Here is a 72,089-nt window from a genome sequence, read left to right as displayed (position 1 = left end):
TATTTAGATTTTTGGGCTTTGATTGTGGACGGTGGACTGTTTAATTGTGCTACATTTTATGTTGTAAATTGTATGGACAAAACAAATGCTAAAATGTTATGGAAGCCTGTATAAATTGGTTTGTCATTATCTAATTGAGATTTGACGTGAGTAGTGTGTAAATCATATAAATATTGGCACGTAACAAGAGGGAAATTCTTATAAGACTTAGATATATACATTTTTATTAGAATTAAACTACATACGGACTTAGATTCATGGACTTTAGTATTGGGCTTTTGACGGTTGATTAGTTTGACTTGACTTGTGATTTGGACTCGAATAATTATGCATGATATTTGGACTTGAGTTGTTCTTTCTTTTTAAAGTCATTTCATTTTGATATTTGGTGGAATGGACATATATTTTGATTATTTATATACTATTTATATTGTGCACAAATGGAAATAATGCGTGCCTCTGACGGTGAATTGAGTTCACATAAATATATTGAACGAATACATTACATGATTGATTACTATTATGAGTTGCTACTTAAATGAATTGTAGTATTTATGAAGGGCTTGATACATTCCATATGGTGTAGTGCAATATATGATTGGCACGTGAAATAATAAGTTTTGAGATTTGATATAGAGATGCTTGGATATCGTGCAATGAATAGTATTGGCACGTGATAATGTGGATTTTTATTCTAACAAAAAACGTTGAGCTTTAGTACAATTAAGTATACTGGCATGAGATAGAACAATAATTATTATTGAGATTATCCAAATATGGTGGCTTAGTGCAATAATTTATTTGGCACGTGATAGAGTGAAATGGTTATGAGATACTAAGGTATGACACCTGAATAAATTACGTAACGAAAATCCTAGAACCTAGCTACCACAACTCATGTGATTTGGCCCTTGTGATGGTATGATGTGATATGATTGGCCCTTTCCGGGCGTTCGATTGAATCTGAATGGCCTTTCGAAATGGCCGAATAGTGGTTTGATTATTCCGTTCGCAAAATTAGAACGAGACGCGCGATATTTTATGCCAAATAGTGGCAGTACTCACATAATGGATTTCATGTGAGGGTTACCTGGTATGCGATATCCCGCTTAGGGTAGCTATGCACAGAAAGGTGGGTCAAACTAATTACTTGTGCAGAGACGACCCATTCTGTAATTGAGCAGGAAATGCGGTAAGTATAGAATATGCTTGACTAGTTATTAGTTTAGTTAGAACCTAAGACGCCTTTTTATTATGCGTATGGTTTGTTGTGTGGTTAGTGGGAAGTTAAGGCGCCTCAGTGGAGGAACTAATTGCCTTGCATGTTGTATGTACATATCGATATGATTATTTTTATTATTGGAAGCTAAGGCACCTCAGTGGAAGAACTACCTGCCTTAATTATGGTACTTAAGGATGTTGTATTATTCGTTGGAGGTTAAGGCGCATCGGTGGAGAAACTAACTGCCTTATTTATTCTGTAAATATATGTATAAGTATATGTTGTATTTTAGGGCTACTCACACTAGCATTGTTTATAATGCTGACCCGATTTGCATGTTTGCTTATCGGGTGTATTCATTAAATGAACATAGTTGATAAGTCTTGACAAGATTAGTGTTGAAGAAGGTTGGTTGCTGCTTGTGGTTTGCGTTAGTTAGTGTTGCATTCAGGATATGTTTTGTTTTCCCTTAAGGTGTAATAGATTTTAATGGAGACAATGTTGTTTTGTAGTTTTAGTTGTAATTATAATTAAAGAGTTGTTGAAAGGAGATTTGTAATTTAATCTTATTTGTGAGTTTTTGGTTATGAAGAGGACTTTTGTTTATCTTAAAATTTTATTGGTTTTGAATTATCCGCATAATTAAATAGATGATTGTTTTTGGAAGTTGAGAGTGCTTCACACCTCGAAAATTGAAGAGTCGGGAACAAATATTGTTTTTCCGAATTCGGTCGAAATTCGGAGTGTGACAGCCCTCTCCCTCTACAATCAAGACACCTCACCATGTCGCTTTATGCTTTTGTTTTTGTTTTTGCTTTTTCATATCTTCTTAAGCAAGCTAGGTTTTGAGCAAGTCTTCTTTTATGACAAGGTCATCCATCTCTAGTCATCTAAGTTATGGACATGACTTTCAGTATTTTCAGTTTTGAGTCCTTGACCTTTGACCTTTGACTTTGACTTTTTTAGCACTTTTCCATAGCAGCTTGAGTCTTCATAATAAGCGTTAATAAGGCTCCTTTTGGCGCTAAGATGCAACTTTTATGATAAGTGGTCTGAAATGGTATGTAATATGAAAATGCATTAAAAGCTATGAGTTGTCTTTTCATTATGCGTAAGAAGGGCGATAATGCAGTAGTGTAAGGGTAATAAAACACACATTTGAGAGCTGATCAACAGTCATGCAACAAGTATTACTATAAGTGTAGGTATATAATTAACTTTAACACCAACGCAGATTGAGTCGCCTACGCAAATTAAATTATCATAATTGGTTGGAGAAGCTTGAATTTAGACACATAAATTACTTCTATTACTTTAGAAAATTTGAGCGCTCTCCTGAAAAATATTAATTTGTCTCTACGTTAAGGCATATAGAGAAATTCTTATTTATCTAAGAATAGATTCTACAAGGTATTATGTAGTATAATAGATTGATTTTTTTTCTTTTCCTTCATAATTTTAATTTTCCTATATGGGCTTGAATGGACACTAGTAAGTGATGCCATTTCAATATACCACTTATCCTTATGTATGGTTGTATAGTACTATTCAAATGGCTTATTTGCTTCTAGAAATGATCTGCAGTAATTTGGTCATAGTTTATGTGTGTTTTTATTTGAATTATATGGATCTTTTACTTTGATTTCAGACATTCTATTGAATTTAAAAGATAATTTCATAAATTGTTTTTATATATGCCCCTTATTTGCACGATGCCTTTGAGAATTCGCCTGCTAATACGTTTATCGGGTATATGTCCCAGTCTTTACTGATCCAAATTTGGTTTTGGTGTTATGTTTACATGTTGTTCATTAACATTGCAATGAGCAAACAAAAGCTATATGATAACCAAATAGAGAAAGCTAAGGGCAAAGAGAAATGATGTTCAAATATATACGTAAGGTAATAAGATCATTCATTGATCCATTAATAGGTTTACTATTTTTTATTTCTCTTGAAAATAATATTTATTGAAACAAGGCAAGTGTAAATCAGTTATGTAGCTTCTAAATTTTTGCATGATTAACCACCATTCGGTACGAATGATACTTTACCGTTCTATCTATGTGGGAGTATTGGCTATGTTAATTTTTTCTTGGCTAGTAACTTGGCACTTTAAAGTACTTTGAGTTGAATTAGTCGTGTTTACAGTATGTAGCTGATAATATATTTTTGGCTATACTTTTCATATTTGTTTGGGCTATGTTATATATGTTTAGTATGCTCAATTTTGGGTTTCACCACTTTGTCATTTGGCGGGGTATATAAGAATATGGGTATATCATCTGATCATCGGATATGTGATTATTCATTGGTATAACGTGACTAAAGAATGATACACACACACACACACACACACACACACACACACACACACACATATATATATATATATATATATATATATATATATATATATATATATATATATATATATATATATATATATATATATACACACACACACACACACACACACACATATATATACTTCTCACAATCCTTGATTGAATTTCAATGGCATGGGAGCCATGTTACCATGATAATTGCACCTCCATTGGGTACATTGTTTTATAGGGACACACATAGGGTAGCAAATTTGTTGACATCTTAGGAAGGAGTATTATTTTTAGCTAGATCTAAACTAAAGAAAAGTTTAATATTGTTTGCTCCGTCGGTATTTTTTGCTTTTCTTCAACAAGATGCTTAAAATTGCATATTCTAATTCTAAATTGTTTTCTTGGACTTGAATAGGTTCACAATTTAATGGGAAACAATATATATATTATGTCCTCTCCGCGTCACAATTGTTGTAGTATTGAGTTTAATGAAATTTAATGCTTAAAATATCCATTTTCTGGAAAACTTTAAACAAATTATTATAGGTCCAAGACCTTAAATTTCTTTATTTGCTTTTTTAAATTATTGTGTTCTCATTTTTTTCTTTTTCAATCCTAATATTTTCTCTTAGTTATTTATTTTTTGTATTTGTTTCAAAAATATCTAGCTAATATAATAAGGACCTGATTTTGTTTTGGTGTTCTTTTTATGTTTGAAGAAATGCTTATTGAGATTTATTGAATTTATGCTAGAAAGAGTATATTTGATTGGCCAACTTCATCATCATCAATTTCGTTAATTCAATATCCTATATCGAATATGGATTAACCTGTTGGGATTGACAATATATATCTTACTATATGAATTCTACCTTCGTATGCTAGGAGGTCGTTGTAATCATGTACGTTGTTTCGAGAAAACATATTCAAAATCCCTATATAGTTCCATACTCTTGGAATATTGAAGTAGTGGTTGTGGGAGTACTCAAAAGATTTTTGATGAGGTTCACCATAGATTGTTTGGAAGATAGATTGATGGGAGTTAGGAAGAAGAGAAGGTAATTTTCTTAGCTTTAGGACTTGTTTTTAATGACTCAAACTTGTATTGAATGAACAAACTCAAATAAAACAACTTGATTGAAATTTGAAAACTTGTATTGAAGATGGAAACATAACTTGAAATGAAAAGCTTTGATTGAGGATTAAAATATAAACTTGAAATGAAAAAGATTGAATTGAAGAACAAAAAGTAAAGAAAAGACTTGAATGTAAACGACTTGAAAAATAAATCCTACGCTACTCCTACATGACACTAGAATAAGTCTAGGTGCATTTATTCTCTCCTTCTACTTTTAGGTTCTTATGCCCCTACTTTTACAAAAGACTGATTTGACCTCTCCCTCTATAATCAAGACACCTAACCATGTTACTTTATGCTTTTTCATATCTTCTTGAGCAAGTCTTCTTTTGTGACAAGGCCATCCATCTCTAGTTTTCTGAGTTAAGGGCATGACTTTCAGTACTATGGTTTTGAGGTCTTGACCTCTGACCTTTGACTTTAACTTTGACTTTTTTAGCACTTTTTCATAGCAGCTTGAGTCTTTATAATAAATGTTAATAAGACTTCTTTTGGCGCTAAGATGCAGCTTTTATGATAAGTGGTCTGAAATGGCCTGTAACCTGAAAAAGACATTAAAAGCTATAAGTTGTCTTTTCATTATGCATAAGAAGGGTTGTAATGCAGTAATGTAAGGGTAATAAAACACACATTTGGGGCTGATCAACCACCCTCAAATAACATTTTTCTTGTCCTCAAGCAAGGGTGAGAGAGAAAACTAAGATCACAAATAAGTGATTTATTATTTATTATACTAATATCGTTTCGCAGAGTGCAATTGCATTGACCATATGCAACAAGGATTTAAACCACTAGAACTTCCGTAGTGGACGAGCTTAAGCCTCGTGAGAATTTTCCAGTAAAGGTATTCACAATCTTCTTCTATCTAGTACAAAAGGGTATTATGTCCTTATTTATTCTCAGAAGTCTATACATCACATTAACGGGGAATAAGGACAAGCTCATTTGAACTTAGAATAACATATGTACAGTAATTAAATCATATAAACATAAATGTGCAAATATGAGCAATGAAATGCAAAAGCAGAGTCGTTTCCAAAACTTTTGGTGAGCGTCCTTAAGGTAGGTTGTCATAGGGATGTGTCTAAAACGCAAACTCTCTGATATATTCATTTAAGTTTCATTCTCTCAAATGTAACGGGCATTTATATTCCTCACATACACGAATCACACTATCCTATTCCTAATCGAGCTAGAGGTATTTTATTAGGAGTTATGGGGCTAGGGAGATGGTTTAGAAAGAAAAAGGATGGGAAAAACAAAATCTGATAACTTGAGAAATTAGGTCTTCAAGATACTTGTAACTAAAGAAAAACCTCATTTTGTTTTTTGCTTCCGAATTGTGATTCATTCTTTAGCCCTTTGGCTTTGTGACTCCATATGATTTTGAATTTTGGGAGTTCTAACTTTGTTTTTGTTTCTTGATATCGACTCCTTTTGATTTTGAACTTTTGGGAGATTTGATTTTTGACTCCTTTGATTTTTCTAGTTTTGGTTTTTGCTGAGTCTTTTTTTTCTTTTCTTTATTTTCTTTTCGAAGCAACTAACTGATTTGTTTTTGTACAAGATTTTCTCTTCTCTTTTTCTGATATTCATCCAATTCTCAACTCGTCAGTTGGGTAAGCTTTTTATTGTGTGTTGTAACGGGTTAGGAATTTACGGCGAAGAATAAAAAGGCCTTTAGAAATTGTGAAGGCTCAAAAGGCGTAACTAGAGGAAAACTATCTTTTTGGGGTTTTAACGTTTATTTGGCTATATCGATCCAAAAAGGGTCTAAATTCTCTCCTAGGATATGGCATGGTGATCAAGCAAGTGGATGTGTAGTCTTTTTATCCGGACATCCTTTGTGTCATTACTCAATAATTATTTAGATGAGGCTTTTGGGTAGATTCTAACAGGATATGGAACTTAATTGTTATAACCTTGGTATCGGAAACTCACTGCTATATACAATCAAATGCTTATGCATGCCATTCATGAAAAGATGCAGAAACTATTGTATGTATATTAGTTTAAGTTCGAAGAACAAATCCTTACTTTATTGCTATAATGAGACTTCTAGACTATTTATTCATCATGGAAAAAGGAAATAAGACCTTTAATACTAATCAGAAAAAATATTTTTGGTGTTTTTCGAATTTTTTTTAAGAAATAAAGAAATATACTAATATATCTAATATATGAAATGCCTAGTTTTTACAAAATGTTACTATACCACCCCCAAATAAAAATATGTTTTGTCCTCAAAGTATGAAGAGATAAGGAAAGAGATTACTATAGAAACATTAGCAAAAAATGGCAATACAAATGTATTCTGTTCTTCATGATGAAAATATACCACCCCCAAATAAGTTTGGGGGCATGGGTTATTTGATATAGAACGATAAATACATGAGTTATTGTACTAGGGATAATTATTCCACTATGAAGTTTTTGGGTTTTTGTATTTTTGAAAACATATGTAATGCAGAAAGAAAAATGGAAATTTTGGCATGATGTATTTGTATTACCTTCTGCTCATATACCAAATTCCACATAAGAAATAAAAATAAGCAGATAAAATTAAAATTATAGTAAATGTCATACATAGGTGCATAAAAAGTAAATACATATCTATCTACACGAACACTAGGGAGCTGCCTAGTCAAAATCCGTGCGTGACTCGTCACGTCGTCGAGATGATCCTTCTCCTTGCTGACGTCAGGTCCTAGGGTGTCTCTCACTACGTGGGAGTGCATCTCTAATGCTGTGCAGTGTCCTTGTGACACTGTGCTAAAAACGTCATTGCTCTTACTAGAAAGACTGCTGCTCCTCCCTGAGGGTTTGTTGTGCCGCTATAATGACTCGCTGCCCTTGTATGAGTTGGTGGACGTGCTGGTGTAGAATTCTCTAGCCTTCATGGATTGGAGGAAGTGAATTCCATCCATGGGTTGAGTGAACTGGCGAGTGGCACCTTCAACGAAGTAGTCCACTGGCGTAGGTTTGGGAGTAGACACTCTATGACTCTGGCTGCAGGTGGATGCCAGAATTGCTGGACGCAGTGGGAAAAGATAAGACCTGTGGTTGCATCTGACCTCCACCTAAGCGTCTGTAGCAGCAAAACCCCAGTGTTGCATGATCTTAGTGACCAACACTGGTAGAGGAGCGGTGGACCTTCTGGGTTTGCAGAGTTGCTCCCAGACGAAGGTGGTGATGTAGAAGTTATTCTTCTACTTTTGAAGAATCCACAGGATGTGGAGCATCGCCTTACCGATATCAAAAGGCTTGACTAAGCCTATTAAGTTGTAGGATGTCCATTGGGATACTACCAACCGATTTCTTCACAGCAAACTCTGAAACGCGTAGTGTGATGTGGGGTTTTTCCTACCCTCGAGAGGCATTTCTGCCGTCATAACATCGATGGTCTTGTTGTCTGGGGACTGTTCCGTCTGCATATAGACTTTTAGAGGAATCCCCAGAACCTCGCTCACCACCTCCTTAGTGAGCTCGAAAGTGTCCTCCTCCCCTCTTTACATGTTGGTGTAAAATGAAAGAGTGAGAGAGGGAGAATAACTCCCGTCCCCTATCAAAACAAGAGACTCCCATCCTCTTCTTCTAATCTCAGCCTTGAAGTGCATTTCAAACAAATTGGAATTTAATAAGGGTTCAAAATTTTGCTCCGGCATGATTTTTAGGGCTCGAGCCATTTTGGGTAGGAGTTGATGAAATCGGGGTGGATAGTTGAAATGAGGGTTAAAAATGGAGTTTACTGTAAAAATTTGGAGTGGTAGCGTTTTAGGGTGGACGGGCGGCCGCACGGTGGTAGAAGGCGGACGTGCGTGCTGGGTTGGTGTAGCTAGGGTTTGGAAAATTTTGTTGGGGATGATGGGTAGACGGGCGGTCGCATATGCTATAAAGGAATTGATGGCACGTGCCTCACACGTGCCTTTTTAAGTTGTTTAAAATTTTGGCCCATGTTCAAAAGAAATCTAGTAATTCCAATCATGTCCTTAGTGCCTTGACAACTTCAAAAGCAGATCCGCACTTTACACGTCCAATTCTGACCCGTGAGGTACCCAAACGATTAACATAAAAAATGTCACACAAAGAGATATGGTAAACTCACATCCAACGGTGGATGAAAAACATATAAATGAAAGAAACGAAAAAGAACTGAAGGGAAATATATACAAACAAAAGAAGGAAAAATTAATTAATTTTTTTGGGTTTTTGAATATTGACTAAAATTTTAAAAAGGTGGGCCATTTTAAGTTAGATTCCCAAGACTATCCAAAGATCGGAGTTAATCCCAACCAGATGGTTGGATTACTCTCTTCAGCTGTGCTCTGTGAGCAGGTGGCTGACACATTTAAAACCTTGAAAACTGAATTTTCACTATGAGGTTGAAGACCTAGGCAAGTTGTTGTTTGACAATTCGAGCACCAGCTTTCTCTCATATATAGCTCGTCTCTTATGTGCATATGAACTTTACCGAAACCAGGAATGGTTTTTGGTACATGTGTCCATATCTTCAGTTAAAGTCCTAGGAAGTGCTTACACACGATCATCGAGATTGATCCATCTAGTTTTGCTAGGTGGAGGGTTTTTGTTCTTAACAGAAGATATTTTGGAAATTTTTGAAAGTTTTGAGAAAGGGAGAGAGATTGAGAAGGGGAAAGATTTTGAGAAAGAAAGGGAGAATGTTTGAAATTTTTTGTACAAGTTTTGAGTCTTTTAACACTAAATTCTCGAGACAAATGGAGAGGTGAAGGCAAAAGATAGAATTAAAAAGAGAATAGTATCACTTTGGGTTACTCTATTTGTTTAATTCTCGTTTGGAGATGCCTCGTCTTTTTTTTCCCCCAATCAAAAGGTATCTTTAACCATATAGAGGTTTTGACAAAAAGATAAAATTATACGTGAATCCGGTATTATTTTGGTTACTCTGGGGCATATAATTTTCATTTTTATATCCTCTAGTTTTTATGAAAATTTTAAAAATGTACTCAAAATATTCTAGACTATATATATATATAAATATATATATATATATATATATATATATATATATATATATATATATATATATATATATATATATATATATATATTTATTATTTTTTTGAAAACAAACCACAACAGATAATCTTAGGCAACTTTCACATCGGCTCTGGGGCAAATCCAATCTAGACAGACAGAGCTTCAGCTACGCGAATTGGGGGATTTGTTGCGCAAGACATAGAATGTCCTGACCCGTTCAAATGCTCGGTGATATAGGCGATCCTTAGTAAACAAAAAATGATCTCAAACCGCCCTTAGATTGCGTTGTTATAGGGGTTAGTCTATGTAGAATCCATTGCCCGTTTTGTTGTTGTTGTTGTTGTTGTTTTTTTTTTTCGAAAATCACTTGACTATTGAAGTATCAAGAATCTTGCATTAATAGAACGAAGAAAACAACTGTTTTTGAAAAAGAAAGGTACAATAAAGAAAAGAAAAATTGTATACTCGCTCCACAGGTGCATACTTACTCAAACGATGAGTAAAAATGTTTTACAATGAATATGCGAGATATACGTGGATTAAGGCTCTGGCACTTACAACCACACACTCCAAATGGAGGGTTCGGTTACCTTATTGATGTATTCTCTTTAAGAAAAAGATGGAACGAAAGGGAAAAAGGGAAAGGAATAAATTGTGGAAAGAGGATTTAATCCTCGTAGACATGATTACTCATGAAAAAAGTTTTTGTACTCCAACTTCGTTAACTTCACTTGTCGCTTCAAAAGCTATGTTTGTTGGTTTAAGGTTTGGGATAGCTTGTCATGGGAACATGAAGTCGTAGTTGTGGTTGTATTTCAAAGTTGTTTTGAATGAGGTTCACCATAAATTGTTTGGAACTTGAATGATTTGAGAGTTTTAGAAGGAAGGTAGATTTCTTTTAGGACTTGTTTAGTTAACTCTACTTGTCTGAAGAACATTAGAAAGACTTGTTGAATGGAAGATTGAAAGCACAAACATTGAAAGAAAGGAATAACTTGAAGAAATGAAGAACAACTTAATGAACAAGTGTCTAATGGTGCTATATTTGTTACTACCACAATAAAATAAATAAAAAACTGCTATATATTATTTTCTCTTATAATATTTATTTTTCCAAATGGTGCTATATTTGTTATATCGGGAATTTTTCCATGCACTTCAATATAAGTCCTCCAAATGATTTGGTTATATACATACTACAATGAAACATTTGACAACTTTTTCCCTTAAGCTAAAGGTTGTCAAGGAAGGCCACGTCCGAAAATGCAACTCCCCCTTTGTGTCACACACTCACATGTATTGTATACTGCCAGAGATCATCTAATCTTTCATAGGTTCCCATAGACAATAGTTGAGCCTTTGATTTGTTACTGCTCGATGTTCTTACCATGAAAATACTATAAAACTGAAGCCCTGACATATTAAAGTTCAAAATTATAACGGTTCTAAAAGAATTATACTACCAAAGTTTGAGGGCACAAATCCTTATAGATTCAAGCATTCCTTATAGACTTATTTGAATTAGCTGTTACTACTATATAATGGAGTCCCCCTAGATTTATCACTCATAATGAGGCCGGTAACAATGCTTTCAGTAATGTTGTAATCAAGGGATAGAGAAACCTAGCTACTTACAACTATGAACTATCCCAACACATATTGCACAATTCCATGTAGTAGACATGCGCTTGGATTTGATAGGGTTAGCTGATGTATTGTCATAACTGGTCTTTCCTTAAACAATAAATTGTCACTATTCATAACACTCTTTCGGTTGCCTATCTCATTAATATTTGAATAAACAATAAGCGAACATATGGAATTCGGTCTATCAACTCCATCAGTGCACCAAATATATATGCCTATTGACGAATAATAATACCGACTAATATTAGAAAGCACTAATCGGGAAAGATAAATCCAACACAACCTATATATACTTCAATATAGCTAAAACAATCATATTTAATGGATATTGTGGCATATCTTGCATAAATTTTGATTCTACAAAACTGATATACACTTGTTTGTAACTTATATATTCTTGTCAAGAGATGTTAACAATATTCGACATATTATTTTATTAATGAATGATCTTAACTATTACCTAAAATGTTGCACACCATTTTGTTGGGCCAACAGTAATCTTGTGTTTTGGGTTCTCATAGCTTCGGTTCACCCGCTCCAGTAGGTAGGAGCAACCTACAATATCAATACCCAAACCAACATTTTAGATATAAAAATATGCAATATATATTACTCACGTTAAGCTATACGAAGTCGATAAATTAAAGGGTGCTATAAATTAAAAGCTCGTGCATATTCTCTTTCCTCACCATATCGCTCTATTTTCCAAACCGAGCAATATTAGGGACTCCTAAAAAAAGGAGGTGCTAATAATTAGAAACACCTCCCTGCATTTTTTTTTAATTCTCCTTCGTCTATTCTCAAATTATAATCACCTCCCCATCACATAGGGTTGTCAATGGGTTTCGATAACTCGATAACTGACCCAAATCAAACCAATAAAAAATGGTTTGGGTTTTGGTAATTTGGTTTACCTTCTACCGACTTGAAACCGAACCGATAAGATAAGATATTGGTTTGATTTCAGGTTTGTCCTCCATCGAACTGATATGAACCCGAACCGATAAGATGACATTTTAGTAATATTTATGACTAATTTTGTATATGTTTATCAATTGTGTGGTTGAAATTAATTGATGTTTATCAGTGGTTGAAATTAATTGATTTTATAGTTTTTGGTTCGGGGTCGGTTTGTAATATATCTTATCGGTTCGGTTCCGTTTTGAGTTCCTAACTTTCTTATCGGTTCGGGTTTGGATTTTTCAGAACCCGACCCAAATCGATCCATTGACAGCCCTATTACATGGAAATATTTCGCCCAATTTTGAAACTATAATATTATAACTAGTTTTCAAACCCGTCTTACGAATGGGTGTTGTTATATTAAATTATTATAAAAAATATTATAAATTATGTATAACTATGAGATATGAATATTATATTAATCACTCATCTGAATTTTATCCAACGTGAAATCCCAAGAAAAAACACACATTTGATAAAACTCTTAACTTGGTCTTCTTTTTGTTGTCTAATAATATAATTTTGATTGAAGTTGTGTGAAAATGTTCAATGAAGCGAATATGATATTGAAGCTACTTGAAAATCAAGGAATTCCCAAACATAAGAAAAAAAATATATAATAAACACCATTTTCAATGCAAAATTATACTTGTCGAGACATCCCCACTACATTATTTTTTTAGATTAGTTCAATGCATTTATATCAAGTTTCCGATATTCTGTTAATTATTATTTGAGTTAAGTTAAGTATAGTTGCATCCAGTTTAATTATTTTTTTAGGTTAGTTCAATGCATTTGCATCCAGTTGTCAATTTTTCGTTAACTATTCTTCGAGATTAGTTTAGTGCTGTTGCATCCAATTTTCGATTTCCCGTTAATTACTCTTTGAGGTTAGTTCAATGCATTTGCATCCAATTTGCGATTTCACATTTAATTATTATTTTTTGGTTAGTTCGATGTATTTGCATCCAATTTGCGATTTCCCGTTAATTATTCTTTGAGGTTAATTCGTTCGATGCAGTTGCATCTAGTTTATGATTTCCTGTTAATTATTCATTGAGATTAGTTCAGTGCATTTGCATCCAGTTTTCTATTTCCCGTTAACTACTCCTTGAGGTTAGTTTGCTGCATTTGCATCATGTTTCCAATTTCTTGTTAGTTATTTTTTGAGATTAGTTTAGTGCGGTTACATCCAGTTTCCAATTTTTCGTCAATTATTCTTTGAGGTTAGTTTAATGCATTTGCATCTAGTTTATGATTTTCCATTAAATATTTTTGATATATCATTATTCTTCGAGGTTAGTTCAGTGCAGTTGCATCCAGTTTATGATTATTCTAAGGTTACCGCTTTCCCGTTACTTATTCTTTAAGATTACTTTAATGCAGTTGTATCCAATTTCCGATTTTCCCATTAATTATTCATTGCTCATCAAGCATTTCAAAAGGTGATTGATTTGCATCAAAAGGTTTACGTTCATTGACTTCTACATATGATTCATCAGTAACTGGTGGATTCTGAGGTGCATCGAAGTATGTAAGCTTCCCATCAACGTGGTCCCGAAGCAATCAGTAATTGTATTCTCGCGTAGATTTAGGAAATCCTCCAATGCAAAATAATCATTTTCATTTGGTGTCCGATCCATTTGGAACTGTTTTAGGTAAATTGAACATTTTCTGGTCGTCGCAAATCCAAAGATGCCATCATTTTGACTGTGCCAATCAAAGCCTTTTGATCATCTTCAGAGGAGCCCTCTGTCGCAAAGGGTACCCCTTCTCCAGTAGCTGCAGCTCTTCCCAGGGATCCACCAAGAATGTTTTCTGTGTGTAACCTCTCCCATTCATACTTAGAAGTTGTTGCAGGTTAAGGATAATATTTATAAGAAATAATGAAAAGAAAATGCCCCACGTATCCACTACTTGGGATAGTGAACATATAAAATCTGCAAGACTTGATTCAAAGCACTTTCATTCAAATAAATATGAAAGAATGTGTTGTGGATTTACATTTTTTGTATCCTATGAATAAATAAACACATAATACTAATTTATTTAAGGCCAGGGGGCATGTGTTGAGCAGGTACTTCAAAATGGAAGTTGTACCCTTCTCGGACACTCCATATTTTAACTGAAAATGTTGTGTCTTTGGAGAAACACTGTCGTGTCTCAGCCATACCCGTGCAACACAGGGGGAAGGGACTAATAAAAAAGAAAAGGACTAAGGAAATTACCTACCCCAGTAACTGGGTTCATCAGGTCCTAGAGAATCTTTTGATAAATGGAACTCATCAAGACCATTAAGTATGCAAACCACACATCAGCCAGTTTGATGAGCTGCGACGAATAATATTACATTAAATGCGTGTAATATGATAAACACCGTGTAATATCCGGTGCTTTTGAGTGATCATTTTGCTCAACTAATACCTGGTTAATTTTCCATAAAGCTAGTTTCAATAGATACTTACCTAGTAAAAATATATGACAGCTTTCCTTTGTACATTGTCCCAAAGTTGTTTGCTCCAATGTTGTTTTCCAAGGAAAAGTTGGTAGTAGCAGCAGCAGGCTCAGGGGTGTGAATTCCTTTGCTTTATCAGTATGTTTCGAAGACGTTACGCTCATTCTTTAGAGTGTATTATGGTGGATGACCTGCATAATGAAGTGATAAAAAGGTTACTAATTGTCTGGGAACCATTACCATTGCCAAGATCATGTATGAAATGAGTAATTGAAACATGAGTGAGATCACGCACCAAGAAATTAGATAGGCAGATAGCCAAGCTTCAACATACTTTAAAATCTGATGTCTTAATGTACATTCTCGAAATTTAATTCAAATACCCAACAATAAACAATATATTCATGTACAGCTGTGGTGCAAGTGACATTGTTAAATTGTGCAACTTTGGTTATGCTTCAACCAAGAATTTTATGATAAATTCATGGATATGGCTTTGGCAAAACCTCATATTGTCAATGGTGTATTGCTATTATCCATTGAAACTATATTCTTGAATACAAATGAGAACAATAAGATTTTGTTTTAGTGCAATACAACTACACTAAATTTTTTGCATGGATGGTTCTTCAATTCTCCAGTTTGGTTGGTAACTCTTATCCACATGTTCTACTTAAGGGCACCTGCTAAATTGAAACTGATATAGTGTTGTTCAACTTTCCTCACAAAGCTAAAGATCGATATTATCAATGAAGAGAATTATTATTGCTCAGTTGCTTACAAATTGCTAATCTTCTCAGTACCTTCCCACAATGGCCTGATCCAATTTCAAATCATAATTGAAAAAATCTATAAACGATTGATGTAACTCAAAAAAGCCATACCTGACGAAGGGATTGCTAAAAGATTTCAAAGAGATTATGGAGAAGGAGCAACCGTGCAAAGACCCTTTTGGCTTTATGAGTTTTTTTTTCTCTCTCAACTGGAAAAAGTATAATGTGAATGAGGGAGAGAATCTAAAACGCCAAACCCTTCGTATTTTTTCCCTTTTGAATAGGGCTGGGGAATTGGAGTTGGCAGACCAATCCTTCATCACAATAAATAAAAAATGAGAATAAATCAAGTGGTTTGAAACTTTGAATAATAGGATACCTGGTTGCTAGTTGCCAAGAAACTTGTCGAGGATACTAAAAGAGGAGTCCCAAAGAAGGCAAAAGGTGGTGAATCATTTGATAAAACAATATTTGAAGATTTATTGTTGAATGAGAAGATGGAGTGATCATTCGGGAGAAAAGAGATTAATAGCATTTTTAGGGTTCTAAAAAATCCTTCCATTTCGATTTAGTTTTTTTTTCTCCGATTTTTTCGTAATCCCCCTGGCTGACGTGGACACCCTCGGAGAGCTCAAAAGGAGAATGCTATTTTTTTTTTTTTTTTTTTTTTTTTTTTTATAGATAAAAGGAAAACACTTCCAAAATTTTTAGGAAGGGCTTCCTACATAGTTTTCATCGACGCACAATTGAATCATAACATAGCAAATGGAAAATACATAGCAACAATAGCATACCAAAGTGGGGGGTAATACTCATCTAGTGGCTCATTTAGTGGGGGGTAATACTCATTAACCCAATAAAAAATACATAACATAGCAAATGGAAAATACATAACGTATCAAAGTAACTCGGACACAACAACTTCAGGACGGTCAGAACTTATCCTCCGACATTCAACACCTTGAGGATTCACCTAAATTTTTATAAACACCATTGGTCATCTACTCATCTATAAAACTCAATTCTGGAAGAAAGATACAAGACATCCGCATTGGATAATCACCGCGAAATATTGATTTTGGTTGTATAGAAAGCCACACTAATCCAAGAAGAACATTAGTAACCGCTAGTCCAATTGTCAACAAATCTGCCTCGATCGAGAACCGCCAGCATAGAAATAAACAAAGTGTGTTACAAAAATGAGAAATCTGGTTTAACATGTGATTATGTGGCCATAATGTAGTAATAAGATTTTGTAAGCAAGAGACATTGACATTTTTATAACTAATCGCCCATGGTCTTTGATTGTTCAAGTATATGCTTGTGCTACTTATTACTACCTGACCATTTACTCATGGCTAGTCACTAGTCCTCATCACGGTGCAATCAAGCCCAACTTATGCGATCAAATGTCAATATTATTAGTATATTCCTATTGCACAACAATGACATTATTGTTTGAAATGGTTTACCAAATGTGATCAAATGTAGTATTACTAATCTAGACAATGAAATGAAGCTAAAATGAAAGATTTAGTTATTCATCAAGGCCGCCGATAGGGGTAATGCCGAAACAAGTCGCGGTTAAAAAGAACGACTAAAAGTGAGAAACCACCAATGTATATAGGCAAGCTACTTAACAAGTGTCATCGTTTTTTAGTAACCCGATTAGCTATCCATTCTTTCTTGGGCTTTGGGTCTCAGAACTCTTCCTCGAAATCTTTGTGATAAAACCCCGGTACTTAAAATTTGTCGACGTGGACACCCTCAGAGATGAGGAAAAGGATCTATTATTATATATATATATATATATATATATATATATATATATATATATATATATATATATATATATATATATATAATAGCAAGTTTCAAGTTTTCGGATTTAAAGTACAAAACTCCAAGTCGAAATTGAACTCTAATACATAATGTTGTTCCATGTTTTTAATTCAATCATTTATGATTCAATTGGCTTTTCGCTATTTCATTTGTAAACCCTAACAATTTATTGGAACAAAACTAAAGCGGTAATGACTAAACGACAAAATCTACAACTAATCATTTGAAAAGAAAGAGAATAAGGGGATGCATACATGATATGAGTGCATAACATGGACGTCAACACATGTTTTGGAATACCCAATCCAGTAACAAAATCCTAATAAAATACCTAACCAAGCATACCCCCCAACCAAGCATACCCATTTTTATGCAATTACCAAGCCCACACTAAGATAAATAATATCTCAGATAATATGATACACTATCTTGTGTTGTAAACTAGGGATCAATATACTAAGCAAGTTCAGTCACATATATATGAACTTAGATCGATTTGGTAATTTGTAAGATGTCGCACCTATTGTCCAAGAGTGCATGGAGCTTAATGAATAGGTCTTCTTCATCTTCAGCGAAGTTTCCGCGTTTAAGGTCCGGCCTTAAATAATTTATCCATCTCAAACTACAACTTTTATGGCATCGACATAACCGTGACCAAGACAATATATGAACAACAAATTAAATTAAGACTAAATGAGTAAATGTACTACTATCCCTAAATAATTAAACTATATAATTTTAATCACAGAGACAAATAGTTAAGAGCGAAACAATGGATGTTTTTTTTTCGATCTATTTAAATTGATACTCGATGAGTTGCTCAGACCAAGCTCCTTCTTCCTCCATCTCCAAACATCTCATGAAAAATTCATTTTCTTTGAGGAACTTATGATTTTCGAATGGGGAAAAATAAACAAAACAAAAACTCTATTAGAGTTTCTCTTACCAAGTTCGAAGAGCAGTTGAGGATCAGTCCCGCACCGGCAGATCCTTCTTTATAAATGATTATGAAGAGAATCTCTAGGGTTATTGTTTTTAATTTTAGTCGGGGTTTGTTTTTTTTTGTTTTTTGGGAATAATCGTGGGTTTTTGAGGCGGGTTTACATCTATCACAGTTTTTGGCCTGTATTCTATATTAGAAGTTTTCGAAAAATCGGGAAAAAAAAACCACGAATTCTCGCCTCAATATAGAGAAAAAACTCCAAATGAGCAAAACCAGAAAAAAAAAAAATTCTTAATTCTCGCCTCCATTCTTCAAAACCAAAACTTCTCCGTTAACAACAAAACCGAAAAATCAACATTAACAGAACCGCCACCAACCGCTGGTTACTAGCCAAATACTTGATCAAATTTAGGTGCGTATCCAAAACGTGGCTTGGTTTACTAAAGTTCGATCCTCATTTCATAAACTTACATCTCCACCGTTCAATCTAATCCAACAACTCTAGCATTTTACTTGGTGCCAAATACTATGGCACTGTAGACTTCTAATTTTTACCACGCAGATGAATGTTACGCTGATAGCAAAGCAATAGAATTGGATTTTCCAGTGTCCATGGTGTCCACTGGAAACTGCCTTTCTGTTGGTGTTTGCAATGGCTTGGTGTGCTTACTCCAACGTTTACGTATGGAATCCCCTAACAAAAGACCACATTACCATCCCACGTCCACCTCACTACCAAATTAGCCATATCCAGGACAGGATGGATGATACCAAACCTACTTCGGTTGGGATTCCCTCAATAGAGGATATTGAAGGGGTGAATATTGGCGGATAGTTGAGAAACCATCAGAAGAAGTTGAGGTATGGAGACCAACTGTCCAAATTATCTTTTTAGCACTTTATTATCTGTTTCCAGGCCATATACAATCGTTGTAATTATGTGGGATTACCAACTATGATATCAGGTTTACTATGGAGCTGATTTGGAAACTGGGATCTTTGGGAGTGGATTCCCTAAAGCTTCTTGCTTGGTGAATAAATGTGACTTGGATCGGTATGTTACGTCGGGATGGAACTTGCAGGGATCTTTACTTTCTCTTGAAAGAGAAGATATTTTCTTATCTCTGGATTGATTCTTATAAAAGGTGGTGTTTTTTCTGTTGACTGTACGTTTGCATATGTAAAAGTGAATTCTCTTTGGAAACCCCCAATTACAACAAAAATAAGGCACCCCTGATGTTCTAGGCAGTTCGAACAAGTAAGCATTTTTTTTATAAGCTTCAATTTCGAGAAGGTTATCTTCAATTTCAGTTTCAATTTGCATGTGGCTGTTTTACATGAACTGATTGTGTTTGGAATCAGCAATGGCATAAAGGGTTTGAGCTCTTTTGCCTGAATACACAGTCTGTGTTGCACAATATTTTGCAACCCAAGGTATAATTCCGAATTTTGAGTGATTTCTCTGATGGGTTGAGTTCAATTGTAATTCAGTTGGTTGTTTACTATGTTTGTTCAGTGGTTGATTGTTGATATGTCTCCAAAGTGATATTTTCAAATTTAGAATTACACGAAGATGTATGTCTTTTGTAATATTTACCTTATTTTAATATTGCACATTAAGTATCTTATGCGTCAAGATTCCAAGTTTTGCCAATTCCATAGAGACATCTAAGTCCATCTTAGCACTCATATATCTCCAAAGTATTATTTTCTTATGAAGCGAATGCTGCATGCTTTCTTTATGTACTCACTTGCTCAATTATCTTCAGTAGTAGGAATGCTTATCTATCTAACCAATCATAGACATTGTATTTGTTATTTTTTTCCACCCCCCTTTTTTAAATATGTTATTTCAATGCATTTGTTTTTATGTATCATTTTGAAAAAGTTAGATCAAACAAAAGTATCAACTGAGTGTCAGAAGTAAAAGAGGATTTTAGTTAAACATCATGCAGAGCTATTAACTCGGCAATGGCCTTCTGCTCCTTGATACTCTGATTTTGTGCGCAACAGCATCTCAATATATTTGCTGAGATTCTCATAAATGATTGAACTTTCTTAGTGTCATAGGTAGATATGTACTGTATCAAATGATTGAACGTTTGATTTTTGCTATCTCAATATGGGTTAGAGCATTTAAAATGAGCAATTTATGCGCTCTGATTTTGTGCGCAACAACACCTCAATATATTTGCTGAGATTCCCATAAATGATTGAACTTTCTTAGTGTCTTAGGTAAATATGTACTGTATCAAATGATTGAATGTTTGGTTTTTGCTGTTTCTTTTTGTAGCCTTTTTCCATTGTTTCTTTTTCTTGATACAAGGCCCATGTACTGAGCCAATTGTTCTTGATTTTTTGTATATATATATATATATATATATATCGCTTCTTAGGCGGACGTCCGTTCTGGACTTAACAAAAAAGTGAAATTTCATTTAATATAACGAAGGGTTTCAAACATTTTTCTCTATATATCTCAATTAATGAAAAAAAAAATCTATATATCATATCTCCAAACATAACGCGTTCTCCCTTCGTCTTCTCTTTCTCTCTCAAATGCGGTTCGTCTTTTTCTCCATTTCTACTAGCAAAAGCAATGAACTCTCTCCCCCCCGAGAAAGCAAAAAAAGATGACTCTCTCCCCTTCCCCAAAACAAAAGCAACGTGACTATTATTGAATTGGTTTTGAGTATTGCTTACTTGGATTTTTGCGCGTGCACTCAATTTGAGGTTTGTGGAATTGTGGTTTTATTGCAACAATTCTATTTCAATGAATTCTTTTGTCCATTTGACCATTTCATGCCTTTTGTATTGATAGAGGCATGATTTTCTTAAAAGTCTCAGCGGTCGATTCGACCATTTATTTTGCAAGTATTCAACATGGGCATTATTTAGTAGTGATTTCGGGCGAGCACCCTCTTTTGAACATCATCTACTCGTAACATCATCGGCGTTACTCTCGACAAATCTTGGACAAATGAACTTAATTTACCTTGGTTTCAATTTCCTACTTCTCAAACAAATTGGTGGTGCTTTGGTGGAGGAGTCGACATGCATGATTTTTGGTAAAGCCATTAGCCTTTTCTTCAACATATTGGTGCCAATCGTATATATTATCCAAGACTATAAAGCAACTCTACTCTGCGCCTATCCTAAGAAGAGAACGTTGAAGAAAGAAAGAATAGAAAAATTGAAGAAAGAAAAATTGAAAAACCATGGCAATACGAGATATGGGCAGGTTTCACTTTCATTTGCGGCAATGACTAAGGTCAAGCTTTGCGGCTTCTCTTGGGGCTTCATTAGTCCGGTAATGCGGTGGCTCAGTCCGGTTCATTCTTTGATTCAAGAAACTCTTCCCTCTTGGTTTCCATCCGTGCATGGGCCGAGAGCAGGATGGAGGATATGGAGGGATGGGTGCAATCTTTGGGGGATGCGACTTGCATACTTTGCGTTATGTGTGGAACGCTTTTGCTCGAAGTGGATTCGTATCATCGGGTTCAAAGCGGCGCCTAAAGTCATTGGTGCGACTTTGAATTCATGGCTAGTGCACTTGATGGGAATATTTCACTCGGTTGTGATTGGGCAACTTGGCGTGCATATGTATTTTTGTGAGCTTCATGGTGGGGTGTACACCGGTGTGGTGGTCGAAGTGGATATGGATGTATTAAAAACAAAATTAGGAAGAAGTGGAATTGGAGCAATGGAGCGGCCGCCGAACCGATTATCTCAGAACGAGTAATATACCCGACATATAACAATTTTGGAGTGATCTAACACCATAGTTGTACATTACTTTCGGATGTCGAGGTTGCCGCTTGTAAGCATTTTAAAACACTATGCTAGTTTAGTTTTTGTAGAACCATCGAATATGTACAATTGTAAGTAATGGGAAATGGGTTTTGAATTTTTCAAGTGGATGAAAGCATATTTTTTTCATTTTTTTTTTCAGATGTAGAAGTTCTGTTTGTACCTCAAGAAAAAAACGACACCGAAAGAGAACCAACATGTTCCTGGATGAATTTGAGGAGTATTCGAGAGGAAATTGAGTCAAAGATAAAGAGTTGATATGGTGGGGTGGAACTTCTTTGGAAATCACAAGAGCATATCTCCAACTTTTTGTTCTTTAATTTTCAGGCCTAGACAAAAATTTATTTGGATGTTTTCCTCATTTCCCTCATAATATGGTTATCAAATCTGTTTGGAACAATTATCTATGAGACATCATCTATATCCCCACCGAAGGTATACTTGGGTTTTCATTTATGCAAATTAGGCAAGATTGAATGCAAAAATAAAATGGACTAACTGGACCACCTTGTGGCAAACCGACAACCGATATAGAATTGGCTTTTGTATGTAAAATCACCTCATTTTGTCTTTTTCAAAACAGATTATGAGACTCTAAGAACCCAATTGTACAAAAATGACATCAAATTGGAAAACCCGATAAAATTCAAACAAAGATAAATTTTCCCGTCTTTCACATAGTGATAAAGATGAGCTTATACTTTTTCCTGTTTTACACAAGGTGCCAATTAATACAATTGCTCTTCCAAAAGTGTAACTAGTTACAAACTTTTCTAACATCAATAAAGATGAAGCTTTTATATAAAAAACAAAACAAAAAAAAAAAAAACATGAAATAAGAAATGCATCGCCAATCCGCTATCTTTTGATTTGGGGAGCCGGGTGCTAGCTTTCTTGGAAGGAAATTCTTGTTCGGTTACTAAACATCCATTATAATCGCTATAGTTGTCTTTTTAAACTTTTATTTTCAGAAACTCTTGATAATCAACTCTTGATCATTAATATCTTTAGTATTTCGACTAATTTTACAAGACACCACAATGTCCGACATATGAAAGGACCAATTCGATCTTCCTAGATAATAGAGAACCCAGAAATTACAAAGAAAATATAAATGTATCCACTTCAGTAGGTGTGTGTTTAGGGGCCTAATAAGGATTAATGAGAGCAAATGAAACTAAGTGTAGGTCCTCGGCCGGTTAGTTAGCCCCGAAGTTTAAAACTCAAAAATGCGTGATAAGCGCCCATCGCCATTGCCATTATGACACTATCGCCACTGTTTCATCCATTTGTGGTTCATCCATTGAAGAGCAATCTCGCATTTCTTGCAGCCTTGTATGTGGGATTTGTTGCCACATTTCTTTGTCGATGGTGAAGTAATCGTCTTGTGCAAGACACCGGAAGGTGATGAAAGTTGTTGTTTGGGGACTAGTATCCCCGCTCCCTTCCCAATCATCATCATCGATTAAGAGCCCCCGCTCATGAAGTTCCCGCTATCGTTAAACAAACCCAAATCAGATTGTAACAAGAACCCTAGCCACTAGACCGGACAAACAAAACAAACCCAAATCAGATTAAAGGCGTAAGAAACCAAAGCAAATTTATCAAAGAAATGCAACCGGATAATGAATCTAACAACCCCATGGAAAGATTTGAATGGAATGAGAACAACAAAAAAAATGCCATTTTATTAAACATAGATAACCACAGTAACGAGTGAATCCAAAACCTCATGGAAAGATCCGACCATAATAAGAACAAATCTGTTTGATAAGCATATAAAACAGTTAAAAAGCAAGAAAAAAAGAGCAAACCCAAATCTAATCATGACAAAACAAGAAACCCCATTTTTAATTAGTCAAACATAAGTATATATTAAATCCAAAACCCATAAAAAGTTTCCAAAATGAGAACAACAAAACCACATGAAAAATATTAATTGAAAATGGTCCGAGAACAACATGATTCATATTCATCTTCTATATATTCTACTAAACAATTTTTTGAATAGGAAATTGGTTGGGACTTCATCGAGAAGGTAAGTGTTCCTCTCTTTATCGACTTTTGAAACTCCCCGCATGGAGAACAAATATTTTCGCATTACAAATTAGGTCGTTATTGTTCTAGGATCTTTGACCAAATTATTACGGTATAACGCCTTTACGTGTCGGACTCTAAGTTCAAGTACAAGAAGATAACCACTAATTCCAAATCGTGCCAAGAACTTGGGGATTTAAATGTAACAACTAGCTAGGCCATTAAACGACAAAAAGAGTGTAAATTTAATTCAATTGAAAACATTGGCGATAACGGTTATTCCATCATATCCATTTAACACAATCAAGCTACAAGTGTTCTTAATTATGAGGACAAAATCTAGCAGGAATCACATGTATCCACAACTATCTATAATAAGAAAAGACCATGAAAGCAATTTGAATTACTTTCAATCAAAAGCATGCCTTAGGAGTCGGATAAACTAAGGCCACCATAACCCAATCAACCTAATCAAAAGAAAGCTCTCCATCTACATTGGACTTGCGCTTACCCCTCTCGCCAAGACAAAGAAAATAAGAAAAGATTTCTCTATCAATTAATAGCATTATAACAACCGATTGACTACAACAATTGATCGAAGACTAAAGCGAGATGAATCAACAAATAAATGAGAAATTTAGATTGACTTAATTAATCAACTCAATTATATAATGTCAAGTAATCAAGATCGATATATAAATATTTCATTTCAATATCCCATATAAAACCATATTCAAAACCAAGCATTTTTCAGGCAATCGGACTAACAATTAAAGATACAACATAACCCCATTCATCCTATTATCGAGAAAAAAAAACTTCAATACATCTAAATCAAGTGCACATGCAAGAAAAATCATAATTTGGATACATAACTAAAAGAGAAATCGAAATAAATGTAACTCCATTAGTTTTAAAATCATATATTACCAATGCATGTTTTTCCCCGACAAAGATGCATCTTTGCATACTAGTAGATTGAGAGTAAAGTTGAGAAAGAGAATTTGCAAGAGTTCAATGTTTCCATCTCTTCAAAGAAAAGAAAGATCATTTCTTCATTTACTATCCATAGCTTTTTTCAAACTTTATTTGTTCTTTCTATAAGTACTTTGTGATTTGTGAAGTTGAATAACATGAAGAGAAGAAGAAGAAGACATGGTTATTAACGCTTTTGTAGAAAAAAAACACTAGATTTGAAGGGGTTTGTTGTTATTGGACAAATGGCAAATTTGGCTAGGTGGATTGAAACTAATATGAGTATGTTACTAAGAAAATGTAATTATTCTTTTGTTGGGATTTGATGTTGAAACTGAAATTCGATTCTTTTCTACTTTCTGCCAACTTTGTCCGTGGAAAAAAAGAAGTTGGAGAGAGAATAGGAAAGAGGGAGCGAGTGAGAGAGTTTTGAGAAAACCCTTCGCGAGATTATATTTTGAAATTTCGGTTTTTAACTAAAGTCCGTAAACGGACGTCCGTCTAAGAGCAGGGCTGTATATATATATATATATATATAGCTGAAAAAATATATTAAAAAAAAAAGAAAAAGAAAAAAAAGTAATCAAATTCTTTGAGAATGGAAGTCAGGCACTTAGTCTAATAAGATCAATCGAAAATATCTATTTATGTATATATTATTGCTCTTCAATTCGCTAAGTTGTCTATAACGTAAAGAGTCACCCTAAAGAATAGAAACAACTTCTCTCCCCAATTCAACGTGAATACAAGAACTCATCTCTCCCCATTTCATCTGCATCTTGCTTTCCCTCACCATTAAGATGATCCATCATCAATTTATTCAACTTATGATTTTCTTTCTCTTCTATAAATTTTCTCCCCATTACAAATATGGTTTTGTCAAATGGTTAGATACTCAAGTGTGGACACAACATGATTATGGAAAGAACCAACATTGGTATTGATACTTTTAAGGTAGCTATAATCTGCTTTTCTTTTTAGCATTTTCTCCCATTAGACATTTAATTTTGTTAATGGCCGGTTTGAGCCAGACTGAACCGTCCATAGTATTGATTGTTCCAATTGTGTTTTCTGTTTTGAAATTTCAGAAGAATACATTATGGGTTGCCACAACCAGGGCCGAAAATATCGGTCGAAAATATCGATTTTTCGTCGATATTTATCGTTTTTCAGCCTACCAACTTCGAAACATTCGAAATATCGGCTCCGAAAATTAAATTAATTTTAAACCGATATATATCGTTTGACTTGGTTGGACAATTTGACTTTTGACCGATTTTGTTGACTGTTGACCAATATATCCCGATATATATCGTTATATATCGGCGATATTTCTAATATATCCCGATTTTTCAATTTTTTTGAATATTATCACCAAAATGGGTAAAAACGATATATCGATCCGATTTTTCAATTTTTCCGATATATATTGGTTTTGGGAGGGTCCAAAATATCTTCAAATCCCGAAACTTTCGGCATTGGCCACAACGTAGAATATCTTGGAGCGAAAAGTTACAACTTAGGTATTAGATAGTTTTCAATCAATGGATTTGGGTTTCGATTTCCATTCTTCAATTTTCATAGGTTTCATTTTATATTCTTTGTATTTCCATTTTTTGTTTTCCTAGTGGTTTAACGTATCAGTGTTTTGATTATATTCCAAATTAATACAATGCCACAGTAGCCACTACCTTCTTTAAAATTACATGTGCTCATAAATTTTGATTATTTTTGAATAAGTTGAAGTGTCATCTGTTATGTTAAGATCTGAAGTTACATGTTTGATTAATTTTTCCACAAGGTTGCCATATTCGAACTTAGTTTGACTGTATTATGATTCAATTGAATTGTGATGCCATATTTGGTTTGCACTGCTGTATTTATTTAGAAATTGTTCATTTTATGATTAATTTTGATCAATAACAGGTAAATCATTACAAGGCTACTATGTCGAGATTCTAGATTGTCATGTTCTCTATTTTGTACAAGGTTAGTCCAACAAGTAAGTCTGTGATTTTTATCCTTTAAATGGTAAGTCAATTTTATTCAATGATGGTCTTCTAAACTAATCCTTTAATTTAGAGTAACTAGAAGGTCGTCATGTACAAGGTTACATGGATGTGCATCATTGCGGGATGCTAGCGCTGATTGGATTTGTGGATGTTATTGTCACGTATGATTTTTAAGGTCTAAGGTAATCTATTCCACTACCTTTATATGCATCAACTGCAAATTGGGTTTTGATCTTACATGCAAAGTAATCATCCACCATAAAAGTGTTTTCTTTATTTATTGCAAAGGGTTGGGTTTTTTTAGATGATTAATTAGATTGTGTTGTTGGCCACCAGCCAACCCTTTAATTGCATGTCGTAGAACAAACTTAATTAATTATTTGATTAATCATGTTATGACTCTTGAACTAGGGTTGTACTTTTACGAGTATTAAGAATTTGATAATGGGCGCGTTTAGAATGTCTAAATAGCTTGATTAGAGTTTCCACATCAGTTTTGGCTTATGTAAAAATCAGGGAAAAGAATTAACACTCATGACAAAAGTAGAAGCAGAGCATATGAAAAATGAGTCCCAAACAATAAAAACCCAATCATCTCCTGGCCACCAAACCTATATATAGAGCCACATGTAAAACCCTAAACCAACTCTTATTTCCCTTCTCTACCGTGACAATTAACCTTCTTCTTTATGTCAGGTATGCTTCTCCTATTCTCTTTCTATTTGTTTTGCTTCTTTTAATTTTGTATTGTATTCTTAATTATTTGGTTATATACATTCTTATAATTTCTTAAGATGTATAGCTTCAGGAACTCTTTATGCCAATGAAGCCTTCAAGTTGATTTCCATTATGTTACCCCATGAAAGCACTGCAAGTACCGAAAAATTCAGTTTTTATTAAATAATTGTGTTTTTGTTTCACATTTTGTTATGTTTTTTTTTTGTTTTTTAGTGATATGTTGGTGTAAAAACTGGTGGTATCCAAATTCAATCAACATGCATTTTACACTATTTCTTGCGTTCATTGATATGAAAGTAGAGCTTAAAGTACCATAAATACATGTTGCAAAGACAAAGTCAAATGTACCAACAAAGGCTAATAATACTTTGGTTCCATGGGAAATATGGAAGCGAGTCAAGCGACATAAGAAAGAGATCATGTTTTTTTAACCATATTTAATATTACATATTTCAGCCCATATGGCCATACCTGCTTTTGGTTTACTTATTCTTACTTTTATTTTTTGAAGCGGTAGCACTTTCTGTTGATGATATTATTATATTGCATGGGATCCCTATTGCATACTGCCCCATTGCTACAGGTACTAACTTATGTTCGTAGCTAATGTTTTGTTGAATGACATATTTAAATTGTTGATAGCTAAATCGGTTTCTTCCCCTTATATTAAATAGTTTTTGGTAAACCTCGTGTGTAGAATACCCTACATATTGTAAATCTCACTTTTCTCTTCTTCTGTAATAAAAATGTATTCAACTACAATAAAAGTTCACGCACATCTCTCCAACAAAATTCTTTCTCAATTGAAAACAACCATATTTCCTGCTAATTGGAAGTCATTTTTACCAATATTAATGTTGATTCTCTCTTTCCACAGTTGAGTTGCTGTATGAAGCGGCACTTAATTCTTAAGTTGCTACTATGAAGCGGCACCTGTTGTTGTTGCAGGATGAAGGAGCAGGTTTGATATTTATCATCTTCTTTAGTTTTTTTTATTACCTATGACTTTTGAGGGCTAAGATAATCGATTCCACTACCTTTATATACGAGTTTAAGGTAATCTATTCCACTGCTGTATATGCGTTAATACAAGTTGGGCTTTCAGCATACATATAGAATATTCATCCACCGGAATAGTGTTTTATTTTTGGCAATGAATTGGCCAGGTTCGTTGACACGATTAATAAGATTGTGCCATTGGTCACGTACTACCCAACCCTTTTATTGCACATCGTGGAACAAACGTAATTATTCATTTGATTAATCATTCAATGACTCTTAAACTTAGGGTGTACGTAATATATAGAGCTACTCCATGTCGTCTCACATGGAATGTATGAATTGTATATTCATATTCTATTCAAAATTGCTTAAGCACTCATCATTCATAAATAAAAAGAGATCATTCATAAATAAAAAGAGACCTCAGTATCCATAATTAGTCATTCTAAGGTTTTTTTGTAGTTTAAGAGAGTTCAAGATTGATCATAACATATTGATGAGAAGTATGGGGAAGCAGAGTCTTGTGTTTGGAAAAAAAAATAATTAATTTAAATTAAAACTGATGTGAACCAGGAGAAGAAACAAGCTTATTATGCGGTTAACAGGATTTCTTATGCGGTTAACAGTTATTTTCCAACTTCATATTGCTCTTTTAGTTATGTTGCTGAATAATTGGTCATACCTACTTTGTATTTGTTCCAGTTAGGCTTAGCAATAAACTACTTTATAGATAATTTTAGACAGCTTTTGATGGATAAACAAGCCAGGTAAAGTGTAGGAACTATATGATGTGCCTAGAGGGTAAAGGGAAATACTTGTTAAGATTTGGTAGTTGATTTACAACTAGAGTGCTCTAAATCAGAGTGGAATACTGTCTTCTAGACAGGTCTATCATTGGAGCGTGCAGAGTAGCACATAGCCAAACATTTGATTACATTTTGAAAACAAACCAGCAGAAATTAGTTAAAAGCTTCGTTACATGGACTTGCCATATTTTAAAAATAATCTGTCGGATGCATATCCACATGTCCGTGTCAGACACGTCACGGACACATATTGTATGTGATATACCTCAGTTTTTTATTTTTCGATGTGTCAGACACTTCGGATACTGACGCACGTGTTCGTGTCAATGTAACCTAAGGAGTTTAGCTCTGACTCCATTTTTTCCAATGGGCAATGAGATGCCTTCGTAACATGTAAGACATTAAATTTATTATGCATTAAAATGTCATCTCATCAAAACCATTCAATAGGTTTGATGTACATGTTGTTGTACCAATTTATAGTTCAAAAATTTTCAACTACTGAAATGTCAGAGTTGCATGCCTTTCAGGAAGGCTGCGACAGTATCAACGGATAACATCCCAACTAAGTTGACACTCTGTCTGCCAACTTGGTAATGGATTGAAGATTGAACAGTGGTGTGATATATCTGGGAAACTAAGTTTTTGCCCTCAAGTTAGACCTGCAAAAGGTTTGTGACAAAATTGAATGGCCTTTTCTCAAGGAGTTATTGGTCAGATTTGATTTTCATGAGGATTGGATTAAGAAAGTATTATTTATGTGTGAGAAACCCTTCCTATTCCATGTTTCTGAATGGCTCTCCTCCTGGTTTCTTTCACCCTTCTCGGGGACTGAGATAAGGAGTCCTTTCTTGTTTATCCTCTGTGGTGAGGTTCTGTCTCAATCTATCCAAGTTACAAGAACACGGACAAATTCATGGAGTAAAATTTTCTAGATACACTCATTTTGGGAAAAAGAAATATTGAGGAAACAAAGTTTTACATAGATATCTTGATAAATATTCTGCAGCATCAGGGCAGACCATCAACAGAGTCAAGTCACAACTCCTGCATCATAAGAAGCTTCCAAAAGGGTTTGAGAAGAATTCCTACCACAGCTCCAAAGGCTCCATGCACTTTTATTTTTCATACATGGTTAATACCTCCTGTGTTCTGTGGTAGAAATAAGAAGGAACGCTACCAACCTTTACTGCAGAAATTTAATAATAAACTAGCTAGTTGGAATACTGCGCTATTGTCCAAGAAAGGAGGCTCATTGGCTCAATCAATTCAGTGCTAATGTACTATGTGCTTTACAAACTCATACTCTCTTGTATTCTACTTCCAATGAATATTGTAGATGAAATAGACGGAGTCAGAAGGTTTTTTGTGGGAACATGAAGAAGGAAGAAATAAGCTACAGGGGGTCTTGGTATCAAAGGCTTACCAACTCAGAATCTTGCTCTTCTTGATATGATGGCATGTTAACTGAACCTTAACCACACAGATGAGAGATAATATATTTTCATAGAGGGAAATCGCAAGACATGGAAATTTATGTGCTGTCCAAGGATTTTGTTAACTCTGGGGGAGGTGGACAGTTGGTAATGGTATTAATTTTCGAGGTTGGAAACACAATCGGATTCCTGACAGTCCTATTTATCGGCTGTTTATTGACAAGCCTCCAGGGTGTATATTTGAAAGAGTTACTGACTTTAATGATCCAGTTAAAAACGGTGGAATGTTGAAGTTTGCCAGATGCACTGGTAGATGAATTATCTATCAGGGAAAACCAGATTCAACCTTTTGGTGGGTACAAAAGGATGGGGTCTATACAGGGAAAAGCTCCTACAATTTAATGGTAAGATGGTGTGATCCCAACCTGAAAAGAGAACAAATTTCATCAGAATATGGAAAATAAATCTGCCTTATAAGGCAAGATTTTTCCTGTGGTAACTATCACAAGGTCTTATTCCTACTGAAGATCTGCTTGCCAGCAGAGATTTTCAAGCTAATCCCACTTGCTCTTTATGTCAGATTGAAGATGAATCTTTATTACATTTGTTCTTAAAATGCACTTTTGCTATAGCAATCTGCCTTTTTCTTGCATTGGCTACTACTGTTGCTTATTATGAGACAGTGCATGGAAGACTGGCTTAGCGACATGTGGAAGTGCCTGAGGAAGACTGACGACCCAGAATTTTGGATATCTACTTTAGGTGCAGGTCTCTGGAATATCTTGAATGCAAGGAATAGCTCGATATCACACAAAGTTACAGGAAGCTAAAGCTGGTGCGGATGCCGTTGCAAATTTTGCTGCCTTACAAGCTGCAGCATGGGACTGGAACTCGCCACTTAAATATCATGGATGACATGAATGAAAACTTTAGAACCTAGCTACCTTCTTTTACCTTTGTATGGAATACCATCCCACCTCCTTTCTTAGGCAGGATACAAGACCAAACTAAACACTAGTAGTTTGGTCTGCCCAGATATTGGTGAGACCAAATTAAACACTGATGGTGCTGTTTATGCAAATGTTAGTGGCTATGGCGGTACAGGCGTACAGCTGAAGACCATGATGAAAAAGTGCTTTTTACCTTTAGTTGTAATAGCTCTATTTGGTCTGTCCTCTTGCAGGAGTTGAAGGCTATGGAAGCAGGCTTAGAAGGGTGTCTCAAAGTATGATGAATGCTTATGTTTACTCTGACTCAACTCTGGCAGTACAGATAGTGGCTAGGTTGGTCAAACTGCCTTGGTCTTTCCTAAATATTGTTTTTTCTGTTAGGACTAAGGTTACAAAGCTAGCGGAGTGTAGTTTCAGTGACTGTTACACAGGGAAACAAATTGTGCTGCTGACTACCTGGTAAGCTCAATGTTAAGTACTTTGGCTTCTACTTCATACCGCCTTTAGATGGTACTTTAGACAACATTGTAACTGAGGATGCTCAGGGGTTATAATTTGCTTGAAGAAAAAAGAATGATAATCTCTAAAAGAAATGTATGCTACATGACAAATATTGAGATAATGGAACGTCTGTATCAAAACAAAGGGAAGTTTATGGTAATATGTATGTACAAGTTACATTTTCTTTGATTTGCAGCCAGGAAAGTTACGAAATCATACTCCTGATAATGCATGCATTTCAATTAGTTGTTTTTTGATAAAGCATACATTTCAATTAGTTAGTCTCTTTAATAACTGAGATAAATAGAGAATAGAAAGATGTTGACATTTCCATCTTCAATGTTGAATTCCACGCTAACGTCCTTAACTGTGGCATATCCATTAGCACCATTAAACTTGCCTGTGCCTCCAATGACAGCAATATGAGACTCTGAAATAGTATTCTGAATGACTCCAAAAAATCTCAAACAATCCTCCAAATCACTGTTAACAACTTTAACAGTCATGGCCATCATGTAACTAGTTCCATCATCAGAATTAACTACAAAGACTCCTTGTGCTTTACCAAGTAAAGAAGATCCGAACAGGGAACTTTGAATTAATTCCTCAATTACTGTTACTAATCCAAATTTTAAGCTCTTAACAGTAGCTATGGCTGGGAAGGGCAAACCTATACCGGATATCTCCATTGTTCGATCAGTGAAGGGCGCGGTTGGACTGGATTTAGGCAGAGGAATACCTTAATTGGGAGAAAATAGTGTACCTAAAGGCTCTTGGAAAGGTAGGTCACTGTCGACTTGAGTCATTGTTGGTTTTGGTGAATGATATGTGCCGCAAAGCATATCTTGCATGAAGAAGGTAATGGGTGGACGGTTTAAATGTGGGGGTTGGGACTGGTCGTTAAGGATTCGGGTTGAGTTTGATTTGTGGGTGATGGTTGTGAACACTATGAACCAGGCTAATTTGAGTAATAGGTGCATCGTCTTTTTTGTTGATAACAGGGGACTCAATCTTAGGAATCTCTGACTTTCATAAATAGAATGGACAAGTGGTTTAGGTTTCATAGAACTAATTTAGCTGGAGTGGTTAATAACGGAGCAGTTGATGGTTTGTTTGTGAAGGTAGTGGGTGGCGGATGGAAGAAACCAATTGCAAAAAAACAAGAAACTACAACAGTGTTTATGCAAAGTGATTGCTACTGGAACTAGTATATATATAAAGGACTGAAATTGAAAGCGAGCCTGTTGTATCAAATCCTACTTAAAACCTACTGGAACTAGTATATATATAAAGGACTGAAATTGAAAGCGAGCCTGTTGTATCAAATCCTACTTAAAACCAGTTGGCTATGAGTGTAGTGGCTCTAGGAACTTAAATACTATTTTGCAAGGCCTTTTAAAGTTTAAACTACCCACTTCGGATTATGTGTATCTCAACACTTTAACAGGTTCAATACTACTCCATTAGGTATACAAGTATGCAAACCATGCTGCTGCATTGGTTTTTTTTTTTTTTTTTTTTTTTTTAAAGTCTTAAAGTTTTGAAACCCGTCTTGAGTTCGATAGTTAATATGATTTTTTTGGATTCTAATTGTAATTGGTAATTGTAATTATAGAGAATTAGATTTCCACCCCCAGCAACTTTGCCAATTAGATTTCCACCCCCAGTTCTTTCAATATTAGACTTCCACCCCTAACTTCACACCAAAATACATTCGTCTCGTTTCTTTGCATGTGCAAGTACACATCTACCCCTCACCAGGTAAAATGACAAATAAACCCTTTGACTCCCCAAGACCAAAACTCATCCAATTGCCATGTGGCATCATCACACCCATCTAATCCAACGAACCTAAATTTTTTCCCTAAATGACGTCCACTACCCCTGCCCACCTAAAATTCCCAAAATAACCTCACTCAAGTTTTCTCAATGGCCACGTGTCATCATCCTAACCAAATCTATTACCACCACGTGGCATCATCCTAACTAACTTGATCAGTCCACACGTGGCAAAAATAGCCGTTTGGTTCTAAACCACCTTTAAGTGAACGTGACCATTGTTCACTTAGAACTGGAAGAAACTCAAAGGGGAAGAAGAACTGGAAGAAAGAAAAATTGAAAAAATGGGAGGTGGTGGAGAATCAGTCGCGTCAAAAGCAACGTTAGAGAAGGTATTTCCACTTTGTACCTGTTACTTCTTGTTACTTATAGTACTCTGTTACTTATTAGTTCTTGTTACTTAAATTTTGTTAAGAGTACTATTTTGTTAATTTTAGGATCGTGGTTGCTTCTCATGTGGAAAGCTTGATCATTGGATTCATAATTGTCCCTAGAACGGCTCTCCTTGCAAGAGATGCGATGTTGGTCGTGTTGTGAGAACTTCACAACAACCTCATTCATTTGGTGAAAAGTTTTTGAGTTGCCCAAACCCAAAGTGCCAAGGCTTTCAATGGATGAAGGATGCTCTGAAGGAGTCAATCGAGCAACAAACTCAGCAACAACCTAGTAAGTTGTTATTTGTAGATGGAGGGAGCTCTTCTATAGGGAGTTCTAATGGGAAGTGGAGAGTTTCAATTGAAATAGAAATGAATAATTTGTGTGATGGGTTCGAGGCAAATGTGACTGTGAAAGGGAAAGAGAAGGGTTAAGTTTGTAGTTTGTTGAGTACTCTAGTTTGTTAGAGTACTCTTAGTTTTATCAATATTGTTGCTTTGTTTTGGATGTTTCGTTGTAATCTTGTAAGAGTCATCTTGTAATCCTGCCAAGTTTAAGGTTTTAGTTTTAGAGTTAGTTTTAAATGTTGAAGTGTAGTTTTAGTTTGGTAATGAAGTACTCATGAAGTTTTAGTTTGTTAATGAAGTTTGGTAATTAAGTTTTGGAGTTTTGAGTACTCTGAAGTTTTACTTAAGTTTTAGTTATGTTGTAAATGTTTGTTCAATTTCAATCAAGAGTACTCTTCAATCAATCAATCTTCTCAAATTTGTTGAACTGTATGCAAAACAGTATTGCAGAGGGGAGTATGTTTGTCAGTCTTCAATAAATTAGTGTATGTTTGAAAACAGAGGAAAGTAGTAACAAAAAGAGTAAAACAGTATTGCAGAGAAAAGAGACTTGAGAAAAAACCAGAGAAAACTAGCACTGACTCTAAACATTGAAACTAGAGTACTCTTGACTCTTGAAACTAACATAGCAACACTAAACATTGAAAATAATAGGACAAAACATTGGAACTACCATAGGAGAGTACTCACCATAGGACACTGATTAATCGACTTGAACTCCTAACTTGACTCTAAACATAGATCTTCAAACATAGAATGCTTGAACTTCAACCATAGAGCACACCATGAAACATGACAAACTTGAGATTACTTCTTCTTGCTCATGCAGACTCCAACTACTTCTAGTGCCAAGACAATTTCTTTAGCTTGATGTGTAGGTGATTGTGATGGTCATGGACCACCTACTTTTGATGATCGCCTGAGAAGAAGAGGATGTGCTTTTGTTGGTGGTGGTGTTGGTTGTGGTGGTTCTGGTTGTGATGCAAATTTCAAATCAAAACCCTTGGCTGGTGGTGGAGGAGCAAACCCTGGTTTTGGAGCAAAGCCAGGTGGAGGATATGATCCTAATTCATCTTCACATCAACCAAAATAAGAGTCCAACTGTAAATAGCACATGCAATTGCAGTGCTTACAGACTTTGAGACTTAACCTACCATCGTTCTCCATCATCTCCAAGAACACGCTCTGATCTTTCTTGTCTTTGAGCAATGACTTGATTTGCTCAAAAGATTGTTCAATTTGTTTGCTATCTAACTCAAATTTATTCATTGTTCTTGCTTTCACCACTGTTTGTTGAGTTTGTTTTGTTTGCATTTTTTGTGTGAGGAGATGAGAGATGTGATTGGTGATGTGAGTTGTGCTTGGGGGGTGGTTATGCCTTTATAGAACAGAGATGAACAATGTTTATTCACGAGGCATTGACTAGCCATCCTAGAAAACAGATGTAAAATTATCACAATAACTCATCACAATATTTCTATTTCTATAGAGTACTCATTTCTATATGAGTCTCTTCCTATATAAGCAAACACAATATCACAACTTTCTTTCTTAATATGCTAACTTGCTAACTTAAGAGTATAAATCCATAACTGCCAATTTTAAAAGAGTTTTAAAACCCAAGATACGCCATTAATCCATCCAGAACCAAAATGAGTTATACATTGACACATACCAAAATGAGTTTTAAAACCCAAGATACACCATGTTTTACGTCCAAAATGAGTAAAAAACAACCAAAACAAATGCAAACATACTAACTTACAAAAGTATCATTCATCCAACTATACATTGACTACATTGTTCCAAAAGTATCCCAAAAGTAACTCCAAAAGTAACAAGTCTAAACTGACCACCTTGAACTTTGGTCTAGGTTGTATAGGCTTCACAGATAGCTTCTCCACTGGCTTGACAGGTGGTGCCTTGAATGGATCCCTAACACTAGCAGCTACTCACAACTGTTGGTGCCTTGAAAGGAGCCCTAACACTAGCAATATTCGTTTTCTTTATGATCCGCATGTAAAACACTTGCACTATTCTTTTTCTTCTTTTTCCCTTCTCCTTGCTTCATGATCAAGTCACCCATAGCAGCATGTACACTATTCCTTTGCCCTCTCTCCTTGCTTCATGATCAAGTCACCCATAGTATGGTGCTTTGCTTTGAAAAAGGTATGTCCATTGCTTTAGCTCTTCCTTGGGTATTCATGTCTTGGTGGTGCAACTCTAACTGGTGCATTGCTTGGTGGTTTTGCTATGGGGTCACTTGCAGAAGCATCACTTGCAGGAGCATCACTGCCATTTCTTAATGCCTTGTATTTTGCCTTTTTAATACCACTCTGAGTCTTCCGCACAATTTTTCTACAAAACAAGACAAAAACAATTTAGATTTGGTATCATTTTAGTAACAATGACTAACCTAGTACAATCACAACTTACTTTTCCCTGTCCATGACAGTGGACTCTCCTGTCATAGTTCTAGACCTTGCCCAAGGTTTAGGTTTCAGTCTTGATGTTGTTTTCTTTGCATTGCTTCCATTACTTCCATTGCTTGATACTTCTGATGCAGCAGGACCCTTACATGACCTTGCATTATGCCCTTCTCCTTTACATTTCTTTGCAAGTCATTTTCCTCTTTTTATAGACATGCCCATTTTCATTTTCATCCTCAGCCCTCATTCTCTCCTTTCTAGGCCTTCCAATACCCCTCACCAAAGGAGGTGGTTTCACATGTTTGGTTGGATCCTAAGAAAATAGAACACTTTACAAATTTGTTTAAAGAACATAAATTTGTTTGAAGAACATTAAACTTGGCAAATATATAAAACTCATATATAAATAAATACTTACAGGTTTAGGCCAATCTTTGACATCTTTCATGGGTTTGACATTACTTGTGTAAGCTAGCTTGTACTATGAGACCCAAAACTAAGAGCTGCAGTACTCAACCCACTCAACTCTCCTTGGTAAGTGCACTCTCACCACATGAACACACACAATCCCAGTCATCTGCCATGCCTTACATTCACAAGTGTGGTCCACAATATTGACAGCCTACCTATCACCATGGTAATTTTCACCACAAAAAGATGATCATCTGAACCTTCAACTATGTAGTGGGGACATCAATCATCTTGGATATATGTTTATTCACTCTAGGGACCAATCCATTTTGATCCCATTCTTTACAAGCCTGTTTTCTCTTGTACCTCAAACTCATCAACAAAATGTGATATTTGTCAAGTAAACAGGTAATTGGAAGGTCTCTCAGTTCCAAGATCCAACTATTGAAAGACTCTGAGAAATTACTACTTACTTGTTCAGCTTTAAGTTCCTCAGCAAAATGAGACCTAGCCCATGTTTTATATTCCTCCTTTTGCAACTACTTATGTGCTTTAATGTTTTCTTTTTTTATCACTTCCATCCACCTCTCAAAGTCTTCCTTTTTATATGCCTTTGAGGTAGCCCATACAAGTTGTTCCATATACTCACCCTTGAACAACTTTTTGAAGTTCTTATACATGTGTTTGAAACAGAACCTATGTTGTGCTCTAGGAAATATGTATTTAACAGCTTGAATCAAACCCTTTTGCCTGTCAAAAATAAAGGTAACAGGCTAAGGGTGTAGTTCTAGCTTCTCAGCCATGATACTCAAAAACTCACTCCATGACTGCTTACACTCAGATCTACAAATGTATATAGCCAATGGAAATAAACCATTATTTCCATCTAAAGCAACCATGCTAAGCACCTGGCCTCCATATTTCCCTTTAAGGAAACAACCATCCAACCCCACTAATGGCCTACAACCAACTGAAAAACCTTGAATACAAGCATCAAATGAAATACACACTCCTTCAAACTGAAGTGTGTCAACATCTCTTGAGTATTTTGCAATAGTTGATAGACCATTACTCTCATGAAATATACAAGCAAGCAACAAACATGCAATTATTCAGTACAATCAATTTGACAGTTGAAATCACAAAGTGTAAACATTTATAAAGTGTATACCATGTTACATAGCACTGGGATCATGTTGTAGCTTTCCTCATAATCACCATAAATCTGTTGTAGAGACTTGAATCTTGCATTCCAAGCTGTCCAATAACTTATATTGACATGAAAAACCCTCATGACTTCTTCTTTTATGAAAATAGGAGTCATGGTTTTGAAATGAACCTTGGACAAAACAATAGAAGAGTACTTACATTAGTACAATGTAAAAAGACAAATATGAGATAATTAAACTCCACACACTTATAATTAACTAACCTTCATTTGATCTTGAATTTTTCTGACTACCCAATTTGCATTGGCCATTCTGTTCAACATATCACAATCGGACGACAAGTATGTATTGGCTTCAGTGTATTCAGTCTCATTGTGAATCCATCTTCATCTCTCCTGAAATAAGCTACCCATGGACATTGTACCTTCTTTCTGTCTTCCCCTAAACAAACCACTCTAATTCTTAATGGGTCATTCTTGATTAAGTCATCAGCAAACTTATTTCCTATACAAAAATCTTTTATATCATCTCTCAAAACATCAATGTTAGGCCACTCCATTCCTACCTCCCAAATTAATGGTTTGTTCACAGACTGCTCACTTCCCTCATCTATATCAATAATACTGTCAGTCCCTGCAATGAAGTTAACAAAGTATACTTTGTTTGCAATGACATGGTCCTCCTCATCCTCAGAAGAATGTGTACTCTTATACCCCTCATCATCTTCAATCTCATCTATGGGTCTTGGTGGTGGTGGTGGTGGAGGTGAAAAAGGTGTTGGTGCATGTGAAATGGGTGTTGTGGAATCTGAAATAAAGGATGGACCTGAAATGTGTGGAGTAGATGCATTGGTTGTATGTGGTGGTGGAGGTAATATATCAGCTTGTGGAGCTAATATATCAACTTGTGGACCTGAACTTAGAGGTGCTATTGGTGGTAAATCCTCATTCTAGTCATCCTCTCCATCAGAATCATCTAATGTACGAATACACTTCTTTGAGTAAAAATCATCATTATCTTTAATGCTAGACTTATTCTTAGTGATACTTCTTCTCCTTGTACTCATTTTCTTTACATTTTTGGTAGGCTTCCTACACTTTGGAGTTGTAAGTTGTGGAGTTGGCACAATCATAGTTTCAACTAGCTCTATAAGTTCCCCTTCAAGTTCAACAAATACATGACTCCACCCCCTTATATCTTCCTCCATTTTAGCCCACATTTGCATCAAATCATTGTCATTCTTAACATACACCTTCTCACCATTCAAAGTGTATAATATTTCAAATCCTACACTAATATCAAACAAATAGTTCTCCTTTATATCATATACTAAATCCATAAAATTTATCCTATCCCCGTCCACATTCCTCATTTTCTCCATAACACCACCTCGATAGTTATCTTGGGAATATAGTGAACCATCAGGTGCCTCTTGAAATGTCCCATGATAATGAAGGATCAAGTTTCTTTTAGCCAAACAGTCCCTTTCCATCTGATTATTATAACAACCAAACAAACAAAATATCCAGCTTACAATACAAGCATGAATCAAACATATTTATAAAACAAAACATTCCACAATTATACACGTTTTCAACTATACAAATAATAACTCATGTTACAATGACAAAAACTTAAATTTATTGTACTCAGACATAGGTTTTTAACAATAACATTATCATGAAAGTTAAACATTAGACTAAAAGTTTTACATTTCTCACTTGACACACTTTAAACCACCTAAAAACATGTTAAAACTGATTAAAGGTGTGAAATTTAAGCAACTTACCTTGAAGTTTTTGTAAGATCACGTGTAAGTAAACCAGCTACCACCTACTTACTTGCTTCATTGTACTTGCTTTGAGTTCTTGTTCATATGGATTTGTCTAGTAAACTAGATAAAGTTGGGTTTGTCAAGATGGAGCTTTACATCATGTTGGAGTTCACAATGAAGAAGATAACTTAGGATGATTCAACGATTTTTTTCTTTAGCTTAGCTTAGCTAAGAAGAGTAACATGTGCCCCTGAAATGTTCTCTGATGAGACGTGTTGTGCATGTTTTGTTCTCCACCGTTGATAGATTTGGTTAGGATGATGACACGTGGCCATTGAGAAAACTTGAGTGAGGTTATTTTGGGAATTTTAGGTGGGCAGGGGTAGTGGACGTCATTTAGGGAAAAATTTTAGGTTCGTTGGATTAGATGGGTGTGATGATGCCACGTGGCAATTGGATGAGTTTTGGTCTTGGGGGAGTCAAAGGGTTTATTTGTCATTTTACCTGGTGAGGGGTAGATGTGTACTTGCACATGCAGCAAACAGACGGAATGTATTTTGGTGTGAAGTTAGGGGTGGAAGTCTAATATTGGAAGAACTGGGGGTGGAAATCTAATTGGCAAAGTTGCTGGGGGTGGAAATCTAATTCCCTCTTGTAATTATATAGGAAAGGTTCATCTATATTTTTAATAGGGAATAATTATGTTATTTAAGTGACATTAGAAAGGTTTTTCTATATTATTAATAAAATAGAGCTTGTTCTAATATTAGCGAGGGAAATTAGAGATAATTATATAATTTAAGTGATATTAGGGAGGTTTTTCTAAATTATTAATAAATAGGGTTTGTTCTAATTTTTGTGAGGGAGGTGTTTCGAAATTGAGCAACTATAGAAATTACAAATTGTTTGCCTCGACAGTGGAGAGGGGTTCCTAAATACCAGGCTATCTTATAGTATAGTGTAGGGATATCTCAAATTCTCAACAGCTACAGTACTGAACCATGCATGAAAGCATTCAAACCTGTGAGCTCGGTGAAACAAACGTCTCCTCAAAGATTGAGCTGCTGAATGCTCAGACAGAATCAATTGTTATTCTACTGATAATGGTCCAGCTGAAATTCCATAGCGACCAAGAATTTCTTCATGGTTCCTAAGATTTGGAACCCCCTTTACAAAACCTATTAACACTTCAAACGACCAAAGTATCATAATATCGGTGATATATATCACTGTTTGTTTGTTTATTTGTTTGTTTGTTTGTTTGTTTTTTTTATTGGTAAGCCTGTTTTAAATGAAATCAGTAACTCTTTGATGCTGGCGGGTTTGAGCCCCAGACCTCTGGTATCATCACCCAAAGGTTTTATCGAATTTGTTAGTCGGCATCTGCATATCACTGTTTTTTTTTCTCTTTGGAGACCCTTGATATGGAAATCTGCAATCATCTCTCTGCGAATATTTTGGGAATTTAGATGAACCAATGTGTTAAAAGACAGCAACGCTATTTTTTTTATTGAAGCTGCGACATTTTTTATATTTTCAAACAACACAAGTACAAATTCAAGCAGTTTATTGAAAAAAGGGTGAACTAGTGTTACCCCCTACTAGATGAGCCAATTAGGATTTCCCCCATTAGATGGGAAATTAGGGTCACCCCCAAAATACACACAAAAAAAAATCGGTAAACCCAATTTAGCTTTTTTCTTTGTGTGTATCTAGTGGGGGGGAAATCCTAATTGGCTCATCTAGTGGGGGTAATATTGGTTAACCCTTGAAAAAATGCAGTCACTTTAACTTCTGAGCTAGAGCTCTTATGAGAGTACACCTACTAATTCTTGAAGTACACCTAATATTGTTTCAGCAGACAACTCAGACTTTGAAAGTGAATGTATGACTATCGGTTGGTCAAAGTACAACCATTCGGTCCGCAAAATGGAATGGGTATGGAGGGCCATGTGTATAATGATAGAATAATGTAGTATGCTTACGCAGTTGCTGCGTCTAGGAACTTCTCACCATATACCGAAATCCAAGCCATTCTTGGTTTGGCTTATTTAAGAATGGCGGGAAGATGGGTATAAAAAATCGGAAGTCAACTTCGGACTCACTTTGGGAGGCATAAACATTTTGAAAGGAATTGGCGTCTTCCATGGGATTCAATGGTTAGCGGTTGACTTTGTATTAGAAGTATTACCCTCTCCTTTGTTAAATGCTTTTAGCCATATCTTTTCGAGGAAGGAAAAGGGTGACTATCTCTCAGTTTTTGTATAGATCGCCCGTCGATGATGGTGATGTAGTTTTCTGGACTCTCCTCCCTTTAGATGAAAAGAGAGACCAACTCTATTATAGAGGAAGATAGAAAAAGGCAAAACTTTTTATCCTATTTTTCTCAAACCATACAACAAGAAGTTTGAGGTCCCATAACGAACTAGATTATTGGTGGAAAACCAATGGGACTATCTCGGACTTTGAAACAAGAATGCCATTTGTTCATCATCTCCACTTTTGCATACAACCATTCTATTTAGAAATCATAGCAAAGAGATTCCAACATATAATTCTGTGCACTTCACCTCTACGTTTCTTGCCGGGTTTCAGAGGATGAGATGCCAAAGCTCTAACACCAATATCACAGGCATTGATCTCATCAACATCTCGAATGCAGCCATTGACAACAATACCAGCCCATCCCATTGTTTGAGCTAACTGTACTAAGTTACCACCAAGTACGGCAGATCTCATGCTTCCTCCACCATCTATAACAAGAACCCTTCCTTCACCTCTGGTTTCAAGAAATTCTCTGACCAATACATTGTCTTCAAACACTTTAAGCGTGACAATCGGACCAAAGAATGCTCGGCTTTGCCCATAAACCTGGAATATTGGCTGGAGAGCACGAAGATCACCATTCAATAAAAGCGGGGCATTTGAGTCGCAAACTTCAGCAGTAGCTAAGGCAGCCATATCTCCTTGAAAGTTGATCTTCTTCCCCGTACTGGATTGTAAAGTGAATAGAGAGATCCCCAAGCTAGATGCACATAGAGAGCCTGATGGTAACTTCAATCCTGTGAACACATTCCAATCAACATAAACATATAAGTGCTAGCAGTGACATGGAAACCATAAAATAGGTAAGTGCAAGCATTGAAAAATTCAAAAGAACCAAGTAGTTGTTAGTAATGTGAGAGAAAGAAGAAAGAAGAAATAAAATCATGCATAGAGCATAAAAAGAACATGAGGGCCATTGGGCAATATATTCATGGACATTGCACATTAGTGGGTGTTTGGTTCTCATTTTTTCAAAAAATATTTTTTCTTAAAAAACATTTTTATGAAAAAGTATTTATTCTAAAAACAATTTTTCAATAAAATGTTTGGTTGTGATTTTTTTTTTTCAAATTATTTTATCAAATCAGATTTTCAGATGATTTCCAAATTTTGATCTGACTGTAAAAACATAGTTCATTAGGTGTTTCCAAAGAAAAATAGTTTTTAATGCAAGTTTTATCTAATTATCATAAAACAAGTTTTTGGGACTAAAAAGTGTTTTTTGGATGAAAAACTATTTTTTTTAAAAAAATAGAAACCAAATATATTTATTTTTTTAAAAAATATTTTTTCACTAATAAACACTTTTTGGTAATAAATAAATAGGATCCAAACACCCCCTTAACCTAAATAGAATTTTTATAGATTTCCAAATGATCTGACTGTTATATAGGTCCAAAAAAAAATTATGGCCTGCATAGTCTATACAGGCCCATTGGCAAAGACCAAACACAATTTTGAGCTAAAATAAATATTTTGCTAAAAACGAGGGTCGAATTGATTTAACAGCATGATTTCTTCCTTGAAGAAAGCACATGCCATCCAATCACAAAGCACAGACTATCATTTTCATATGATCATATCAAACTATGTAAAAAAACGATATAATCTTGCCTAGACAATTGATGAAGGAAATAGTATAGCTTACTTGGACAGCAAACAATGAAGCCGGCCTATCTCCAAAACCAAAAATGTGTATATGAATTTTTGTTGTTGACTGTTGTGCGTTATCTTTCCGACTTTTAAGAAGACTTTTACATGGTAGCTAGCCGTTAGGTGAGTTCAATGGTTGAGAACTCGCTATCCATATTCTTCTAAAAAACAGTGTTATGAGGATGATATACAAAGTAGTAATTGTTCAACCAATGCTACACCAGATTCATTAGAAAAGGACAAGACCACCGACGTTCCATTTTTGTCTTTTGTTCTTTATCCATTTTGAATTCTGATTTGCAGTCAGGAGTAAATCAGTAAAGAATATAAAATAATTATTGATCAAGGAAACTAAGCCTTCTTCTGGTCTGGCAATGTACACTTCCCTGCAGTATCACTGCTGACAAACGTGAAGTCATCAATGAAAATAACCTCTGATTCTTCTTCTTTCTCGTCTTTGGTACGTAAGACCTTGGGTCTAGGAACTAAGGCACGTATGGTGGTGTCTAGCACTCGAGGCGTAGTTCCAAACTCAGAGACTGCAACCATTTTGTCTTGGGAAGCCCTTCTTGGCAAGCGTTCTCACCAAAAAACTCGACCAAAAAATTCATCGTGATCCATTGACATTTGAACTTTTTGTTGAAATAGGTTCGTCGAATGTTCAACCATGCTCTATCTTCTTGTTTGAAATAGGTTCGTCGAATGTTCAACCATGCCGAAGTACTAAGACAGTCCTTAACCTGTAGAATATCTTAATTAGAAGTGACATAGTTGACGAAAAAATAAATAAACAGCAGAGGTCAAGTGGAATGCTGGCTAAGGAGTAAGGCCCCATGTTTATTTAAACTAGAAATTAACCCATGGCTACGCCACTCGAGTCATAACGTTATTCATTTTTTTATTAATTAAATTAAAAGCTGCAAAAGAAACACAACAATCTAATAACTATTATTTACAAAATTAATATTGAGTGTTTATGGAGGGTGTATGCTACTTAGATTGTTTTGGATTAGGATGACATTTGTTATATAAACATATGCATCAAATTCATTCATTTATCAGAAAATTTAAGAAGTCATTATCCTATCAAATATTGTATTTTTTTTTATCTAAAAATATCCAAAAAGCAAATTCCTTTATCTAGCAAAATGCTATAACATAACAACCAGTCAATATTTCACACTCGTTGTTAGCTGATCTAGATTCAAATCCTCACATACAATGAAGGGTTCCTTATTTCTTAACCATATGTATAAAAAGAAATTGAGAAATAAACATTAAAGCTCAAAAGTTACGAAATACACCTTCTCTCAAACTAAAACAGGACTTCAGGATACACGATGATATTAGGTGTGTGGTTTGAAGAATCAGGAGAGAGGATGACACTGATTCGTTTTGAAGAAGTACATCTTGATAACGCCACATATAATTGACTATGGCTAAACACCTGGTTTTACAAATCAATACCAACGTACTTAACAGACTGCCCTTGTGTGAAGAATTAGGAGGGAGGATGACATTGATTCGTTTTGAAGAAGTGCATCTTGATAACGCTACATATAATTGACCATGGCTAAACACCTGGTCTCGCAAATCAATACCAACGTACTTAACAAACTACCCTTGAGATTTGTTTATCGTCATTGCAAACGACAATCGAATCAGAAACTGTTGTCTGGTCATTTGAAATGGTATTTCATTGGTCGAAGGCGTTAATGATATTCTCGGGATAACATGCATATGCTGATATGCTAGTACAAAGTTGAATGCTTGAATAGGTAACTGCTAATTTACAGACTCTACCACATGTACTACCATTTCCGTGTTGCAATAGTCAGTCAGTCTGGATTAGATTTATATAGTGTTGGATCAATCAGTATCTTTGAGTAATAGTTTCCTAATTGGAATCAACTTAGATTAGATTTATATAGATATCAGATATAATTTAATATATATATCTATGAGGATTAATGTCAATGGACTAAAAGATAAAAGATAAAATTGTTTTTATCCTTTATAACAGCTTATTCCTCTTTAGTTTAATTTAGAGTAAGTAGGACTCTTAAATTCTGTATTGCAATAGTTAGTCAGTCTGGATTAGATTTATATAGCGTTGGATCAATCAGTATATTTGAGTAGTAGTTTCCTAATTGGAATCAACTTAGATTAGATTTATATAGATATCAGATATAATTTAATATATATATCAGAGACCATGAATACTGAGTAGTTGAGAATGCTCCCAGGAACCCACATCAGCCCCTCTTTTTTCTCATAGGTGGACACCTCAGCTTTTCCAATAATTTGGCAGGAAAAAAGAAAATCTACGCCCTCTTTTCCTAATTTCAATTCTTCGCCCATTCTCGCCTATTAAAACCAATCAAAAAAATAAAAATAGAAAACAAAATAAAAGTCCCGATTTTCCCCCAAAACTTCCTCATCTTTGTTCAGTGTTACTTCTTGACATTCTACAAAACTAATTTACTTATTTGTTGATCAACATATTTCAAATCTCTCTCTTTCAAAATCTCTCCAAAGAAGAAGAATAGAAGAAGAATATAATGATCTTAAAAATGCCAGAAAAAGAAGAAAGGTATGATTTTGTTTCTATTGACAGAGATTTGGGTACCATTGTTGTTGCTCAATTTCTGTGACGATTGATTAATTTGAGTACCATTGTTCCCCAGTGCAGTGTCGGGAATCCCAAATTGGTCTTGGCAGGATTAACCCTCAATTATCTTACCTTCAGCACATACCTTCACTCCACCTTCTTGACATTTGCATATCTTAAAATGCTTTGTCTTTGGTTGACTACAGTTGATGTAGAGTATCTCCTTTTTCCGTCGTCTTAGCATATACAATCTATATAGGTGTACTGTTTGGAGTATTTAAGTATGCATATCCATAAAATATATGACATATCCGTCATCTTCTTCTGTGTGCATTCAGTCGACTCTCTTGCATCCATGACCCCTTTGCATCGTCGGTTCATTTTTTACGTTTAAATTTTAAACACGGATATTACATGTTTGTTCATTTGATGCTTTTGCTTATTTACATTCCTTAATTTCAATATGTTACAAGATTTCATGGCTTTATGTAATGATAGATGATGCAAAAGGATCAAATATCATGTTGGAAGCAGTACTAGAAGCAGAGGTAGCACAAAATGCGAAACAATTTTTTGCGAGTCTTCTTAATTAGTTCTTATTTTCCTGCATATCTTTAAGCCTCTTCATTGTTGAACTGGTCGTAGTCTCATTGAAAATGTGGATCCATCCACCGTGAATCGCAGCAGGTATAAGGATTTGTTCCCGATCAAGTAAACATTGGATTTGTATTATAATTTCTGGATTCTCCAGAACGCTAATTGCCATAACTGGGTAAACATTCTAAAGGTAGAATCTTGGACTGTAAGGAAACCAGTTCAACTATTTATGTTTGTCCACTTTAAACTATATTATTTTCAACTACCTGGCCTGGACATAGACATGGCCGACTCATATTGTTTGCAAGATAAGGAACAAATTATGAGAATATAGCCATGGTCTGTAGTTGGTGCGATAGGCTGTAATGATTAATTTGAGTACCATTGTTGTTGCTCAAAATTCCATCGCTTTCTTTCTTCAGAGCATAGCCATATGGTACTATATTTCTGTACCCAAATTTTTTTGGTAGATATGGCCGACCGGAGAAGCCAATGTATCCTTGGTCAATACAAACATTGAAATAAAAGGGGAAATTGGTGGACATGTTTTGGAAATATGAAATATCGGTATTGGGCTACCCCATTTCAATGATGTATAGCCTATATTTAGGGATATTTTCCCACCACGATATCCAAAAAAACCCTACTTTGGGATCTGCTATGATTGTCTTATGGTTATAATTATTTCTTTTTCAACCTTTTTTTTTGTTTTATATATATTGTTTAGTTCCTTTTAGTGGTAAAACATGCATTTCTTTACTTCAGAAAAGATGTAATTCTCAGTGAGCAAGTTGCTTAGTTCAGAGGTTGCAACCTTCCCACTAACAGAAGAATTTAGACTTTGGATTACATGACAAGGCTATCCCAAATACAGTTTTGATACCTTAACCTTAGGTTCATCAAAGCTACTGCTCCCTTAGAGAGGGTGTTTTACAAGATTTTGTGTAGCGCTCTAACAAGAAAATTATCTATAAAAGAAAATTGAAAGTAAGGATGGTATATGTCACATATTTCTCTAAGGCATTTGTTATCTCGCTTCATATTACATGTATGACATCATTTTTTGCCTTTGATTTTAGGTAGGCTACTGCTTTGTATTTTTGGCCCTCGCATACTTATGTCACAGTGACTACGCTGTTGGAGGGTATATATTATTTTCAAATTAAACTAACTGTATGCAGTAGACAGATTTGGGATTTGATTCCCTTTTTAGTTAGGAAATGCTTTTGTGCACAGGCTGGTGTGCATGTTTATTTGTTTGTGGGTCGTGGGTGGTTGCAGTTAATTTGTCTATCCTTTAAAAAAATTATATAGTTCCATATTTTAGTGATCAGTAACATATGTCTCTATTGGTTTTGGTCGAATCAGATATAAATATGTTGCCCATACACATTCAATTATTGGCGGGTTATCATGTACTGGTATTTATAATGTTATTCAGGTTTAGAATGTTCTCTCATCTTACAGATGCTTCTTGATCGGAGAACTGCTTTTGTGGCTTTGAGGAACTCCCTATATTTGCTCCCATTGGGGTACGTGGCCTATGACTGTGAGTTCTCATCCCAGTATAAACTCTTGACCATCTAAAAGCCTCTTTACTTTTTACATTCAAAATCTTGCATGAAGGCAACTGCAAAAGCCATTTTAATAGCATGAATTCAGATAGTTTGCCCCTTTTCTCTGTTTCTTTTTGGATGTATATATGTCCTCTGGATGTTTTACAATCATGTTGTAGTAAACTGAAATACACTTGATATAAAACAACTAATGGAGAAAAGAAAAAGTTAGTAGGGGTCATAATTTGAATCCCGAGCCTTTTAGATATCTTTAATGATTGAAGATGGAGTCCCCACTCCTCAATCATGGCACTTCTCTAATTGTCAAATGTGAAATAATTGTTATAATCGTTTACTTTATTAGGAAATAGATGTTTTGTTTTAAAAAAACTAAAAATTACACATTAGTGCCATTAGAAAGTCTCTACTGTTATGGAACTTATTATGTTCATAGCTATTCTTAGTATGTATAAGGCTCAGACAAAGTTTAAGTTTTGGAAGTTTAGTCTTTTGGTTTAAATTTACCAAGAGTTGGTGATTCAACCTACTTAGACCGGTTGGATGTGCGAGGCAAGTAGTGTAATATCACGCTCGCGCATCTCAACCCAACTTGGGGGTTGCATTCGCTTGAACTTGATTGAATAATCTTTGAATTTTGGTTATTAGTGTCATTCTGAATTTCTGATACATTTAGGTTAACTTGGTGTTGGATTCACTAGCCTTTAAATTCCATACTCTAGGAAGTTAAGTGATGAACTAGGCATTAATTAGAATTGGAGTTTTAATTGCTAAATTAATTATTTTAGTATCGTAGAATGTATACAAACCATTAAGCTGTACCGAATACAGTTGTATTGATATTAATTTTGTTATATCGTTGTTGCCTTTGATCGTGTACATGTACATATGAAAAGATGTTCGTATACTTTCTAGAGAATAGTGAGCCTGTGCAAATTATGCATTATGTTCATGAAGATACTAGAGAGCGTCTTGATTACTATGGCGACAAAGCTAGACTAGTATTTGATGAGTCATTGATCAACAGTAGTGTTGTATCTATCAAATGTCTCTCATGGTGGCGAGACTCTCTTCCGTAAATTAGAGGTATGTGATTGGAAGGATATTCGTCAACACTACTTCTATTTACTTATTGTCTATTATTCCAATTCTAATTTCTGAATGGCACAATCTGTACATTCTGCTATCAGTCTAAAAACAGCCAACCGAAGGAAGATACATGGTTTGAGTGTGCAAGGACAGGCCGGTTATGCCGTCAAACCACTTAAAGGGAATGCTCTTATCTTCTTTAATGTGCAACCCAACATAGCACCGGATGAAAACATCTCAAATGCTAGATGTCTTGTTCTTCAGGGTGAGAAGTAGTGTGCCACTAAATACTTCTACTTAAGGGCTATTGACAGAACGAAGATCTCATTGAAATCAGACAGCGACAAATGCAATGATGAAGAAGATAGTTGTCCAAAGTGGGCTGCCCAAGGAGAATGCAATAGGAATCCCATGGGTTCTCAAGCCGATAGTGGTCACCAGCAGCAACACAACTCTCAATTCCTTCCTTTGTCTCGCCAAACTTCCTTTTACAGTCTCACCCTCGATGAGGTTTAAAACCATTTATTGGGAAAACCCCTTGGGAGTATGAACTGTGTGCACTGCTGAAGACAACGACAATGCCACCTCCGCTCTCCACCATCAGCCTAGCCTCTGCAAAAAAAACTGTTGGTGAGGTCTGGAGATATATTCAGCAAGGTCAAGACAACAACAATACTAGTAGTAATCAAGAGGATAACGCTTAGGAGAGGCAACCCACTCTCGATGAGATGACTCTCAAAGATTTCCTGGTCAAAGCGGGGATTATCTCTCAGGGGTCTTCCGGCGATAAAGCCGTAACACTTGATCTTATGATCTCACCTTCCGGACTCAAGAGTCTACAACGTAGCTCCTCAACTCATTCAAACTGCTCTCACTTCCAATGTTCTCCACTTTGTCGTCACTGGTGTTTCTGAGGTACCCACTCTTTCCTTTTTTTTTTTACATTTTCTTTAACACTTTTGTTATTATTAACCAAATGATGTTAATAATATGTATGAGGCTCAGACTGAATCTGCAAGCTATACAGTCCAACATACTGAACATTTGCACGACTTTAATGTACCTCCACATTTATTAGATAGTGAATAGTTGCATGACAGAAGTATACCGCCACATTCTGATCCTATTGTTGATTCAAAGCAAGTCTTTAATATCATCCAGACTCACGTACAATCAAAAGTTAACAGGTTGAGTAACCGCCCTTTGTCTAAGACATTGTTCCTAGATGAAATGAATCTAGATTTTGTCATTGGTACATTGTTTAATTATTATTATTATTATTATTTATTATTATTATTATTATTTTTTAACTATTATTATTTTTTATTCTTTTTACTCAATCTTTACATTGCTATCAGATAACTCGAGTACCATTTTAAGTGCACCAATCAGAGACGACATTGATGGCTATCGTAATGACATTGATGTAGATAATATCAACTTCATAAATGACATTCAAGGTTTGATTTTTTATTATGAATGTTTTTTCCAATATTACCATATGTATTGGTTTGTAACATATATTTTATAATGTTCAATAACTACGTATACTATTGCTAGGGCAAGAGGATGAGATTAAAGGCAATGGGTTCAACACTCTTCGCTCTATAAAAGTTCCCTCATTACAAAAATCTTATCACAACTGTGTAAGAAGCTTTGTTGACACTCGAATTTCAGCGACATGAAATAAGCAACATGCGTGTCTGCACTCACTGTCATGCAGAGTTATTTCCATCTGAATCCCATCAATTTTGTTGTCTTGGAGGTAAAATTAAACTGCCCCTTTTAGATCCTCCTCCAGAATTGATGTATTTATACACATCACAGTCGGAACAAGGTGCACATTTCAGGACAGACATCCGTTCTTACAACCATGTCTTTGCTTTCACCTCAATAGGAGTGCACTTCGATGAAAAACTAGCTAGCGGTAAAGATGGAGTATACACTTATCGAGCTCAGGGATCCATCTACCATAAAATTGGTGGTCTTATACCTTCACATGGCCAACGACCGCGATTTCTACAAATGTATGTCTATGACACCGATCATGAAATGATGAACAGACTATCTGAAAATAAGTTGCTGAATCCTCAAGTTCTATCAAATTTGCAGAAAGTTCTTGACCGTAATAACCCTTTCGTGCATGCTCTTTGCGCGTTGCTAGATCTGAAAATTTAATGGATGTTCGATTACATATCAAGGAAGTGCCATCTGACAAACATCACTATACTGTGCCAACATCTTCCCAAGTAGCTGCCGTTTTAGTTGGGGGTGAGAATCCTACTGAACGTAAAGAAAGGGATATAATCGTAGAAACTATGACTGGTGATTTATTAAATGTGCCCGACACTGCTGCCTTCTATGACCCCCCTTCAATATCCACTACTTCACCTTTATGGAAACTTTGGATGGGATTTGCATATATTCAGTGATGATGCTCAAAGAATCAGTTGTCATGAGTTTTATTGTTACTTGCTCCAGGTAAATTATACATTCCGATGTTAATTAATTGTTTATTTATTTGTATTACATGTAGTTAATTAATTTATCTTTTTGTTTGACAAAAATACATATTACTTTTCACTAGATCCGGGATAACCACAACTCAATATTGCTTCGTGGCGGTCGGCTTCTACAACAATATGTATGTCAAGATTTCAACTCAACAATTGAGATTTATCCGTGACAACCAAGATACTTTAAGAGCTGAGTTATACCAAGGGTTGCATGACTCCGTACAGATGGGTGAAACAAATGCAGGTAAGACATATAAGACGTTTACACCGTCGATTTGCATTATACATTGTTTAGGGCGCGTGACTTTTTTATTTATATTTATTGTTTTATTTTTATTTTTTTTTTTTTTTTTTAATTATAATTATTCTTTTTCTTTTGAAAAGGAGATCATAAAAAAAAATAGTAATCGCATCCATTATTTATTGATTTTCATTTGGAAATTGAGACCAATATTATGGAAGTGACCTAAAAGTAAAATTTGGGACGATTATCCAAACCTCTATGGAACTACCATGTTTTATGCATTTAGAGTTTTCTTTACATAGTTAAGATTTTAAAACTATTTTACTATGATTTGTTCAGTTCATTTTCTTATCGAGGATAATATTTCTGTCCTCATTTGATGAAACATTTGCTTTTGGGTTTTCAATCTATGTATCTCTGATAATTATTTGAGAACTTTGGACTTTTAAGTTTCTCTTTATTGAGATTTATCTCCTCTATTATTCGTGAACACAAACACAACATGTTATTGAAGCTAGAAGACATTCCAACTTTTGCTATGATTTTAGGTCACCAACATTTGTTGTGAAATAACATGATACAAAGCTGTGATGTAATATCAATTGGTACAACAGTAGACATTTTTTTTTTTCTTAAGAAAATGAAAGAAAATTTATTTGCTTATTCATTGATTAAATAATTCAATATCTCATGTTGTATGTATGTGTACAGCTAATGTCGGGAGATGTACTATCTTGTCGCCATCCTATATAGGAAGCCCACGAGATATGCATGAAAGATATCATGACACAATGGCTTTAGTCCAAAAATTTGGAAAACCGGATATATTCCTCACCATGACATGCAATCCAAATTGGTCAGAAATTACAAAAAGGTTAAAGGAAGGTCAAACCTCACAAGATAGGCCCGATCTTACTACAAGAGTCTTTCGTGAAAAATGTGATTAGTTAAAGAAAGATTTGTTCAATAAGGGTGTCCTCGGAAAAGTTATCGCCCACGTACATGTGATCGAGTTCCAAAAACGTGGTTTGCCACACGTTCATATGCTCTTAATCTTGGATGAAAATGACAAGCTTAGCAACCCAGATGATTATGACAAAGTTAGAGCTGAAATTCCTAATCCAGACAGTGAGCGTGATTTGTACAACATTGTCATGAGACATATGATTTGATAAAAGGACGCCTCACAATGTACAGAGGAACTAACAATCATGATGTAAATTATACAATGTTTTTAGTACATTTTAGACGCGCTAGAAAAACTAATGTATTCTTAGGGAAGGAACTAAATTGTCTCGAGGTGTAAGGGTTATTTAACTGTTCTAGCATCGTCGAGACGGTTAAGTAATTGGATTAAACAATGAGATATCTATATTGTTATGATTTTCAGGTTATGACAGGATTTAAGTTTATGAAATGTTGAAAATACAGAAGAGATTCTGCCGAAATTTTTGTAAGATTATTCTGTCTTTGTTTAGTTTGAGTTTTGCTTAGTTGGTCCGATCACGTCCCGAGTTTCATAATGACTGTAAGATTCCATATGTCTTTGGTAATCAGTCATTATAAAATTTGGGGCGTGACATAGTTGATGACTGATGGCATGCACCTTGGTATTGTCTTAATATGGTAAAATATATAATTAAGAAGCTAGCAGTTACATGATTCATCATGGGTTAGGGTGTAATGAATCAAGCAGTAGCTAGACTTGCTAGCAATGTTTTTGAGTGTGGTTGATGATGCTATTTTGAACTTTGCCCCTCCACTAAATGTATAGTGGAAAAAACTCTCTGGGGTATTTATGATACAAGTCATTGAATGTAGCTAACAAGGTGTTCCTCTACCTATATTTTGACACATTTAACGTACAAAGTTCCTATATGTTTTGGTGATGAGGGTATGTTAGCTAAACTTTTTGAGTGATTATATTGCAAATTGGTTCACGGGGGATTCTATAAACTGCTTATTCCATTTATAATCTTTTTTTTATTGTTAAACTTTTATTTACTCACTCTACCGAGTGATTATATATATATAATGAAGAACTTTTGTGGATTGACACCTTTTCTGCGAAGGTCTATCTAAATACGTTTATTTGTTTTGATGGTCCTGTGTCTTCAGGTCTGCTCAAAATAGCTCAATGCATGTTCTTTTTTCTCTAATAACGCAAGCGACACCATACAATGGAAAAGAACATGCATGGTTCTCACCAAAAGATATCTCATGGGAAGTGCTTCAGCGGTCACACAAGAATGTGCTTTTGTTTTAACCATCACAACTCCATTATGCAAAAGAACGTCATTACATTAAGAATTTCAGATACTATCTTGAAAAACAACGCATTAAAATCAAATAAGAGGATGAAGAACCAAATGCCAAGAAATAATGTCTAGGATTTAAGGTAATTTACTCATTCAATAATAGTCATAAATAAAATATTGAAATAATAAATAACTGACGCTTAAAATTATTCTTATTGCAGGATAGATTGCGATTAACTCATTAATGGACTCCTGACATATACAACGAAGTGCGCCAAAAAATTTACGTTGCAGACATACAAAAAAATGCTCAAGTTATATGTTGAAAGTTACTTTTATTAGATATTTTTGTTATTCCAAGGGATTATATACCTACATTAAACTCACTCTTCAGTCATTGTCTTTCATTTAAACTATTTGTGATGAAGCTTACTGCAACAAACATATTTTGTCAATTGTCTTTCCAATATGCAACATATGTTGGTAGTTAATTTCACTGGAGTCTTTTAGTCGGCTGTTCAATGAACATATCATATTCTATGTTGGCTATATTTCCATGGTGGTTATAAAAACATTCTTACAGTGGTGTTGTTTTACCTATATTCTTTGAATTGATTGTGTTTAGCTCATTGTCTCATATTCTGCTACAGGCTTTCTTTCAGTATGATTTACTTATTATTGAGTAGCTTGCTTTACTTGGTTGTTGAAGCTCAACCTTTTATCCAATGTTGCACATTGTTTGATGGTCATTTGATTTTGAGCTTAATGCTATAAAACTTGGTGAATCTATGGACTTGGTAAATGTATCTATTGTTGAATCCTCTGGAATAGGCTCTGGCCAGAATGTCATGTTGCTAGAACCAGCAATATTTGAACAATAATTGATGGGATAAGTGCAACTCCCAATATTTAGGTCTAGAGAAAACCCGCGACATAAGCATTCACCAGAAGGTGCTACTAGGTCCCATACTCTTTCATTGGCAACCTGACAACTTATTGCAACATGAACAATAATAACCCAAAACTAGAAATAAAACCCCTTAAAAAAAATTAGAAAAACATAAACCCTTCAAACAAAGTATACATATATTATAAGCAATGAATCATTAGCTATCAATATACATATATTATTTATTCAAGTAGACTTTAGGCTTTTGAGTCATTAGCTATCTATGTAGCAAGTCCGGCCATAGGCGAACAAATATATATATAGTATATATATATATATATATATATATATATATATATATATATATGAGGATTAATATCAATAGACTAAAAGATAAAAGATAAAATCATTTTTATCCTTTATATTATGACCGTGATCTTTGAGTGGGATCATCCTAAAACTAGCTTTAATTTAATATATATATCATTTCGATATGGAATCAAGACAGAAAAAAAAGATAAAAATCCTTTATAATGCTTTATTTATATAGATATAGCGTTTTACCATTCCGTGTTGTAATAGTCAGTCAATCTGGATTAGATTTATATAGCGTTGGATCAATCAGTATCTTTGAGTGGTAGTTTCCTAATTGGAATCAACTTAGATTAGATTTATATAGATATTAGATATAATTTAATATATATATCTATGAGGATTAATATCAATGGAATCAAGACGTATTAAAAGATAAAAGATAAAATTGTTTTTATCCTTTATAATAGCTTATTCCTCTTTAGTTTAGCTTAGTTTAGAGTAAGTAGGACTCTTAAAATAAATTGATTTATGACCGTAGGATCATCCCAAAACTGCTTTCTCCCCGCGCACTCGATATAACTTAAAATAAATTGATTTATGACTGTAGGATCATCCCAAAATTGCTTTCTCCCCGACTGCTCGATATAACAGCATAAAAAACCAAGCTGCTTTGTTTATTCCTCTTTAGTTTAGCTTAATTTAGAGTAAGTAGGACTCTTAAAATAAATTGATTTATTACCGTAGGATCATCCCAAAACTACTTTCTCCCCGAGCGCTTGATATAACCTAAAATAAATTGATTTTTTACTGTAGGATCATCCCAAAACTGCTTTCTTCCTGACCGCTCGATATAACAGCATAAAAAACCAAGTTGCTTTATCTTTGAGTGGTAGTTTTCTAATTGGAATCAACTTAGATTAGATTTATATAGATATTAGATATAATTTAATATATATATCTATGAGGATTAATATCAATGGAATCAAGACATATTAAAAGATAAAAGATAAAATTGTTTTTATCCTTTATAATAGCTTATTCCTCTTTAGTTTAGCTTATTTTAGAGTAAGTAGGACTCTTAAAATAAATTGATTTATGACCGTAGGATCATCCCAAAACTGCTTTCTCCCCGCGCACTCGATATAACTTAAAATAAATTGATTTATGACTGTAGGATCATCCCAAAATTGCTTTCTCCCCGACTGCTCGATATAACAGCATAAAAAACCAAGCTGCTTTGTTTATTCCTCTTTAGTTTAGCTTAATTTAGAGTAAGTAGGACTCTTAAAATAAATTGATTTATGACCGTAGGATCATCCCAAAACTACTTTCTCCCCGAGCGCTTGATATAACCTAAAATAAATTGATTTTTTACTGTAGGATCATCCCAAAACTGCTTTCTTCCTGACCGCTCGATATAACAGCATAAAAAACCAAGCTGCTTTATCTTTGAGTGGTAGTTTTCTAATTGGAATCAACTTAGATTAGATTTATATAGATATTATATATAATTTAATATATATATATATGAGGATTAATATCAATGAAATCAAGACGTATTAAAAGATAAAAGATAAAATTGTTTTTATCCTTTATAGTAGTTTATTCCTCTTTAGTTTATCTTAGTTTAGAGTAAGTAGGACTCTTAAAATAAATTGATTTATGACCGTAGGATCATTCCGCGCGCTCGATATAACTTAAAATAAATTGATTTATGACTGTAGGATCATCTCAAAACTGTTTTCTCCTTGACCGCTCGATATAACAGCATAAAAAACCAAGCTGCTTTGTTTATTCCTCTTTAGTTTAGCTTAGTTTAGAGTAAGTAGGACTCTTAAAATAAATTGATTTATGACCGTAGGATCATCCCAAAACTACTTTCTCTCTGAGAGCACTCGATATAACTTAAAATAAATTGATTTATAGCTTTGGATCTTGTGGATATATATCCGAATGAAGATAAAAGATAAAATTGTTTTTATCCTTTATAATAGCTTATTCCTTTTTAGTTTAGTTTAGAGTAGAACTAAACTTTGAACTTTGTATATACTAATTGGAATAAACTTAGATTAGATTTATATAGCCTTGGATCCTGTGGATATATATCCGAATGAAGATAAAAAATAAAATTGTTTTTATCCTTTATAATAGTTTATTCCTTTTTAGTTTAGTTTAGAGTAAGTAGGACTCTTAAAATAAATTGATTTATGACCGTAGGATCATCCCAAAACTGCTTTCTCCCCAACCGCTCCATATAACAGCATAAAAAAACCACGCTGCTTTATTATATAGATATTTACATTCGCCCAAACCATGTTTGAAAAAAATAATCTATAGGCTCTTTATCAGGAAATATTGGACACCAAAGTCTCCCCTGATCAATAATGCAGTCAACTTATCTTGATTTTGTCTTCTGGATATTTAACTTGTTACTCTTTGGACATAAAATAATTATATTGATTTCCTGTTTGGTGTATGAATATTTTTCCTACACTGCCACTTATACTTCTTCTTTACCCAAGATCCTACAAAATAGACTATTATTGACAATTACGTGGTGCAAGAGCTTGATGGAACTGTGAATGAGTGGGGTTGGTGTTGTGTGCTTATTGTAGATAAGAAGCCATGCCCAGAAATACTTTTTGAAGGGTCAAAAGAACTTAATATTTTGAAACACTACTTTTTAGAACTATTGTCAGCTTTTGGGCTTGTTAAGTGCTGTGGGAGCATGGACCCATTATTCATTTTGTAAAGTTTATTTTTTTTTTTATGGAAGGTATATTTGGATATGGGCTGTGCTTCTAAAGAGAATTTTGGGTCAGGAAAGAGTGGATCCAATTACCCTGTACTAGGTGGGCTTCTTTTGGCCATGATTTAGTAGATTTTGGGCTATGGGCCTTTTTTGGCCCTGATTCGGCCTTTTAAAAAAAAATAAAAAAATAAAAAACGACACTAGTCAAGTGTTGTAGAAAAAAACGACTGCAAAAACAACAGGTCACTATACGACACCCAAAAGTGTATTTTTTATTTTAGAAAAACGACTCATCTGTTATGTCTTTTTTCAACATATATGGTGTAGTGCAATGGTGTGAAACATTCTTCTTTATTCCAACTGGAGTAGTTTGATACATTTCAAATTTGGTAGGGACACAAACAATACTACTCCACTTCAAATGGCGCCAAATGACATATTATTGCTTTTTTGCTGCCACTTCAAGTGACGCCATTTGTGTTTTTCCAAACCACTCCAATTGATCTCGCGTAGAATGCACTCTGTATTCCTCAAAATCATGTACTCTCTATAAATAGAGAGTGAAATCCGGATGAGAAGTAAAAACCACCACTTCCCCCTCCACTTTTATGGGGATATGGGGCCATTCATTACACCAGATTCATTAGAAAAAGACAAATGGTCATCCTCACCAAGATCTTGCTGGAGACAAGAGAAGAAGCAGCAGGTCAACAATCACATAGAAGGATTGTTGCAGATTCATCTACGACATCAAATGTATGATTTTAATGTGAGACATTGTGCCAAGGGGCTTAAGCTAATTTATGAGATAACTAAATCGTGGTTTTGTCTTTGTTAACTTATCGCTTGTAGGTGAGGGATCCAACACGCTCACAATCACATGGTGATTCTTCTAGAGGGATGGAATTATGTGAATTGATTAACATGCATCGAGAAGTTATTGCCAAGGGAACGGCAACAAGGGCAAATATCATTCTTGATGTAACTCAGGATACCCCAATGGACATTTACAATGTCGTCCGTGTATGCCTTTGTCATTGACCGCACTGAGTGCTATTTGGATCCAAAAGAACATTCGGGGAGCTACACCTTCCAACAGCAGTCAAATGGCCAAAGGATTTTACTCGTTTTCTTTAGGTACGGTATTCTATTTGTCTGCATTATCATTTCTTTACTTCTTATCTTTACTTTTGTCTCTTTTTTTTTTTCTTTTAGTCCTGAACCATGCGAGGATATAAATGGGGTGTAGATAGAGAGGGCTTATTGTAAATATTAGACTATAGCTCTGGATATAATTCACAGAGAGGGCTTCTATATCAACCTCTCATCTTAATAGGAGTCTCCTAGTTCACTCAGAAAATTATGTGCAAGAAGGGAGACATTGCAAATACCTTCGATGGTTTGAAACTGTTTATTCAGAATTTCAGACACAATTCTTTATGTTACAGAAACAGTCTGAATTCCTAAAATAGGATGTGTACAGCGCACCATAGATCATTAATGGTTCACTGCACGTTTGTTCATATCTGCCTGTAGTTTCTGTAGGCTACAAAGTTTAAGGTGATGGCTACCCGAGATTGCCTTGACACACATGATAGCGTACTCCCAATCTTTCCTGCAGCCATTTGCCCAAATGAGGACCCATGTTACTAAGTTTTATATAACTTAGTGACAGACTTACAAAATTAATTCATCCAATCTGCGTTATTATTTCACTACTTCGAGAATTGCCCGTGTAGTTGGTATATTTCTGAGATATGTAAAATGGGGCATCGGTGTAGAATGTAGACCAGTGTTTATCTGAGGGTCTTGTTACATTAATATATCTTAGCTTAGTCACAAGATTAATACAGGATAACTCAAGTTGCTATAGTCCACACTTAGCCCTCAGAACATCTTTAGGAAGATTGATACAAGATAAACGAAGTTGCTGTCATTCGCACTTAGTTCCTTTGAACATAGGACTTCTCCTACGGCCTGCACCTTTGTGTCCTTAGTTTCACATCAATAAAGTGATTAAATGATCCTTCAGCTTTGCCTGGATGTCCACATTTGCTTAGGTAAACCGTTGGTTTGTGATGTTTTTACTCTTGAATATGAAATCAGTTATTAGTTCAGATAATGTTGTCACATCTATTAGCTTCCCCAAACTAAATGTGATCAAGTAGGTAATGCTATCAAGAAAATTGATTTTAAGATGTGAATATTTAGTTTAGGGCTCAAACCTTGAGATTGGGTGATTGTACAACCCTGGTTTGGTTCTGTCTATGATTGACATATTACTGAAACTTAAATAAGAAACTAAAAATACCATATCACTAAACCTTAACGTATAATGTCAAAGTACCTCTAATTTATTTGTAAGAAAAGTTGATAGCCATAGAGGAGGAATGGCCTTGTCTCACTAATTAGTGATTTACTTATTGATCTTATTGTTTTTGTTTAACTTATATGTGGATCATTTACTTTGTAACAATGAGGTTCATTATTATTTAAGAACTGCTGAATGTGTAGGAGTGTGTTCACTAAACGAAAAAATTGGGTGTTTCATTTGTAGGTTGTCATTGCCATGGCAGAAATTTGAGTTGGCTTGTGGATTACGTATCTAATTTTGGGGTATGCCATCTCGCATTAATCAATAATACTAGGACGTAACAGAGCATAATAAATATTTATGTCGATTTTGTTGATCGATAATACTTGTGTGTACCCTATCTTGTATCTGTCTTTACATTTGTTTTTGAAATGATTGATTTTGATTTTGTTCCAGGGAGATGGTAATAGTGCAGTTGATAGGCTTCGGCAGAAAAAGAAGCTCGAAGTTGGACAGCAGTAAGATTCACTTATTGGAGGAGTGTCACTATTTTCTGTTTTGTTTCTATGGATGGAATATCCTCAACTTTTTAGGAACTTAGTACCATTTAATGACTAAATGTTTTGGTTGAGTTTTCTGTTCTGAGTTTTGGTTGAGTTTCTATGGATGGAATATTCTCAACTTGAATATGTTATGAGAACTGGTGGTAGTGTTTGTGGGTTGTAAAAGTGCTAAAAGAAGCTGCGATGGTTTGTTAGTACTTAGTAGGAGTAACTTCTTGATGGGAACCTTCAACTGTTGCTATTAGGCTGAGACGCTGAGTAGGCTATAAAATTGTTTATATTAGCCATTTGGTGATGGATGAGGATTGGGCTTTGTCTGTATGTAGTAGGCTTTGTTAGGCCATGATTTAGTAGATTTTGGGCTAGGGGTATTTTTTGGCCCTGATTCAGCCTTTTTTTAAAAAAAAATGGAAAAAGAAAAAACGACACTTGTCAAGTGTTGTAGAAAAAAAAAAAAAAAAAAAAAACGGTCACCATACGACACCTAAAAGTGTCTTTTTTTTTTTTTGAAAAACGATGCATCTGTCATGTCTTTTTTCAACAAATATGGTGTAGTGATTGGACTCAACCTTAGAGATAGACCAATGGGTATGGTAGTGGCACTTTGTATCTGTAAAACCGGATAAATCAATGTTTTAGAGATAGAGAGAAAAAAAGGTGAGACAATGGCGCACACTGCAAACCCACATCTTGCCCACTTCATCCGGCGTAGAATGAAATTACTTAAAAAAAAAACAGAGAAAACAAGATGTGGTGGGGACACATGCCATATTGAGCCATTTCTCATTCATTTTGTACGACCAGTACTACACCATGACGCCACCAGTCCATCATTAACAAATGTTTGTATGTTTTTCTTTATCTCCTCCTCTTTTCTTTTCTACTCCTATTTCATTGATACGTTGAGAGAACTTGACTTGATTTTTGGAATTTATTGACAAGTTAAGAGAATTGAACGTGAGACAGCAAAAATTGTATGGTCGGTTCAATTAATACCGGTTAAAACCGTGAAATAATCGGTTCGGATCAAATATTGGTTAGGTTATAAATTATTCGGTTCGGTTTCAGTTTGGTTACATCTGGAGTATCGATTCGGTTTGGTTCTTGTTGCACATAATCTAACAGGGTCTGTTCGGTGGTCGGTTTTAGCCCAAACTCGACCCGAATCGCACACCCCCCCCCCCAGAAAGTAGCACATATCTTGGATGCAAGCACATTTTGATCATATGCATTTGTTTATATTAGTTTGTAAGGAAAATGTTCTGTCTGAGAATTGTGTGTAGAATATCTTTTTTAGAGATTTGGTACAGCTAGCTTAATTCACTTGGCCTGGTCTTTAATGCATCAATATTATAAACAAAATAAACAAAGACTCATGCATTGAACGTGTAAAAATGTTGATGATTTGTACAGTCTTAGAAAGTGAGAACATAATTTATCTAGATGTCTACATATATTTAAGGTGGAAACTGTATGAACCCACTTCATACCCACACACCTTACATGTCTCTACTCCTCGATTTCGTCTTGACGACGATAAATACTCATGGTTTTCATGGATCAGCTGAACCCATTGGGTTGCCTACATACCTCCTTCAGGGAGGATCAAGCTGTGCCGTAGTTCTCCTTTCCCCTCCTCCACTTCCTCTCTCCTTTTCTCCTCTTTTATATATCTTCTAGCCACCTCTCCCTCTCTCTCTAACCGCTAACCGCTCCCTTATCCCATGATCTTCTTTCTAGTCCCACGACCACTAATTGTCCAACTATCTCTTGATATATCGCGGCTTTACTATCATACTCCCATATTCACCTTCACTATTCTACCTCCCTTTGGGTCACTGAAACCACACTGGTCCCTATGCCCCTCCAGATTCCGCGTCCCTCCAGATTCTGCGCCCCTTACATGATTCGCGGACTGGATCACGTGCTCCCTCTTTCTCCTACCTTCTGCTGCGGTCCCGAAGACATGTCATCTTGATGGTCATGAATTAGGCTGATACAGATGCCCCCTCTCGGGTCCGTCGACAATGACGGTGGACCCGAGAAGACCTTGACGTCCCCTGTATACGTACTTGAATTCCAAACCTTCGCAGTATCATGACGTGATCTCATAATTTTGTGTACTCCTCTAACACTAGCTCTGTGCCATCTCGAATTATCTAATAGTTTGAATATGTCTCCATTTATATCATTCTGGCTCATATTGATATTTTCTCAGCTCATCTCTTGAAGTTTTTCGCCCCTACAAGTTTAAGGGAGTGTCCAACCAACGCTTGTTTTGGACAAGAGGGTCCACGGATGGCTCCTCCCACCTACTCCACTCAGATAGCACGGAATATATTCAGATAGCTTGCCCCCAGTTTGTTTTTCCACGGCCTTGAACTAGGCGGTGTCATCAACAGTGACTCGGTTTGCTCTCGCGTTACCGTTACTTGCCCCTGCTCTCCTTTATTGAACTCACTAGCATGTCCGCGATGTGTCTCAACCCCGCCATCAACTCTCCTTCAAAGAACTCACTGCATAAGTTGATTCAGATATACAGTCCGCGAAGGGCTTATCCCCCCCGCTTTCTTTGATCAGCTGTGAAGCTTGTTGGGGTTGCCCCCAAGATTGATTCGGACATCTAGTCCGCGAAGGGCTCATCCTCCCCACTGTCTTTGATCAGCTGTGAAGCTTGTTCGGGTTGCCCCCAAGTTGATTCGGACATACAGTCCACAAAGGGCTCATCCCCTCCTCTCTCTGGCTTATAGGCAGCTCATTTTTCCCCAAGCTTGATTTGGACATCTGCGGTCCACGAAGGGCTCATCCTGGCGTCGCCTGAGAGATGACATTGTATGAACCCATTTTATACACACTAATCCTACATGTCTCCAATATGAATTGATCAGCTGAACCCTTTTGGGTTACCTACGTACCGAGCCATTCTCGGAGGATCAAGCTGTGCCGTAGTTCTCCTTTCTCCTTTCTCTCCTCCCCTTCTCTTTATAACTCCTTTTCTCTTTTGTAACTTCCCCTTTTTTCTGGTTCATTGATCTCCCTTTTCATCCTGTGTCCACTACCTCTCCATGTGTCGCTCTCTCCTGTGGCAGTTAGGGTTCCGTGGACCTGATATACTGCAGTATGCTCTTTCTTTACTATTTCGCATCCGGCCCACTTGCCACATATAACCTCTCATGTCATGAATATGACCACTACAGAGTATGAACCCCTTTTATACACACTAATCCAACATGTCTCCGATATGAATTGATCAGCTGAACCTTTTTGGGTTGCCTACGTACCCCCGAGCCATTCTCGGAGGATCAAGTTGTGCCGTAGTTCTCCTTTCTCCTTTCTCTCTCCCCTTCTCTTTATAACTCCTTTTCTCTTTTGTAACTTCCCCTTTTTTCTGGTTCGTTGATCTCCCTTTTCATCCTATGTCCACTACCTCTCCATGTGTCGCTCTCTCCTGTGGCAGTTAGGGTTCCGCGGACCTGATATAATGCAGTATGCTCTTTCTTTACTATTTCGCATCCGACCCACTTGCCACATATAAACTCTCATGTCACGAATATGACCACTACAGATGCCCCCTCTCGGGTCTGTCGATGAAGACGGTGGACCCGAGAAGACTTTGACCTCTCCTGTACTCATACTTGAATTCCAAACCTGCGCAGTACTATAGGACTTGATCTCATCCATCCGCGGTCTCTGGCAGTTGGGGGCATCTCAGTTTCCCCCCAAGTTGATTCCACGAAGACTCATCCTACTACCATTCTGCGAAGGGTCTCTTCCCCTTGGCACTCACTCTTCACAATCCCTCATCATGCCCATGAAGAGTCTCAACCCAGCTATCAACTATCCTTCATAGAACCCATTACTAAGCCCACGGAGGGTTTATTCCCTTTCACTCTCCCTCTTCAAACTCAACATATCGCCCGTGAAGCTAGGGTCTCATCCCCTTCTCCTTGGCGCACTGTAAAACTCCACATCATGTTCGCGAAGGGCTCATCCCCTCCATTTCTCTTTTGTATAACTCAACAATATATCCGCGAATGATCTCAACCCCTTCGCTCTCATTCGTAACACTCAACCTCTTCGTAAGGGTCTTATCCCATTCTCCTTGGCACTCTATAAAACTCCATATCATGTTCATGAAGGTCTCCATCCCCCCCCGCTCTCTGTGGTCACTTGTGAAGCTTGAGGGGCAGCTTAGTTTGCCCCCCGTTTGATTCAGACGTATAGTCCGCGAAGGGCTCATCCCCCCCGTTTCTCGCCGCGGCGAGGCAACTCATTTTGACCCCAAGCCCCAAGTTTGATTTGGAAACTGCGGTCCACGCAAGGCTCATCCCCCCCGTTCTCTGGCTTCGAGGCAACTCATTTTGCCCCAAGCTTGATTTGGACACTGCGGTCCACGAAGGGATCATCCCCCCCGCTCTCTGGCTTATAGGCAGCTCATTTTGCCCCAAGCTTGATTTGGACACTGCGGTCCACGAAGGGCTCATCCCCCCCGCTCTCTGGCTTAGAGGCATCTCATTTTGCCCCAAGCTTGATTCGGACACGGCAGTCCACGAAAGGCTTATCCCTCCCCACTATCTTTGGTGGTTGTGGAAGGCTGATGGGGCAGCTCGGTTCCCCCCAAGTTTGATTCGGACATCTAGTCTGCGAAGGGCTCATCCCCGCTGTCTTTAGTCAACTGTGAAGCCTTATGGGGGGCAGTTTAATTTACCCCTAAGTTTGATTCGGACATCTAGTCCGTGAAGGGCTCATCCCCCCCCCCCCCCGGTTCTCTGGCTTCAAGGCAACTTATTTTGCCCCAAGCTTGATTTGGACACTGCGGTCCACTCAGGGCTCATCCCCCCCCTGTTTTTTGGCTTCGAGGCAACTCATTTTGCCCCAAGCTTGATTTGGACACTGCGGTCTACGAAGGGATCATCCCCCCCGCTCTCTAGCTTATAGGCAGCTTATTTTGCCCCAAGCTTGATTTGGACACTGCGGTCCACGAAGGGCTCATCCCCCCTGCTCTTAGGCTTAGAGGCATCTCATTTTGCCCTAAGCTTGATTCGAACACGGTGGTCCACGAAAGTCTCATCCCCCCCCCCCCCCCTCTATCTTTGGTCAGCTGTGAAGCCTGATGGGGGCAGCTCAGTTTGCCCCAAGTTTGATTCGGACATCTAGTAGTCTCATGGAAGGGCTCATCCCCACTGCCTTTGGTCGGTTGTGTGAAGCCTTATGGGGGAAGTTCAGTTTACCCCTAAGTCTGATTCAGACATCTAGTCCGCGAAGGGCTTATCTCCCCCAATGTCTTTGGTCAACTGTGAAGCCTGATGGGGGCAGCTCAGTTTGCCCCGAAGTTATTTTCGTTCATAGCCCAATACTCATGAAACAATTGGAAGAAGTATGCTCTCTAATTCATTGATATAACATTCAACACAAACTATCATTGCTCGGCTCACTTAGCAATATCTAAAAGCAAGCTTCATCTCTTTTAATTGAAAAACTAAACAAAAACTCCGAGGTTCCCCTATCTTATCCTGAGATGTACGGCCATGCTACCCTTCTGGGTCCGCGGACACCTAGATAACTTAACGCTACCAAGTCTGCAGAATATCACGAGGTTTGGGGATAACCCAACTCTATCCTCACATATATCTCTACCAAGGATGGGGACAAGACTTGCTTGCCCCCAGTGCAACACTGGTCGACGACTGAGTCACCACTCGTCCGTCTATTATGTTCATGACAGCAAAATAAGAAGTTACCTGCCGCGGTATGTCTCTGCATATCTTCTGTAATCAACTTACCATTCATATTCGGATGCTCCAATCCGCATAACTCAATCTAAAACTCTGGATCTCCTTGTTCCTTTGCCTCAAAATCATATAACCGTCGATATCAGATAGCTTGAAGCGTATCCGGAGACAACTCGGCCATGCCCCCAAGTGTTAATTAGGACACCCATTCATGCCCTTTTCATTTTTCAGAGTATAATTGCCACCTAACAAATCGGTAGGTAAACTAGAATCAGCTGCACTACAATTTCAACCTTAAAGCCATTGACGATTCACAAATAGCCAACCAAAAACTTCCACCATCCATAGAATCCCACGCGCCCGTATCAGATACCCCGCTCGGATTCCAATCACATCGAAATAGAATATACAACCTGCCCTAAAATCAGATCTGTCCACGACCTAACCTGACTTGTTGACTATACCATCGATGCTACAGTCTCTGTCACTGTTCATGCTCTCCCAGCTATTCCGTCTCACACTTGTTGCTCCCATCTCGATAATCGCGAAGACACACCTTTGAATACCTCTGCAAGAAGTATCTTGCTGAAAAGAAATGAATTCTGTTATTTATCGACTCCATTCCGCGGACTCGAGGTACGTCGGTTCGACCAATTTCTCACTCTATACTTGCGGCCATGGTTGAAATTCTTGATTTCCAGTTGATAAATGATGAGTTTCCCATGAGGAAGTGCTGAATTAAGCCGAGGTTAGACCCCATTCTCTTCAGTTGAACGACTTCTCATTCCTCAAATTGTCTAGCGCCCAACACCATTCGGATCCTCGACATTCTTTCCACTGCCCTTGTTTCCTCAGCCATTTCACCCTTGATAACCGCAACTGAGTCCTTCATGGCGTTAGCACTTGGGTCTCTACGCACTTGCGTCTTACCAGGCGACAGCTTGCGCTTCTGAGCTTTCTCTTTCCTACACCCGATCTTGACTCGAACCCTCTCCTCTCTTTTGTTACGGCTTTTTTTCCCTGTTCTTTGGAAAGGTGCCCTCTTTATTTGGTTATCCCAAAAAATAGTGTTGGCGGCCCCATTTTTGCTCACCCACCTAGTGATATTTCCAATCATTCGCCAGCACAATCAGCCCTTCATTGTCTTGTGAAGCAACAATCCCATTACGCAGAACGGATTTCTAGTGCTATATCCAAGCTACCAAAGGTCTCGTCAGATTCTCCATGAACTAGCCAATTTAGCAGATTCCAGTAAAATCCACGCTCACCGCACCAATGCATGTCAACATAAGTATAATCTGCAAAAGAGGAAAAAGAACACAAAACACTACACAAATCAAAAACCATGTACGGTTAGAATAATGGCGTTAACTTCAACCCTTTACTGCCGCGCTTCCACAACTAGCACAACATAACAAGCAGAGGAGCCAGGCTTTGCAACCAACAGGGACAAGTTGCCATATATAGCTTAGCGGCAAGCTCACCCTACTGCAATTTCAGACACTTCCATGAACCATTCATCCAAGGTGCGACCTGCAAAGGAATTTTTAAATATGGTCGGCAACTCCACTCATCAGTAAAGACCATACCTGAATCGCAACAACACATCGAAGAAACAGCTACTGAGTAAAGCTGCATGACACGGATAAGATGGAAATATTTAATGCAAATAAGAAGTAAATGAACTGTGATTATAGTATGAGAGCGAAGTATCATTAGAACTATAATTCCTTGACGCCATGTTGAAGGATGAATTCCAACACAAAAACCCAACCAAACCGAACTAACGAAGCATTATTCAATGCCCGTGAACTGGCAATAAACCAAGGTCACCCACCCATCACGCCAATTCATCTAGCCCTCTCTTCAACCCCCTTAGACCAAACAATATCTTCTATCAAACACTATCTAATGTCGGTGATCGAAATGGTACTGTGTTAAAGTTGTTATGAACGTCTGCACAGAAAATTACAAACTTGTTCTAAGAAAGTTCCAATCTTCAAATCTTGTTCCCACTATCCATTTGACCATTCTTCCGTTTTGGATAACCCACCTCTGCCTCGGATCTGTATAACCCTTTCCTTTCCCAAGTTGATATAAAAATCTCTCCCTGTAAAACTTGTTCTTGAAAAAATTCACTCTCTCATCATCAATAGACCGAGAGAACCCCGACCCATGGTTTATCATTGGCTTTTTATTTCGTGTCCCCACAGACGGCACCGTCTGTAGGGACTCAAACAAAAGGCTACATTGCTACCCAGGGAGAAGTCTTCGTAATTGTCAATAGCAACTCAGCAACCAACATCCGGAACTTTAGGTTGGATAAGTCATGAGTAAGAGAGTTAACACTTTAACTGAGTCTTTGCAAGGATCCGTCACAAGTTGCAAACGTCTCAAGCTACAACAAAAGGTAAGAGAAGCTGCTAAATCTGGATCTTCGCTTAACAGCCCAAGACAACCACCAAACAAGTGTAAGGCCAGATGAGGTAAAAATGGTCAGTGTAATTACAGCGGTTTCGAACTTAGGTTCTGTTGAATTGGATAGATGGGCGCACTTCTTTATATACAGAAATGAGTCTATACTAACTGTGGAACAGGTTCTGACCACTTGCACCAGTAACAGTTGTTAGATGCTACTGTTGTGAGTTGGTAATTCTTTGATAAATATATACTCGAGATGTGGATCAATTGATGATGCTAAGTACTAGTTTTATATGGAATACCGAAAAGAAATGTTATCACGTGGACAACATTGATTACTGGGCGTGCTGTTCATGGACGGAGTAGAGAATCTTTGAGATTGTTTTATGAGAGGGGGAAGTCAGGGTCACGGCCAGATTATAATACTCATACTGGGGTTTTAGTTGCATGTAGATGGGTGGAGAAGGTGGGGAAATGGGTCGGTTTAGACCCATTTCAGGTCTTGGTCAAATAGGTTGGGTTGGATGTTGTTGGGCCTCTTAGCTATTTGGGCTGTGGAGTAGAGTGTGTGGACTTATGGAGTGTGTGGGTGATGGCGTAGTATGGAAACTGGGGGTAAAGTGTGGGCAGTGGTGGACTAGTAGAGGTGGACGGTGGTAGCAGGATAGGTGTACCACCTCGGGTTTGTGTGGGGTTGTTAATAAGGGGTTTAACAATCACGCCGAGTATTGCCAGAATGGTGACGGGTCTAACAAGGGGTAGCATAGTCCCCTCCTTTGTGTTATTGGTGATTTTAGTGTTTGTAGAGTATTCAACGTAACAACATTGAAGGCGAGGAAGTTGGAGATAGAAGAATAGTGAGATCCATAGATTGGGGCTGCGATCAATGACTTCGAGCGTCCGAATACGGATGGTAAGATGATTACAAAAAAGGTAGAGAGACATACACCACGTCAGGTAACTCGTTTCTTTTACTGTCATGTACATAATAGACGGACGAGTAGTGACTCGGTCGTCAGCCATAGTTACACTGGGGGCAAGCAAGCCTTGTCCCCGTCCTTGGCAGAGATGTATGCGGGGACAGATTGGGATTGTCCCCAGACCTCGTGGTTTTCCACGAACCTATTCTCTCTGAGAAGTTGTGGACCATGAATGAGAAACGTGGTTGTACACCTCAGGGTAAGACAGATGGTACATTGTTTGGAGCATGCGATCGCCAGTATATTTGTGTGCAAATACTTATGCTGAATTAATGTCCTTTATTATATCTCACGTGTTATTTGG

At 36.2% G+C, this 72,089-nt stretch overlaps 4 long non-coding RNA genes and 1 pseudogene across 10 annotated transcripts; 3 read left to right on the top strand and 2 right to left on the bottom strand.

Moving 5' to 3' along the window:
* The first annotated feature begins 18,186 nt into the window (after positions 1-18,186).
* Positions 18,187-32,797, top strand: LOC147480326 (uncharacterized). 7 transcript variants are annotated; one of them, XR_015204478.1, is made up of 8 exons: positions 18,187-19,202; positions 19,307-19,599; positions 19,704-19,775; positions 27,090-27,165; positions 27,246-27,357; positions 28,425-28,496; positions 28,791-30,114; positions 30,252-32,797. It is a non-coding gene; the product is annotated as an uncharacterized LOC147480326 (long non-coding RNA). The 7 variants fall into 7 exon arrangements; XR_015204481.1 differs by having other exon boundaries at positions 18,195-19,202; positions 28,791-28,874; positions 30,256-32,797; XR_015204476.1 differs by having other exon boundaries at positions 18,197-19,202; positions 28,791-28,874.
* A 30-nt stretch (positions 32,798-32,827) lies between these two features.
* Positions 32,828-34,074, bottom strand: LOC147480325 (uncharacterized). The gene is made up of 2 exons (XR_015204482.1): positions 33,948-34,074; positions 32,828-33,875 (listed from the first exon to the last, which is right to left on the bottom strand). It is a non-coding gene; the product is annotated as an uncharacterized LOC147480325 (long non-coding RNA).
* A 602-nt stretch (positions 34,075-34,676) lies between these two features.
* On the top strand, positions 34,677-35,484 carry LOC147480324 (uncharacterized). The gene is made up of 2 exons (XR_015206926.1): positions 34,677-34,779; positions 34,885-35,484. It is a non-coding gene; the product is annotated as an uncharacterized LOC147480324 (long non-coding RNA).
* A 7,985-nt stretch (positions 35,485-43,469) lies between these two features.
* On the bottom strand, positions 43,470-43,913 carry LOC147480323 (putative 4-hydroxy-4-methyl-2-oxoglutarate aldolase 3 pseudogene; annotated as a pseudogene).
* A 16,479-nt stretch (positions 43,914-60,392) lies between these two features.
* Positions 60,393-62,988, top strand: LOC147480322 (uncharacterized). Its single transcript, XR_015206911.1, has 4 exons — positions 60,393-60,531; positions 60,628-60,912; positions 62,333-62,391; positions 62,546-62,988. It is a non-coding gene; the product is annotated as an uncharacterized LOC147480322 (long non-coding RNA).
* The last annotated feature ends 9,101 nt before the right edge of the window (positions 62,989-72,089 follow it).

This window comes from Coptis chinensis, chromosome 8 (genome assembly GCF_015680905.1).
Source record: "Coptis chinensis isolate HL-2020 chromosome 8, ASM1568090v1, whole genome shotgun sequence".
NCBI lineage: Eukaryota > Viridiplantae > Streptophyta > Magnoliopsida > Ranunculales > Ranunculaceae > Coptis > Coptis chinensis.
Note: the sequence above shows the minus strand (reverse complement) of the source record. Positions and strands in the feature narration are given on the sequence as shown.